The sequence below is a fragment of the Rattus norvegicus genome, chromosome 3 (genome assembly GCF_036323735.1).
Source record: "Rattus norvegicus strain BN/NHsdMcwi chromosome 3, GRCr8, whole genome shotgun sequence".
Lineage (NCBI taxonomy): Eukaryota > Metazoa > Chordata > Mammalia > Rodentia > Muridae > Rattus > Rattus norvegicus.
The window spans coordinates 181,621,206-181,681,475 of NC_086021.1; the positions used below are offsets into that span (position 1 = coordinate 181,621,206).

The window sequence follows — 60,270 nt, forward strand, 5'->3', positions numbered from 1 at the left end:
CTGCAGCTCAGTCTTTCCCCTCATGTCACTATGGTTATCTTATGCTTCCCGCCATGGTGGGGAGGGGTCCCTGTCCCTCCTGAGCACCGGATACCTCCACAGAAGGAGAAAGCATTCCCAGGTTGTGTCAACTTCTATCTTATCTGCATGTGGTGGGCACTTAAAAAATATTGACTCTAGGGACTGGAGAGACAGCTCAGAGGTTAAGAGCACTTGTTACTCTTACAGAAGACCTCAACCATTTGTAACTCTACTTCAAGGGATCTGATCTCTTCTGGATCCTTAGACAGCAAGCATGAAGGTGGCATAATACATACATACATATATGCATGTACATACAAACATACACCCACACATTCATATGTGCAAACGCTCATATGCGTGGAATAAAAATAAATCCTTTTCTTAAATGTTGATGTCATTTGGGGTCAGAGAGCACTTTTTGCTCTTCCAGGGGACCTGAGTTCAGATCTTAGCACCTTCAGTGGACAGCTCACAATTGCTTGCAACCACGGCTCCAGGAGAGCCAGTGTCTTGTAGGCTCTGCGAGCACCTGTGCACGTGCTCACACTCACACTGAAACATACTCACATTCCAAAGCCCTAACCACCGGCCCAGTGTGGCAGTGGGATGCATCTAAGGAGTCCTCCTGCCAGTTCTGCAGAAATAAAGATCTGAGGTTCTGGGAGAAGTGGCTATGTGGGCGGGTCTCGAGTAACCCTGTTACTTAATTAGTCATAAGGGGACTTACAGGACCCAGGACAGTCACTCAGACCTATGCCTCATTCTTTTTGTTTTATGAGACAGGGTTTCTCTGTGTAGCCCTGGCTGTCCTGGAACTCACAGAGCTCCTTCCGCCTCTGCCTGTTAGTCTGGTTAGACTGAATCACACTGTATGTGTGTTTTAGGACCAGACGGCCATGCTTAGCCATTCTTGGAATGGTGAAAAGTCTTCCTGACTCCAAGTGCTGATCCAGAGCCACCCCTGGAGCTGGCTCTCGTAAGCGTAGCAGCCAGGCACGCTGCACGGACCTACATCTGCCGGGAGGCAAGGGTTGGCAGCCTCAAAAGCAATGTGTGCTCACTTTCACATTAATGATTGATCCATGTCCCTTCAGCCCCAAGGCAGGTTGTAGAGGTGTGCTTGCATGAAGGCTGGCACAACATTTCATATTGGAGCCAGGGAGCTCTTAGTTGAGGAATGCCTCACCTTTTACAGCAGACCCTGAGCACAGCGGGTGGAAGTGTGTCTCTCACTAAGACATCATTATTTATCTGATTTTCAGCAGCTGGCACTTGGGAAGCAGAGGTCACATTGAGGGCAGCCAGGGTTATGTAGTTAGATTTGGTCTCAATTTAAAACACACACACACACACACACACACACACACACACACACACACACACACGCTCTGCTGGTGGCAGTTGCAGCACACCTTTAATCCCAGGACCCTGGAGGCGGAGTAACAGGTGTATCTCTGTGAGTTCAAGGCCAGCCTGATCTAAAGAGCAAATTCCAAGATAGCCAGGGCAACACAAAGAAACACTGTCTTCATCCAAAGAGATTATTACACCTATATCTATTTACATAGAAGTCTATAGATGTCTATACATATACATATATCTGTAGATATATCTGCGAATTTGAGGTCAGCCTGGTATACATAGCAAGTTACAGGCCACTCAGGGGGTATACAGTGATCCCATCAAAAAATAATAGGTGTCTATAGATAGATAGATAGATAGATAGATAGATAGATAGATAGATACTTTGTTAGTAAAAATAAAATCTGGGACTGGAGAGATAGCTCAGTGGTTGAGAGCACTGACTGCTCTTCCAGAGGTCCTGAGTTCAATTTGTGAGATGGTTCACAACCATCTGTGATGGGATCTGACGCCCTCTTCTGGTGTGTCTGAAGACAGCTACAGTGTACTCATGTATAATAAGTAAAATCTGTCCTGCAATCTGTAGGAAGAAACTCTCTTTTTCCTATAAGGTCGTCAGCTGCAGCATCCTTGAGAAGATAATTAAGAACAAAATGCCACGTGGTCTGCTCAGATATGCAGAAATGGAAGACACCCATTGCAAGGTTGGGGAGGCGTCTAGAAGCAGGGGTGGGGTGTGGCTGGAAGCAGGGAGTGCTGTAGGCAATCGAAGGGTAAAGTCTATCACTCGACGATAACAGCATCTATCTGCACTGGTTCTTTTGCTCAACACTGTCCCAGTGCCTCATCAACTTGAAGCCCACCTTTCCCCAGTGACAGACAGCCTAGCAACCCATGACTGGAGCTGCTTTTCGTATTTTTAAATTTCTAGAGTTGTGTTCAATCCAAGAACTGTTGTCAAGAGATTCCGCTAAGTTGGCAGTGTGTGCGCTTACCATGCATGAAGGAAGCCTTGACTTCCATCTCCAGAACCTCATAGATGGTGGGAGGGGAGGGATTTCAAGATCATTTTCAACTACATATGGAGTTTGAGGCCAGCCTGCGCTATGTGAGAGACCCTACCAAAGCAGGCAAAGAAAATCCTTGTCAACCAAGAGCAAACCCATTCTGTACAAAACCATGAAAGATACTGTTCTGGGCTGCAGATGCTTCCTTCCCTCTTTCGAAAAGATGGCAGTGAGCCCGCCCGGACTCATTTCATTAGACTGCCCTGCATTGTGATGGTTTGTATGTTCTTGGCCCAGGGAGTGGCACTAGGAGGAGGTGAGGCCCTGTTGGAGTAGGTGTGGCCTTGTTGGAGTGGGTGTGGCCTTGTTGGAGTGGGTGTGGCCTTGTTGGAGTGGGTGTGGCCTTGTTGGAGTGGGTGTGTCACTGTGGGCAAGGACTTAAGACCCTCACCCTAGTTGCCTGGAAGCCAGTCTTCTCCTAGCAGCCTTCAGATGAAGATGTAGAACTCTCAGCTCCTCCTACACCATGCCTGCCTGGGTGCTGCCATGCTCCTGCCTTGATGATAGTGGACTGAACCTCTGAACCTGTGAGCCAGCCCCAATTAAATGCTGTCCTTATGAGAGTTGCCTTGGTCATGGTGTCTGTTCACAGCAGTAAAACCCTAACTAAGACATGTATTTTCTCAGCTTTTGGAGATATCTTGTTGACTGTTTTTTTCTAACAGCCAACACTTTGTACTGTTTCCTCTACAAAAATTAAGAGGAAATGGTGGGTGGTAGTGACAGCAACTTGGCCTCGATTATGTTCACTACACTGAGAGGGTGGAAACAGTGATGGCCCACTGAGCGAGCTTCCAGTGTGACAAGCACTGGGTATCACGTGTCCATTCTGATGCAAATACACTTTCTTAAGAGAGGGTCTTGCTATGTAGCCCAGGCTAGCTTCAAAATCACCATCTTCCCATGTGCTAGGATTATAGGCATGTACCACTCCCCCCAAAAATAATATTTATAAAACTTCTTGGGCCAGTGGGTGAGAAGGATCGGTGGGGAAAGGTGCTTGCTGATCCACAGGTTCATATGGTGGAAAGATAGAACCATCTCCCGTAGGTTGTTCTCGGACCTCCACACACGAGTGTAGTCCACACACATACATGCTGGCAAACCCATCTTATGCATAAAATAAAAATAAAATTTTTTTTCTTTTTTTTTTTTTCGGAGCTGGGGACCGAACCCAGGGCCTTGCGCTTCCTAGGTAAGCGCTCTACCACTGAGCTAAATCCCCAGCCCAATAAAAATAAAATTTTAAAACCTTTGAAACTTCAGATATATTTTTAAGGGACAGGGGAACTGGGAAAACTCTCACCTAGGGTTGGTCAAATTTTTCACAGAGAGAAATGCATCTTTAACTGACCCAATCATTTTTTGCTTACAGATGGATTTCTGTTGGTTCAAGGACAGCCAGGGCTACACAGTAAGCCCTGTCTCAAACAAACAAACAAAAAAACACCCGGGCTGTTAAAAACAATCTAAGTGCTAAGGGTCTGCCCCATTGGACATAATGTCTTCCTCACACACAAAGCTTCTGGTGTCATCCCTGCACTGCATAACTGGGTGTGGTGGTGCACGCCTGTGATCCCAGCATTGAAGAGAATGGAAGCAGGAGGGTCAGAAGTTCAAGATCACCCTTGGCTACACAGGGGGGTTCTACCTTTCTGCAAACCACCACCAACAACAACACCACCAACACCAGACTATTGTTTCTGTAAGAACAGAATACTTGTGAGTCTTCGGGTTTCTCTGGACCAGACACTACTCTCACCCCTAAACCCGGGCCACACACCCATGACGGGAAACTAAGAGAGCCAGCTCATAACTGTGTACTTAATCTTTAACCTTTGCTTGGTCTCTGCACTTTGTGGCAAAGCTGCATCCTATGTAACTTCGGAAGCCACAAAATCAGATGTATAACGACTATAAGACTCCTAAGTGTGACTCTCTCCCTTGAAAAAGCCATCCCTAAGTGAGGGGTGTTTAGTGTTATCCCTATTTCCCATATGTATGGCATATGCATCTATGATGTGCTAGAAAAACATGACTTACCACTGAAACATATACATGACTCATTTTTTTGGTGTGTGTGAAACAAGGTCTCCCTCTGCCTGCACCATCACTAATCTCTTTAACTGGCACAATGGGATGAGTGGCTGCGCTTAGCTTTTTGGAGACATTGGAGCCCTAGGTTTTGCCCTAAAAACTCTGGATACAGGGTGGAGATGTGCTCAGTGGCTAAGAGTGCCTGCTGTTCATTGAGCGATCACAGGTTGGATTCCCAGAACCCCAGCAGCTCACAAACAGATACAACTCCAGTCCCAGGGAGATCCAACACCCTCGACAGGCATCTGCATTCACGTAGTGCACAAGCACTACGTCTTTTCTTTTGTAAATCTGGATTTAAAAGTACAGGAAAGGTAGCTGAAATGACAGGTCCCGTCCCTCTCATCCTTAGACAAAGCTTCCCTGGTCTGCAAAAATGACCGGGACGCAGACCTCAGGACCACCACTACTGATTTCCCAGTACTCCCTCAAGCACAAGCTTACGGAACCCAGCGTTAAGTCCCGGGGCCCACAGGGAAAAAGAAGGGGCAGCCCAAGGCCGGAAGTGGACGCACTCCAAGGATGCTTCAGCAAGTCGCCCGAAAGCCAACGCCCAATCCCCTGACAAAGATTTTCAAGGGAACTGCTGCTGATCAAGGTCTCAGCGGGCCTCGCGCAGTGACCCCGCCCCCTTTGGCCGCGCGCTGTTTGTGTCATCAAGGAGCGCCGGAAGTGGGCTCGGTTTCTCCCGAGACCCCGGAAGTGACGGCTTCTAGTGTTTGCTAAGGCTTCTGACTATTGCTAAGGCTTTTGACTCCGGCTTTGGGATGGGTTGCGACGGAGGCACAATCCCCAAGAGGCACGAGCTGGTGAAGGGGCCGAAGAAGGTCGAGAAGGTCAGTGAGGACTGCGGGCCGCGGGGCTCGGGATGAACAGTGTCTGCTGGCGCTTATGGAGGGTTTACTGTTTGCAGTCACTACTGAACAGTACGATTAGACTGGGTATATGTAAACATTAACGCTAAAAAGGACAGAGACTGGGGAGCTAGTTAGTGGCCTAGCCAGGACTGGGATGTATGTGCAGTTAGCGACGATCACGGTGATGGATTTATGGACTTTGTGTGGGTTGTTTGTTTGTTTTAGACAAAAGCTCTCAACTCACTATGTGGCCCTGGCTGGCTGGAACTCGCACCTCTGCCTGCTGAGTACTGGAATTAAAGGTGTGGGCCACCAAGCCTTGATATTTGAAAAATCCTTTTTTTAAAAGAAATGTTGTGTTTGTCTATATATACGTGTGTGGTATCCAAGGATGCCGTCAAACTTGGCTGTTCGAACCAAACTCGGGTTTGTTGGAAGAGCAGTACAAAGGCTTAACCACTGAGCCATCCCTCCAGCCTGAGCTTTGTGTGTTAAAGTCTCCCCAAACCATTCCCTTATGTGAAGTCAGACCCTTATTAAACTGTGTCAGCACTTAGCACACTGTGGTTGATCCTGTCTGATCCCCATGTCACTGTAAGCTCCTACTGGTGGATTCTGTGCACTGTTTTTCTTCCAGAACTAGCACAGTTTGTGTCACAACGAGCACTTTTGAATAAATGGGTGAACAGCCTTTAATTCTTACAAGACATTGAGCAAATTGTTCCACACTAATGTAATGGTAGGGAAGCTGAGTTCCGGAAAGTTAGTTAACACCCCACTAAAGTGACATGGCCTAGAGTTGTGAACTGCTGTTCCCATCCAGTTGAAGGCATTTCAAAGCTAGTGTTGATGATGACTGTTCAATAGTATAAGGCTGGGATACAGTTCCCAGCACAGGGAGGATCATGTTTTCTGACCCAGCCTTCAGAGAACTTTGGGGTGAGAGGCGAATCCCATCCAGTATTGTATTTAAGACACTGCATAACTTCCTGACACGTTCCTAATAAACTCCATTGGGTCCTGTGTGAACAAACTTCTGCTTGTCTCTTTGCCCTCATCTTCTGCCCCTCCTTAGCTCTTACACTCTGTCCTAGATAACTTGGACCACCTTGCTCCCCAGCATCCTGAACATTCCTCACTCATAGTGACATCATTATTTTTCCATTCCATCCTTACTTGGGGGAAGGGGCCACTTGAGGCAAGGTTTGGCTGTTAGGTAGCCCAGGCTTGCCCCAGACACCTGAGTGGAGAGTGGCAGTGTGTGCTGCTGGGCTCTTTTCCTTCATTTCTTCACTCAGCCTTCGTGGCAGTCGGCTGCAGTCGTTCTCTAGGCCCCGCCCCCTCTGCTGCTTTCCTTTTTGTCTATGAGTCCTGTCTCTGTGGTTAGCAACTATGTATCCTATGTATCGATCTCCCTCCCTTGGGCTCTGGGGGTCCTTGCACTCTTAGCTCTGCAGTCTCTAAGATGTTTCTGCGCATATTAGACATCCACTGAGCATGTGTTGAAAGTCTGAGGACAGAGTGCCCCCAGACCACGCCAACATGTCACACTCAAGTGTGCATAAAGTATTCATCTTACTGTTGTCTTGTGCCCAGGGCTGACAAGAAGTAGTGTAATGGAAGAGTTGGCAAACAAAAACAAAAACAAAAACCAACAACAAGGGGCTGGGGATTTAGCTCAGTGGTAGAGCGCTTACCTAGGAAGCGCGCAAGGCCCTGGGTTTGGTCCCCAGCTCCCAAAAAAAGAACCAAAAAAAAAAAAAAAAAAAAAAACCAACAACAAAAAACCCAGAAAATGCTGATCTCAGAAGGGTAGCGAAAAGAAGAAAGAGTGATCAGGAAGGGCGGTTTTTATTAACCCCTTCATGCAAGTTCTTATTAAATGTTTGTTGTATATACTATTCTGGGCCCCAATGGCAAATCTGTCCCTTCTAGAGCTTCCATTTGAAATGCCTGTTGTGAAATAATCATATAGATATGGGGTGAGGCATCTGCTCCCGCTTTGGTGCACAGCTCCTGAGTCCTAAGGGAGATGTGTGGTGACTTTTCTTCTCTCTGCCTCTGTCTCTGACTGTCTCTCTGTCTCTGACTGTCTCTCTGTCTCTGTCTCTCTGTCTCTGTCTCTCTCTCTCTCTGTCTCTGTCTCTCTGTCTCTCTCTCTCTCTGGCCTGGAACTCTTTATATAGATCAGAGTAGGCTCAAACCAATAAAGTTCTACCTGCCTCTCTGCCTCAAATGCTAGGATTAGAGGTGTGCGCCACCACATCCAGCTCATGGGGACTAGGTAAGCTCCTGGTCAGGGACCAGTCACCAGAAAGACAAAATCATGATCAGAAGTTGACACTTGCGTTTCTGTTTCTGCTGTTTATTTATATAGACACAAGTTCATGTGCACCATGTGCATACAGGAACCCAAGGGGCCAGAAGAGGGCATTAGATTCCCCATGAAACTGTAATTGTGAGCTACCTAACAGGGTTATAGGTAACCCAAACTGGGTCCTCTGCTAGAACAGTAAGTGCTCTCAGAAATTGAGCCATTTCTCCAGCACTGAAACTTGGCACATTTATATCCCTTTATATTCCAGGATGATGTTGTATAAGGTGTTACTGGGAAGACGTTATGTCATTTACAGTGTTAATTTACTGTAAAGGTATAGACATTAGTGTTGGTATTAGGACTGAAGATAGTTCAGGCAGAGGATCCCTTGGTACATGCAGAGTGGTTCACTCCCTGCCCTCTCTCTGCACCCTGTTCTGTTTTTTCTAAAGCTTGCACACAGTTTAATAATAGGTATGAACTTGCTTTGCATGCCTTAGGTTTTAGTGGGCCTTTATTTAACATAACACTGATTTAAAACTTTAAAATTTTATGTTATGTGCTGCATATGTGGGGGTCAGAGAACAGCTTTTGGAAGCTGGTTCTTTTCCTCTGTGAGTTCTAACAGTCAGATTGAACTTGGGTTGGTTGGTTTGTTTCGTTTTCTGTTTTATTTGTTTTTTCACCTCAGAGTTATCTCACCTCTAATTTCTCAAAATGTTTTAAAGTCACAAGTTCATATGTCTGTTTTTTATTAGCAACTTACTTATTATACTGGATATTGATCCTCATGTATACCGGGATGTCCCTCCGTGCAGCCACGTTCTCCACATCCCAGCCATTTACATGGTTTCTTCTGTAGTTTTTAAAATACGTTTAGTTGGTTGAGAGCTGTGTGGCAGACATGCAGAGGTCAGAGGATGGTTTGCGAGAGTCGGTCCCCTCCTTAACCATATGGGTCCCAGGGACAGACTCAGGTCATTCGACATGGGGGCAAGCACCAGTACCCGCTGGGCTATCACAGACTGTTGTTTTCTTTTAGAAGCAGCATCTTGTTGGGTTACTCAGGCTAGCCTCAGACTTTATCCTCCTGCCTCAGACTCTCAAATACTGGAATTATGGTCACTATTGCTCCTGGGTATGGGTCATTATTCTGATTTTAAAATTAAAAACACCGGGGTTGGGGATTTAGCTCAGTGGTAGAGTGCTTGCCTAGCAAGCACAAGGGTTCGGTCCCCAGCTCCGAAAAAAAAAAAAAAAAAGAAAAGAAAAAAAAATTAAAAACACCACAGTATGTGTATTGGTTGATTTTCTACTGCCGTGATAAAACACCAAGGCCGAAGCAACTTCTGGAAAAGTTTATTTTGGCTTTTGTATCTCGAGGGAGTGTCCATGACAGCGGGTGGCAGGGAGGCCGCTGACTGATCCATTTTCATCCACACTCAGGAAGCAGACAATGAAGGAGAAGTAGGGTGAGGTTATAAACCCTCCAAGCCCACCCTCAGGCTGTGCTTCCTCCAGCAGAGCTCTACCTCCAAGGTTTCATCAACCCCTCAGACATGACCACTGGGGACCACGAGCTCAGACATGAGCGTGGGAAGGACATCTCTTGTTCAACTGCCACAGTGCGGGATGGGATACATCGTGCACGTGAACAGACTGGAGTGAATGTGTGTGTTCTCTCTCAGGTTGACAAAGATGCCGAACTGGTGGCCCAGTGGAACTACTGTACTCTAAGTCAGGAAGTCCTGAGGCGCCCAATAGTTGCCTGTGAGCTTGGCAGGTATGGACTCCATGCAGTCACGATGCATTTGTTCTGTTGGTTTTGAAGAGAATACTGAAGTACTTGATTGATGAATAGGGGCTGTCCTAAGCAGATTGGTGGGGAAGCTGAGCTGTGCGTGGACACAGCTCTGCACCTTCCCACTCAGTTTGCTTTACTCTCAGGAGCCAGCAGTAACTGCTGACACAGAAACCCGAAGCCTGAAGCAGCCATGAGTCCTGTAGAGAGCAGCGGGGAGTCGGAGTGGAGAGGGCATGACCTGGACATGACCTGTGTAAAGGCGGTGGGGGCACTGCTGCTCAGCTCTAGCCAGTTGTGGAGAATGCGGGCCTAGTGGCTGTAAAACTTCTGACCTTTATGTTTGAAGGACGGGGAATAAGCTCTTGCACGTTGATTTTTTTTTAAGTTTAAAGTCTGCCACCCTGGCTTTAAGCCGCTGCTTTGTGTGCCGGGGCAGCAGTTGAAGCAGGGTTCTATCTGCTGTTAGCAAAGGCGGCCGACTTTTCGGTCATGTTCAGGTCTTCCTTGTTTGGTTATCCATAATCATGACTGCAATAATAAACTAATCCTTCCTCTTGTAGACTGTATAACAAAGATGCTGTCATCGAGTTTCTGCTGGACAAATCTGCTGAGAAGGCCCTAGGGAAGGCCACCTCACACATTAGAAGCATCAAGGTAGGACGGGGTGTGGCTGAGCTCCAAGCTCCTCTGAGTGAAGGCACTTTAATAGGATCTGGATCTCAGTTAGGGTTTACTGCTGTGAACAGACACCATGACCAAGGCCACTCTTAGAAGGACAACATTTAATTGGGGCTGGCTTACAGGCTCAGAGGTTCAGTCCATTATCATCAAGGCAGGAGCATGGCAGCATCCAGGCAGGCATGGTGCAGGAGGAGCTGAGAGTTCTACATCTTCATCTGAAGGCTGCTAGTGGAGGGTCTGGAATACTGGCTTCCAGGCAGCTAGCTTGAGGGTCTTAAGCCCACACCCACAGTGACAGATGTTCTCCAACAAGGCCACACTTCCAAATAGTGCTACTCCCTGGCTAGACATATTCAAACCACCACAATCTGTATGCATTAACGACTGAACTTGCACAGGCAAGATGCTCAGGGGGTGAAGCACCTCATATGCAAACCTGTAACCTGAGTTTCACCCCTGGGAGCCGCATGGTGCAAGCTCAGCAGCTTGCTCTCTGACCTCCGCAGGAAGGCTGCAATGTGTTACTAAAGTAAATAGGTAAACGTATCAGGCACTGTTTTAAAAACAGCGATCAGAGCTACGGAGATTGATTATCGGGTAAAAGGCTTAACGGACAAGCATGGGGACTTGACTTCAGATCTCCAGCACCAGGTGAAAAGCTGTGTTTGTGCCTGTGATCTCAGCACTGGGGAGCTGGAGGTGGGCAGACCTCTGTAGATCGCTGGGCAGGGAGTCATGCTGAACTGTTGAGCTCCAGGTTCCCTTAGACGCTCAGAGAGCAAGGTGAAGAGAGGGAGAGGACTCCTGAGCTGATTGTAATGGCTCCTGCAGGAGCGTATGCTGAAGAGGAGGAGACAGGAGGATCACAAGGAAAACACCAGATATCCACCCAGCCAAAGCATCGAGCACATACCCAGGAGCACACACACACACACACACGCAAGAGCACACACACACACACATGCAGGAGCGCACACACACACACACACACAGGAGCGCATACACACATAGGAGCACACACACACACAGGAGCGCACACACATGGGAGCACACACATACATAGGAGCGCACACACACACATACATAGGAGCGCACACACACAGGAGCACACACACACACACACGCAGGAGCACACACACATGCAGGAGCGCACACATACACATACATGGGAGCACACACATACACAGGAGCAGACACACAGGAGCACACACATACACATACATGGGAGCATACACATACACAGGAGCACACATACACAGGAGCACACACACACACACAGGAGCACACACGTACACAGGAGCGCACACACACACACATACACAGGAGCACACACATACACGCAGGAGCACACACATACATAGGAGCACACACACACGCAGGAGCACACACACATAGGAGCACACACACACAGGAGCGCACACATGCATAGCACACACATACACATACAAGGGAGCACACACATACACAGGAGCAGACACACACACAGGAGCACACACATAGGAGCACACACATACACATACATGGGAGCATACACATACACAGGAGCACACACACACACACAGGAGCACACACGTACACAGGAGCGCACACACACACACACATACACAGGAGCACACACATACACGCAGGAGCACACACATACATAGGAGCACACACACACACATGCAGGAGCACACACACATAGGAGCACACACACACAGGAGCGCACACATGCATAGCACACACATACACATACAAGGGAGCACACACATACACAGGAGCAGACACACACACAGGAGCACACACATACATAGGAGCACACACATACACATACATGGGAGCATACACATACACAGGAGCACACACACACACAGGAGCACACACACACACACACACGCAGGAGCACACACATACATAGGAGCACACACATACATAGGAGCACACACACACGGGAGCGCACACATGCATAGCACACACATACACATACATGGGAGCATACACATACACAGGAGCACACACACACGGGAGCACACACACACACGGGAGCACACACACACGGGAGCACACACGTACATGGGAGCATACACACACAGGAGCACACACACATGCATACCCTCCCCACTCAAATGTACGTGTTAAGATTCTGTACCAGGTGTTGAAATGGGCTCTTAGAGTGGGTCAGCTTCCGATTCTTTCCTTCCAGTGCTGCTGAAATGATGGGTCCCATAGAAGTGAGTCCCCTCCCAGGCCGGCGTGGCTGTGCTGCTGTCCTGCAGAGCTCTGTGGGTCAGGTCCCTGCTCTCACTTCACCTCAGCGTCATTAATGCTTCTCCACAGAATGTGACAGAGCTCAAGCTGTCTGACAACCCTGCCTGGGAAGGAGATAAAGGGAACACCAAGGGTGACAAGCATGACGACCTTCAGCGAGCACGGTTCATCTGCCCTGTGGTGGGCCTGGAGATGAACGGCCGGCACAGGTGAGGGCGATGTGGGACCTGACCCGGGCCTGGCTGCATTTCTCTGTGCTGTATTAGGGCGGTAGCAGGGCCTTGTGGGAAGTGGGACCAGGCATGGTGGGTGTCTTCCCCAGCAGCCCTCTGTGCACTCACCTACCCACCCTGCTGACTCACTCAGAGCTGTGGCCCTCTCTGCCCCGTGGTTGGGTGCTGCATGCACACTGCTCGTAATGCTGGCTCAAGCCGCTCTCCCTTGCTCCCTCTCCAGGTTTTGCTTCCTCCGATGCTGTGGTTGTGTGTTTTCTGAGCGCGCCTTGAAGGAGATAAAAGCTGAAGTTTGTCACACAGTGAGTTTCCACCACACTCCATTTGTTCCCTCGTGGCAGCTGAGGGGTCACTTCCCATCTTTCCCTGTGTTATTTAATCCTAGTCTTTGTGAAAGCATTTACTAGTCACCTCTTTTCCATAGCTCCTCACCGCGTACTCAGACTCCCTCAGCCGTCCCCAGCCTCTCTTCAGGAGCGTGTTCTACTCCAGCCTGCAGCCTGGAGGGCCCTGCTCTCCTCAGCCTCACTTGCTCCTTCCTTGTTGCCATCTGATCTCCTCATCACAAGATTGTGGCTGTGTGGCATTTAGCGTAGTGCTAGGATAGATGTCATGTCTGACTGTTGAGTGAATGTGAGTGTGCTCAGCCCTGCCGTGGCTCATGCTGCTGCTGCTGGCTTTCAGTGAGCGGTTGTCATGGCAGCTCCTGTCCTAGCCCTTACTGTGGGTGCCCTGAAGGCAAAGGTCCACTGAGTTCTGCTCCTGTGGATGTCCCCCCTCCCACTGGGGACACCCTCACAGACGTGTCCATCACTGACATGCTTAGAGGGAGATCACAGGATTTGCAGGTGAGGGGGATCATCGACCTTAGCAGTGGGCAGCAAAGGCCTCTGGAAGCTTTGAGTTCAGAGCCAAGCCTGGGCAGGCGTGGGGCGCAGCAGCTGGAGTGGCAGGGGACCGTGGTTCAAGGAGCACCAGTGTGGCCAGGGTGAGGAGGCACAGATGTAGTTGTAATCACCTCACATCGAGGGTATGCATGAACTGTAGTCTGAGGTGATAAAAAGCTCACTTGCAGTGGCTCGAGATGCTGTTCAGATTAAAGCACACCCTGCACTCCTGCCGCATTCACAGGATGATGACATCCGCATGGCGTGTTGGGACAGTGGCTGCTGGTCTTCATAGCACGAGCAAATGTCATGTCAGGCTTTTGTCTTTAAAAGTGGTACCCTTGGGAGGTAACCTTGATGCAGGTGGTGGCAAGCTGGTGACACTTGTGCTACAAGGGAAGCGAGGTCTGAATGACGGTGTCTGGAGAAGGTCCCCGCCCGCGTCAGGCGCTTCCAGTTTAGACTTCCACGGTGGGGCCCTGTTTCGTCTGCAAGAATCAGAGCACCACTGAGGACAGGGCGGCCACTGCGTGAGCAGGAATCTTTCAGTCGCTCTTTATCCCCTCCCATCCCAATCTGCCTGACATCACTGACTGTGGAGACCCTGCAGTTTATAGAGAAGAGAAATTCACTTCACAGTTCATGAGGCTGGGAGCCCACGCGGGTGCCAGTGTCCCGCAGAGGCGCACTAGTCCATGTCATAATGTGGAGGGTGTTAGTGTGCGAGTTGTGTGCGATAGTGAGGGCAGGGAGTGGAACCTCATGAGCCAGCATGGATTCAAATGTTCAGGAGCATCAGGTTTCAGCAGTGCTCTTTCCGCGGACAGAATCATTGTGGAGTGCCCCTCCCCCACCACTGTCAGATCCTCTGTCTGAAGTGTGGTTATGCTCCGTGTGGGGAAAGAACTTGTCCTTTGTAAGGAACACACCCGAGACAGTAATTAATGTCAGAGGCAAGTGCTGCCTGCCACCAGGCCCTGCTCCCAGCACTGCTACCCTGGGGACTGCCTTTCCAGCCCAGGAACTTTGAGGAACATAGCCCCGTGGTGTCTCCATGTAGCACCTCGCTGGACCCCAGAGTCCAGTGTGTGAACTGAAGGGGTTATGTGACTCTTCAGAGCCCTTCTTTTTACATCCAAAAGTTCCAGACAGCAACAAATTTAAGTCGGAAAATAGTTGTATTGTGTCAGGAACCAGACTCTGACTTGCAGTGTGAGGTTTCTGAAGTTTGTTAGTAAGGACATTGATTGAAGGTTGGCTTGCCGCTGGAGCCATCCTTGGCTACTGGGTGCCCAGCAGAGAGGAGTCTGGCTGGGCAGTTCCTTCCCTCCCATCTTCCCCTGACTTGATGAGAAGCAGAGGGAACCTCTCCTGGGAAGTCTCTGTAGGTCAGAGCTAATTGTACCTGGAGCCTGTTCACATGGCCACACCTCACTTCAAGGAGCCTGCGAAAAGGAGTCTGGATGGGGGCGCAGGACGAAGTGAAAGGTGCTGGCCCTTTCTGCAGCAGTCTGCCCAGTGCAGAGATGGCTCCGCATGACCCTGATTACATCATGAGGAAAGGAGATGAGGCCAGAGGGGCAAAACCAAAAGATTGTCAGGGTCGGGCACTTTTTTTTTTTTTTTTTTGGTTCTTTTTTTTTCGGAGCTGGGGACCGAACCCAGGGCCTTGTGCTTCCTAGGCAAGCGCTCTACCACTGAGCTAAATCCCCAACCCCTGGTCGGACACTTCTTGAAGTTGATAAATCACCAACAGAAGAACCAAGACATGGAAGCTGGGTGGTAGCATTGGCGCCCACCTTTAATCCCAGTAATCAGGAGGAGAGGGGGCTGACCTCTGAAGTCACAGCCAGCCTGGTGCTCGTGCTGGGAAGCAGCTTGATCTCTGCTTGTCGGCTGGGCCGCACTGAGATCTGTCCCTTGTCTCCACTCACTCAAACACAGTGCACATGGCAGTGGAACAGTTCAGGCTCTCAGAGGCTCAGGCTGGCTTTGCTCAGCTGTACGAATGGTGCGCACTTGGCCTTAGAGAGCAGCACCCAGGCATGCAAGCACTGTGGTTTGTGTTGTACGATAACAGGCCTCTAGCCAGAGAATGAAGTGTGTCCCTGCTGTGTGCTCTCTGGCTGTGAGACACAGCGCCATACAAGAGGACAGGATATCATAACTTTTCAGTGTACTGTAAGGAAAATGTTGCCTAGACAGAGACTACTTTAATCTATTTTGTTTAAAGTTGGTTTGCGGTGCCTGCCTTCAGGGCTTCTTCACTCTGCTCAGCTTTCCCAGGCCTCTCAGTGCCTCACTGGTGTGATCTCAGCTGTGTGGAAAGCCTCCGTTGACTAAGGCACTGATATTTGGCCTTTACAGTGTACAGTGTTTGCTCCTTTCCTTTCTGGGCTCCTACTTAAAAAAACAATCTCAGGGCTGGAGAGAGGTGGCTCAGTGGTTAAGAGCACTGACTGTCCTTGCAGAGGTCCTGCGTTAACCCCATGGTGTCCGGCACCACACGGTGTCTGGCAACCATTTGGAACTCCAGTTCCAGGAGTGCCAACACCTTCTGACTTCCATAGTCACACACATGATACACATACATACGTGCAGGCAAAACACTCATACACATAAAATACTTGAACATGTCAGTCTTTATGCCACCAAGGACATTGCTAGAGAGAGAGCATCTATAGAAGTTTCCCATAACAGCAGCAGCGACGGGAGAGTCAGGGACATAGGAGGGAAGGACCTGGACCTGAGGCTCGATGCCCATGGCCTTTTATGCCTTCAGCCCATACGTCCAGGGTGTTGGCCACTTGCCACATGAATCACCTAACTCGAAAAACTTCGTAAAAGTCAAGCGGCCTCCTCTGTCTCTCTTCACATTGTTGTGTGCAGAAACCCCTGTGGTGGTGGCACAGGCAGTGCAGTTGTGGCCCCCAGCATGGCAGGAGGAACAGCAGATGACAGGCCAAGACGTTTCTTCCCCTCTGTGGGATTACTCACTTTACCTCTAGATGGTTTTCTGGAATTTTCTAGAACAAAGTTGCACTGTTCTTAGTCCATAGGGACAGCTCTAAAGAGGCATGGCTTCCTGTGGGTGGGGCACCTCTTACCCAGGGTCTCCAGGCCCTCAGAACAAGGCCTGCTGCTGGTGTCCAGCGTGAACTGGATTGGGTGGGTGGGGAAACTCAGCAGCTGGTAAGACGCTGTTGGTGCTGTTGACCGGGGCTCACAGCCACAGCCTCAGGCGGTCCTCATCGGTCTCTCCCTGCCAGTGCAGTGGTGAGGCCTGACAGGGGTGTGTTTCTGCATTGTTTGAAGTAATTCACGTCCAGGAATTGAAAGAGTGATGCTGACAGCCCCCTTAGTCATGGGCTTGACTGCTAAAGTGGCTTTCCTGGGGAAATTGCCAGTGTGGCTCTGGGGGGACCTTGGCCTGCTGTAGGGCTTTGAGTCTGTGCCGCCTCTCTATGCATACCACCACCAGTGGGTCTGTGGAGGGCTCCATCGTGGCAAAAAAAGCTGGCAACTGGACGAGCCAAGGCAGGTCTCCCAGGCCGTACACACAGGTGTCTTGGGCATCATGGCCTGCAGAAAGAAACAGAGATTTAACTGCCTGTTTCCCCACGAGTTCAATCCCAGTACATGTAAGGGATGCTCACTTCCTCGAGTGTCAGCTGGAGCCTGGGTGTGGGGGGTCACCATGCACAAGAGCTCAGATTAAGTATTGTTCTGTGGTTGTTATTGGTCTCAAAGGGTGGGTTTTGAATTTATCCTGGAGGGATTTCACCTTTGGCCTAGTATTTGAGGAACATTCTAAACACATGAGCCACTAAAGAGCGCTGCTGCACCAGGCAAGGGGGCTCATGCCTATAAATCATAGCACCTGGGAGGCTGCTGAGGCAGGAGGATTGCCATGATTATAAGGACAGAATTAGTACCCAAGCAGTCTGGTCTACTGAGCCCTGGATTCTAATTCCTATTTTAATTAACTTACATCGAGCTTTACTCAGAAGAACTAATGATGGGAGAGGTGCTAACTTTCTACACCAGACCTTTGTGATGAACAGCCCACAAGCAAGGAGAAGCCTGAAAGACCATGGAGTCAGAGTCTGAGAGCTGTGCCAAGGCTGACTACTCACACCTCTGATGGCAGCACTTGGGCAAGTGAGGCGGGAGATGGTGAGCCAGCCCAGCTACACAGCAAGACACTGTCTCAACAGAAAAAGGAACATGGTGGGTGGTGAAAGCTCAGATGTCAGGAGAGAGGGTTTTGACAGATGCTGTCGTAGCTCCCTGGTGAATTAATGTCTACCTTAAAAAAACAAAACAAAAAATGTTCTCACCAGACATGGTGGCATATGCCTTTAATCCCAGGAGGTAAAGACAAGCAGATCTCTGAGCTCCAGGCTAGCCTGGTCTACATAGTGGGAGCCTATCTCCTGCTCACTAGCTGCATGGCTCCCCCGTGCCCTCGTGAGCAGGACTTGTGGTGCACATCTTTAATCCTAGTATTCCACAGGCCGAGGCAGACTGCTCTCTGAGACTTTACCTGTGCACCCTGTGTGACCGTCTCCTGCCTCTGTTCTCTGCTTCGTGGCTCGAATGTGTCCTTCCCATCCAGCACCTGCTGTGGCACCTGGAGCATCTGTGGGGGGAGAAAACCAGGGCTGCGGGAGCGGACAGCTCCCAGCTGCTATAGTGCGAGCTGTGCTGCCTGCCATTGCCCTTCTGGAGATGCAGTTACCGTAAGAAAGACCCGGGCACTGCCCATCAGTGCGTGGGCTGACAAGGGCAGTGTCCACCCTTCCCTGCCTCTCAGAACTCACTGGAGGTGTGCAATGTGCCCTCAGGACCATGCTGGGGCTCTGGGCACATTCCCTTCCAACAGCTCTGGTAGGTGATCTGGGAACAGGACTTGCAATGGGTCTAGGAGATCACAGATTGCTCCAAGATCATTCCTGCTGGGTCCCTGTCTGCAAGTGTGTTATTAATCAGCAGCCACAGGCGGCCGTGCTTGAAGCAGCATGCTGTGAGGGAACCAGTCAACCTCTCGAAGATGACAGTATAAACTCACTTAAAGGACACCAGAGTCCCCGCAGAAGGGGTGGGGTTGCCACAGACAGCATCAGTTTTCCTGTTTGGGGGGTTTTGTTTTTCTGTTTTCTAGTCAAGAGCTCACTCTAGCTCAGGCTGTACTGTACAGCTGTCCCCCTGCCTCAGCCCAAGAGCTGTGATTTACAGGTGTGAGCCCTTAGCACACTCCTAGGCTGCAGTGACTGTCCAGTAATGTTACTAAGTGAACAAAAAAATTCAGATTCTTCCAAACACTTATGCCCAGGATTTCTAAACGATTGTTTGGAAGAGACACAGACGAGCCTAAAATATCCAGGTTGGATGGGAACATGACGAGACTGTCTCCCTGACTCCACACTCCTAAAACAAGAGGCCCCCCATTTTCTTTGAGTGGAAGGCCTTGTGAGATGTAGGCCCTGTACAAAGCCACAGCAAGACAGCTGAAAGAGTCAGCCCCTGCCAGCTTCTTCCCTGAGTGTCCCCCACACCTTGAGTAGTCCTACCTTTCAGTCGGTTCAGAGTCACCCAGTAATGCTGCTCTGGGCTGAGGATGTCTTTGGACCACTGCAGCATGTCTTTCGCACGGGGATCAGTTAGGACGAACTCTACAAAATTTCTCGTAAGTGCATAGTAAGCACTTCCAGAGTGAATTGTTAGATTACGGGGTGGTTTTGGTTTGAACCTTGTATTTGGAGATGTGTAGCTATTTTCATTGGAGCTGGGCTTTGGAGGGCTTTGGCCGGTCTTGGGTTTCGTGTTTGAGGGTGGGGTCACCCCAGGAGTGATGTTTTTACCCTTCCACCTGGTTCTGATGTAGTGGATGATTTCTTTGTTGGTTTTGATAGGGAATTCCTGCCCACCGAGATTCATGACATAGCGCCATTGAAGTGGGGAACGGACCAGGTCCCTCATGCAGTCAATCTCTGCCTGCAGCCTCCTGAGGTTGTCATGCGCCACCTTCTGTGTCTTTGATGAAAGAAAGACGTTTCTGAAACAGCCCACGAAGGTCTGCATGGCACTCTTAAACTTCGTGGGGGCCTTGTCATCAGTGTGGATACAGTAGACGTTTTGAGGTGCATAAATTGCTCTGAGAAGCCGCACAAGCATGGCTAGTTCCTTAGGAGCATGGATAACATAGGCCAAAGAGAAGTTCCCCTCTTCTGCAGACAGGGGTCTGGTTATGAAATGCAGCCCCTGGGCCATCCTGGAGCAGTTTCCAGGAGTGCTCAAATGAGCGAGTACTTCAGAGTTCCGAGGGGGTCTGCAGAATTGTGCAATCTGCGGGGCGGCCTTTTTCCCCTCAAATAAAGCCGAGCACAGCTCATCTGGATAGAAGCCACATTCCACCACAGCTGGGCGGGTGGGTTCAGCGTCAGCCTCCTCAGGCCCTGGACTTCTCAGGTAAAGGAAGATGAAGGCGCAGATCATGCCACACGCCACCAGCCCAGCCTTCGTGGTCCAGAGCCGGCTCATGCTTTGAGCTGTCAGGGTGTTGTCGCCACCATAGTCTGAAAGGTTTTCCTCTCAGTTTCCTAAAGGAGCAACAGAACATTCAGAGAGGAGGGTACCTTCCTCCAGCCCCTGCCACCCCAACTCTCAGAAGCACATTCACTGTATGTTCTTTTTTTTTTTTTTTTTTTTTTTTTTTTTTTTTTTTTTTTTGGTTCTTTTTTTCGGAGCTGGGGACCGAACCCAGGGCCTTGCGCTTCCTAGGTAAGCACTCTACCACTGAGCTAAATCCCCAGCCCCCACTGTATGTTCTTAAGGGCGTCGTTTGGACTGGGGTGTAGCACAGTTGGGGGATTACCTGCCTGACATTGGTGACCCCTGGGTCCCCATGAACCCATGGGTGTTCATGTGTCAGCTCTGTAGAGTGGGTGGAGACAGGAAGAGCAGGAGTTCAAGGTCATTGCTGGCTACACAGCAGTGTCCAGGGATCAGTGGATGGACAGATGGGTGGGTGGACAGATAGGTGGATGGACAGATAGGTGGATGGACGGATGGAAAAGTGCCATTTGAGCAGAACTTGGTTTATTGGCTTCTTTCTTTCTGCCTTTTGTTTTTTCAGAGGGGCTGACATTGGACTTTAGGGTTTACATATCCTCCTGTCTCCGGCCTAAGTCTCTGGACTGCAGGTGACTTGGGCACACCCGGGTATAAATGTGTGTACGCTCTGAAACTCCACATCAGGGCAGCTTCCCCTATGTTTCCTTATACCCCTGGTAAGCCATCTGCCTTTCTACCCCACCTTGCAACAGCTATTTATGTGGTTTCTGTGTTCCTGGACTGCTTTGCATGTTCTGTAATGGGACATAGTGGACTCATACAGTGGATTCTTGGTAGGGGTGGTTTCTCCTAGTTATGATAGTGATTTCGAGAGTCATTCTCATCAGCTCCGTTCCCCGTAGCCCTTCTTTATTGCTCAGTGATGCCCCATCTCATAGTCAGGCACAATCTGTCTGTTCGGTGTCTCATTGTTACAGAGACGCTGTCATCAGCGTGCACGGGTCTTTGTGTAGACATGTTTTGTCTGTCTCCAGTGCGTGTGGGGTAGTGAAGCGGCCTCTCCCATGCTGGGTGTATAGCCTCACTCTGGGCTTCTCCAGGTCAGTAGTACAGCAGCAGGTAGATTCCCCACACTCTGCACTAGTCAGCACTCCATTCCCATGGAAACCATCCTAATTGGTTTGTGAGGGGTGATTCCCTGTGGTGTCACTGTGTGTCCTTGATGACTCCTCTGCTGAGCACAACTCACGAGCTGACCCCTGTTTTCACGCCTTTTTCCATTACATTGAGTCTGAATCTGAATTTGAATGACAAATTGAGAGCGATCCTGTGGTTACAAAGTTGAACCTGTTGAAATGCAGATGAACTGCTCTTAGGCATTAGAGTCAGGGTGGGTGATGGTGGCTCTTGATGCTGCCTTGGTGAGCTGTCTAGAAGCCACCATGGTGAGCTGTCTAGAAGCGGATAGGAGTTGAGCAGGTACAGCTGCAGACAGTGCTGGAGCACATCAGTGAGGTGACTGCTGCTTACCTACCATCATTGTCCTCCTGCACCGAGAGGAGAGCTGGGCGGGCGGGAGGTCCTGCTGTTTGTGAATCCTGGTTCTTTGCTCCCGTAAAACTCATGTTGTCATGGCTGATGGACTTCAGGAGCTCTTTTCCTTAGTGTGACTGGGGAGTTGGTAGAGCTCTGAGTTACTCTCAGGTTTCACAGCCTTGAGAGCGCTGCCTGTCTCTGGTGTTTTATAAACCACATTGATGTTCACTGTGGTTTCTGAACACCTAGCAAACTTTGAAATACAAAACAGCTGCTGCCCCGGGTGCTGCTCACAGATCCAGTCAACTCGAGTCAATCGCCGAGAGCATCAAACCTTAGGGTCTCCTTTACAAAAGAGTTTATAGAGCTCGCAAGGTCTCCCTTCATAAGCACTCTGTTGTCTCCTCATCTCAAGTCTGCTCCTCAGAATAAACGGCCCCGCCCCCAGTGCAGACGTCCCCAGGAAGGAGAACCCTTGTCGAAAGACACAGATAAGCCTCTCCCCACACTCAGGGTTCTTAGTCGTTGTCATCTCAGGCTTTACTTATTTTTCAGCTTGCTTGGGTGTTTTGAGTCTCACTAGGTGGTTCTGTCTGTCCTGGAACTCACTGTAGACCAGACTGGCCAGGAACGCACAGAGCTCTGTGCTAGGGTTCAGGGCATGCGCCACCATACCCAGCTGGAACTTGGGAATTGTGACCAAGGTACACAGTAAGTACTCATGGCTTGGCACACTCCTCCTGGTAGCGTATGTTTTACCAGGAAGAAGACTCGGAGTCTGTTTGGTTCTCACACTGGCAGAGTGTGCCCCCTGTAAACCTCCTGCTGTAGCCATGCCCTAGGGACTCTGTTTCAGACATTTATCTAATTAAATGAAGACAGTCCCCAGGGTAGCCCAGTGTCCTTCAGGGCAATTCCTGGCCTAAGTGGTTTTCTGCCTTTTGTAGGTGGTGAGAGAAAAGTGGGTCTTTCTTATCACCTTTTCCTGGTCCGCAGCCCAGCTGATACTGGGCTCTGTCTCTGTCACCCACTCAGACTCCACTGCCCAGCCAGCTGCTAGTTCAGCACAAGCCGGCCCACTGCTTCTACTCAGTATATTGTCACATGAGCTCCATACTACTCCTCTTGAGAATTCTTGTCATTTGATCAGCAGTTTTCAGAGTTCCTCAAGCTTTCCAAAGCCCAGCTCACTGTTGATTCCTCACTGAGAGCCGTTGAACTTGAAGGCTGAACACAAACCAGGGAGCCAGGCCAGTGGGTGCCACGGGACCTCCCGAGTGTCCCTTCTCCTGATCCTCTCTCTCCCTGGGGTCATCACCGGCCTGCTACTTAATGGTCACCGACCCCATGTGTCACAGCTACTTTCTGAGCATGGTGACACAAGTCACTGTGGTCACAGCAAGGCAGGTTCTCTTCTGCCCTCTTTGTCCTCCCTGGGCTCAGGACAGTGTCCACAGCACCATGGACATCAGCTTTTATCAACTGCTAGACGTGTTAGTTGGGCTAATCTGAGCCCACGGGCCGTCCATAAGATGGGCATCTTGTTCAGTGTGTTTACGTACCCTGTGTGCTTTCAGAAGCAGGCTCTGGCAGTGGCCTTAAGTAAGTTAGGGTTAAGATATGGTGGCTTAACACCTGTGAAATGTCATCTGTCACATGCTGTGGAAATGGTCCACCGTGGTTTTCCTTTTCTTAAAGCCAAAAACCATGGACTATTTTTGAGGGGAAAGTGATGCCCACTCATCATACATCGCTAATCATGTGTCCGCAGTCACAGGCAGCTGTGCCTGCTGCTGTGTTTACAGTCACAGAAAACCCTGTCTCCTTCAGAACGTACACCTGCTTGCCACGATGCCCACCATCGCCTCCCCATCCTGTTATCCACACTCACCGGGTGCAGGTCCCTCCCGTTCCTGGCGGGAACTTGGGCAGGTGCTGGCCTGGCCACCTCTCCTCTCACCTCTCCCCGACTCCAGTGCTCCCCGATGCTTCCCTTAGGCGGCTCCTGCTTAGAGTTGCCTGGCAGGCTGGGCTGCCTCTGCGTCCCTGGGGACTTGCATTCTTGTTGATCCTGACATGTTGTGGAAAAGACTGCCGAGTTTGATCCTGAGAATTCAAGAGTGTACACCTGCCAGGAAAGAGGGGTGGGGCATAAAGCAAAGCAGTGAGAGGTGCTGACAGGCAGCCAGCCGAGGAAGGTGCAGACTCTCACTCTGAACAGCACACGCCGGGCGGGGCGGGGCGGGGCTCAACCCGCAGACTCAGAAAACCGCTGGTTCTGGTTGGCCTAGTAGTTTCTAAGATCTTGGTCATATTCCTAATGTGCTCTTCAACGCCTTTCATCTCAGCATTCTGCACGTGAGAGACTGAGGCGGGTGTATCCTAATTCCCAGTTAGCCTAGTCTGCAAAGTGTTCTCCAGGCCTGCCAAGGCTACACAGTGAAACACTGCCTCAGACAGACACAAAACAACAAAAGAGTCCTTTCTGACACCTTTGTCTTTAGGTTCATTCTGGACAGATCTACTTCTGCACATTCATTCCCTTACTCACACATGCCCCTGAGCACTGAAAGAGGTCAGAAGACCCCTTGCAGAGGCCAGTTCTCCCACCATGAGGGTTCTAGGAATTGTGTTCAGGCTGGAGGCGCAGCAGCGGGCGTCCTCCCCGATGAACCATCTCGCTGACCCGACAGACATGTTTTCAGTAAAGAAATGAAGTTGACAGCGCTCAGTGCGGCTCTGTGAGAGAGTGTTCCACTAGCTCATGGGATTCTGGGTTCCACACAGCACAGAACACGGACAGGAGAAGCGCAGCACTGAAGATTCGTCCCCTCCTGTGGTTCTAGATTCCCCAGCAGATGGTGGGGTGGACGGCGGTGTCTTCGCCTGCTAGCAAGCGAACCTGAGGCCTGAGTATGTTTTGTGTAGCAGCTGTCACGGCTGCTATAGAAATCGGTCTGAGTGAAGTGGTTGGCAGAGTCTCCATGACCTTCAGGCCTGACCCTCAGCAAGGTCCTGATGGCACAGAGCAAGTACAGCCTGCGCCTGGCTGGTGCCCGACCTCTTCTGTCCAGGCTGTTTCTGTACAGCAGCTTTAGAGGAGCAGCCAGGCACGGTGCACACGGTGTAACAGCAGAGGCCGACCTGGGCCACCAGGGAGACCTTGTCTATCACTCCAGCACTTGGAAGGCTGAGACAGGAGAATTGCCATGAGTTCCAGGCCAGCTTAAATTAAGTACTTCTCAGCTAACCTGGGAAGGAGGCAAAACTGTTCCAACAGATGTGCTGAGTCCCCGTGGACCATCTCTGCATCAGCCCTGCCCTTTCCTCCCATCACAGGGCCTTCATCCACGCGGAATTGCTAGCTGCCATGGCTGGCTGCTTCCTTCCTTCATCTTGTTCCCTAGGATGGATGCATCCTCACCTGCATCCAAGGTTGGGTGTAAGGAAGCTCTCCCGAGGCCAGGGCATGTGACATGTGACCTGGAGGACCCTGTCTTGAGGGCCAGCCCCACTTAGCTTAGATCTAAGTAACCGACATCATTGAGTGTTAATGGGACTTGGGGGGGGGGTGCCTTCGGTTGTTTGTTTTTGCTTTGGGGTTGGGGTTTTATTGTGTAGTCTATGTTGGCCCGAGATTCCATGTGTAGCCTAGGCTGGTCGTGAACTCATGTAGTTCTGCCTCAATCACCTTAGCGCTGGGATGATAGGCTCCAGACAGTTCATTAAAGGGCTGAAGAGATTGTTCAGTGGTTAAGAGCACTGGCTGCTCTTCCTGAGGTCCTGAGTTTAATTCCCACATGGTGGCTCACAACCATCTGTAATCGGGTCTGATGCCCTCTTCTGGTGTGTCTGAAGACAGCTACGTGTACTCACATACATAAAACAAATAATTCTTTTTAAAAAAAAATATATAGTTCATTAAGAAAAAGAAAGGTTGTGTGTGTGTGTGTGTGTGTGTGTGTGTGTGTGTGTGTGTGTGTCTACGTCTACATGAGTGTATGTGCACAACTTGATGCAGGTACCCAAGACAAGAGAGTGTCAGATCCCCTGGAATTGCAGTTACAGGTGGTGAGCCACTGACTGGGAACTGGGGACTGAGCGTGGGTCCCTGACAAGAGCAGGAAGCATCCTTAACCACCGAGCCATGTCTCCAGCTCCAGATCCTAACGGTTGGTGGCTTATCAAGAGTTATCAGTTCTGGGTATGTGTGTCCAGAGCCAGGCCACAGCCATGGCTGTTTCCAAAGGAGGTTGTTGCCAGCACCATGAAGGGAGCAGGGGCAGGATAGGCAGGGAAGGTCACCCTGAGCTCCCAGGAGGAGAGCCTCTAGTGTGCGGCCAAGTCTGCTTACACCAAGAGTTGAAGGTCAGCCAAGTTGCTTAGTGAGACCCAGGCTCAAGAGAGAAACACTAAGCAGGTTTTAAGGGTCAGCATCTTTCCAGGTCTGGGTTCTTTTTCGTCACAACCATCCTGAATGCACAGAGAATGGTCTTCGAGCAGCATCCTGACCCGTTCGCTCCTGACGGTCTCTTAGGTCAGGGATACTAACCCTGCCTGTGCAGGGCTGACTGGGTTTCCTCAGCTTGACACAAACCTAGAGTCACCTGAGAGGAAGGTGCCTCAGGTGAGACGATGACGCCTCTGTGAGGCTGGCCCATGAGGCATTTTTTTCACTGGTGATTGGGATGGGAGGATCCAATTCACTCTGGGCCATGCCACTCTGAATGGTTTAAGAAAGGCTGAGCAGACAGGGAAAGTGTTTTCCGTGATCTTCTCTTCAGTTCCTGCCTCCAGATTCCTACCTTGACTCACCTCAGTGGTGGAGTGTGGCTGGAGTGCTGTGAGCAGAAAGAGGCCCTTTCCTCACAAGTCGCTGTGGACATGTTGCTTATCACAGCAGCTAAGACAGGCGGTGCCAGTCCTGGACTAGGAATTCTGTCCTCACAAAATTCTCCTTCACAGTCTTGTGTGACATGATTTTGTGTCAAGCTTTTCGATTGTAAAACCCACTGGTAGCTTCTCTGGGGTTAAAACTAAGAAGCAGGAAGGTCTGTGCCTCTGGAGAGAAACTGGAGCTGAGGAGGGAGGATGGCCCTGCACTAAGGGTCCCTCCTCCTGCACTCTGCACTGTCCTCAGGGGGGTTAGTTACGATGCCTGCCGTGCCTCCAAGCCCCTGGGGCCTTCCTTCTCACCTCACTCAGTTACAGAAAAGTCCCTTTTCATTCCTCCCTCACTGACGGTTCTCTACCCAAGTGTCCCCTGGTCCCACATTTCCCAGGGGACCACCTGCTCAGAGGCTGTTCCTCCCCACCTCCCCGCCTGTCATGATGCTGAGATAGCCCTCGACCTCAGTGGGAACCTCCCTTTATGTCATGTCTTTGGAGGCCACCGAACTCAGGGCTCACAAATATCTTCTGTCAGCAACACTCCTCAGGAAAACCCTGAGAAAGAAGCAGACCCTGACCTGAAAGGTAGCTTTGAACTAAACCACTCACCAGCCCTGTGGGGTGCAGGAGACTAAAGCCCACACACTGACCTCTGACCTGTATGCCCAGAGGTGCCAGAGACTTTGGGCCTTCTCAAAGGAAAGGGTCTTCCTGCTTATCAGCTTTCTTCTCTCTCTCTCTCTCTCTCTCTCTCTCTCTCTCTCTCTCTCTCTCTCTTTTCTTTTTTTTCCTGAGCTACGAACTGAACCCAGAGCCTTTCACTTGCTAGGCAAGCGCTCTACCACTGAGCTAAATCCCCAACCCCTGTTTATCAGCTTTCTTACAGAGAATGGCAGTGGCACCTCTTCCCAGGTGTGACAGCCAGAATCATCTGCAGACTGTGTGGAGTCCTGGGGAACAGAGCAGCCACCTGTGAGGGTCTTTTCTGTGGAGTCAAACCACCCTTACAGCTGAGGAGACTCCCTGGAGACAGGAGCAAATGCCTCTGTCTGTGTAGGAGAGGTTCCTTGCTCTCTGACATTGTCCTTCTTCCTGCCAAGACTAGCATTTAGAACTATGCAGATAATGTGAAAAAGGTCCCAGGCCACTCAGTGCCTGGGTCTTCATTCTCAGGGGAGGAAGGGACTTAATGGTCTGGTGGCCTCTCCGAGGTGGTGGCTTGCTTGTGAACAATTCTGTGAATATGGGTGTGTGTGCAGTTGGCAGAGCTGAGCATGAACTGACAAGTGTCTGTTCCTTCCTCTAGGACACCACTGGGACACCTTGGACATGGCTCAGTCTTGTCCTGCTAAGATGTGTCTGGGGTCACCCTTAGCACTTTGTGGAACGACTATCGGAAGTTAGCAGATAGCTGTATTTTCAGCTAGGGCCTGTCGCCACACCAGTAGGCGTGCTGTTGGTACAGAGCAGTGTGGGATGGGAGGACGAGCGTGCTCACACAGGGAACCAGGCCTCAGCCACACAATGTAGCTGCCTCAGATGGTTCCACTGCTCAGTCTTTGCTCAGACCTGGTTAGTCAGACTCCCAAAGGGAAAGCAGGTGTCCAGCTTGGACCAGTGTGTGCAGTCTGATACATGAACCACCCGTCAGCTATCCAGAGTTGGACTGCCAGGCTGTGCTGCTCTGGGCACATGGGCCCAAGAGCAGCTGACCCAAGATGCAGGCAAACTGACAGGAGCCTAGCAAGGGCTGGAGGCCAGTGGAGAGTGAACAGCGGGACCTTCGGTGCCTCCCTCCTGTGGTGACTGACTCTCCTGTCTTTTGCTCTTCAGTGCGGGGCTGCCTTCCAGGAGGAGGACATCATTGTGCTCAATGGCACCAAGGAGGATGTGGAGATGCTGAAGAGGAGGATGGAAGAGAGGAGGCTGCGGGCCAAGCTGGAGAAGGTAAGAGGGGGCTTCGCTTCTGCCCCAGAGCCTGTCGCAAACCATCCTGCCCCCTTAGCAGATGCTGCCCGGGGTACATAGCTGAGTTTTGTCAACCTAGAAGGCCTGGCCTCTAGAAACAGTCAGGGCTTGACTGCATTGGGCTTCCGTCACCAGGCAGGTGGCTGGTTGGTGGCTCAAGGCACAATGGTGTAGGGAAGGTTTAAAGATGGCGCAGGCACTTGCCTGCAGTGTGGATGAGGGAGCTCACAGGAGACACAGTCATTACGTAGAGAAGAGCACACGGGGGCTGCGCTGTGGGTCAGCAGTAGAGTGAGAGGCCCTAGGTTCTGTCACCAGTGCAGAGAAAGAAAGGACGACTCAGTGCATTTTCATAGCTTGTAAAGGTGAGAGCAGAAGCCGCCATCATCCAGCAGGTCTGAAGACCCCATCCTCAGCCACTGCAGTGTGGTCCAACATGCATGGCAGGGAGAAGCTGAGGGGTCGGACTCCAGCGTGGCTCTAATTGTGGTGGTGTTGTTGTTGTTGTTGTTGTTAAGCTAAAGGTAAACTTGGGCCTACCTTGTGTTTTCACTAAGGTAGAAATCCAGATGTGCACACCTGTAACCTTGTCCTCCTAAGGCAGAGTCAGGAGGGTTTGGAGAGCCACGGGCTAGGTATGGCTTAGTGGTAGAGCACCCGCCTCTCATATACAGAGTCACGAGTTTGATCCCAGCACTGAAACAGTGTGGTCCAAGGGAATAAGGCTGTAGTGAGGGAAGGGGCTTCAGAACTTTGTTTGTGCCTTTTAGTCATAGAAGAAAGAAAGAAAGATCACATCACCCACGAGTGATGGAAGTTTCATGGTCGTGAGGTCTAAAAAGCTGATGGTTACACCACCAGGGATCCATCTTCTCGGGGGAAGCAAATCCTGCTCATCTCTTCCTTCGTCATCGTGAAGAGTGTGTGTGGCACACGCAGATGCCCCGAAGCCCTGGGGGCGGTGGAGCTTAACCATCTGTCTGTGTGTGATGTTAATTCCAAACTAGCTTTCAGCATCACTCCACTCACCATCACGGGAGCATAGGAAACCGAAGTGTCTTCCACAAGAGACAGCAGCCAAGGGGATCCCACAGGTTTTTGCTGCCCTTGGTCAGTTTTTTAAAAGTGCAAGGAGAGGCATAGTGTGCTGAAAGCAGCAGGAGCCTTGTCAACCTAGGAGGCCTAGTAGCTCCCTGAGGGACTCTCCCATCACAGGCTTCCTGCCAGGTCCTACAGGGCCCTGTGGGACTGGATCCCCTCTGCAGCCTCCTCAGCAGGGCCTCTGTGACCGCGTGTGGATACTGCTACCAAGATACAAAATATTTCCCAAATATGTTCGCCTGCTGTCAGGGCTCGTGTCTCTGTGTGCACCTCCAGTTCTGAACAGCCCAGCCGTCAGTGGGAGCAGGAGGACGGAGCGTTCGTCTCTGTCGAATTGTGTGACTGTGGTGTGTGGGCACAACAAGATGTCAGGTGTCTTCCTCTGTCATTCTGCTCTTGAGACAGGGTCTCTCACTAAACCTGAAGACCACCATTTTAGCATGACTGTCTAACCAGCAAGTTGTCAGGGTCCTAGTCTCTTACCTGCCAGTTCTGGGGTACAAACTTACGCAGACATGCCCAGGTTTCTGCAATGGGTGCTTCTGTACTACGATATCTCCTTGGTCTGTGGGGTTTTTGGTTTTTTTAGCAACAGCCTTCACAGATTTGTGTGTGCGCATGTCATATGTGAAATGAGCTGTTTCTTACCATGATTTTCAAATGTGTTAAGTCACATTGCATGGATGTCACTCATCGAAGTCCACCATCAAGAAAGGTCTTTTGTTCAGTGTAAGAGATGACAGCCTTCTAGAATTCATTATTTTGTTTTTATGTTAGAGACAGGGTCTTGTGAAGTCCAGGCTGGCCTCGGACTTACTGGTCTTAAACTCAAGACTCTCTTGGCTCTGCCTCCCCAGTGCTGAGACAGTAGGTGTCACAGCCTAGGCTGTGTCTCTGGTACACTCTTGGGGTTTTAAAGTAAGTTGTGACCTGCACTTGTGATCATCCGTGTGGTTAAATATAATTTCAGAATGGGGGATGAACAGTAACTATGTTACCAATCCAGCCTCTAAAAGTCTCATGCCAGCAGCCTAGTGTCTCACCAGCTAAAGTTCTTCAGTGAACGCCTCCAAGCCTTACAGCTAAACATCGTTTGATCGCTCTGGAACTGAGTTCTCAGAGTGAATGAGAGGCCATGTATGTTCATGTATGTATAATTTATGTGATTGTTAACTGTTCTTTTGTGTACGATAGTCCCTGGAGATGGTGGCCTTTTATGTTTGTACTCTGGTGTTAGGGATCAAATTCAGGGCCTCCTGAACACTAGCTGCTGCCCCATCACAGAGCAACCTCTGTGGAGTCACTGAGCCCATCTGTATGAGTCTGTGTGGACTCAGCCATGTGTGGTCGCTTGCTTGTAGACAGGTCATCCTCAGAGAGTGTCAGGCCATCCGAGGGACCCTGGGCTTCAGGCAGGCCACGGCCACTGTGGTCCACCTAATCCGAGCTGACCTCCACTGTCAGTTCCTTCTCTGTCTGTGCTAAAACACCAGGACCAGTGGCAGCCTACAGGGGCTCACAGTTCTACGGGGTAAGAATCCGTCGAGACCAGAAGGCATGGCCTCAAGAGCAGGAAGCTGAGAGAGAACACCTCTATCCACACTCAGGAAGCAGGGTGAACCGGATCTGGGCCGGGGTTTATGCCCCAGTAGTGCACCTCCATTTGTTGGAGGTTCCCTGAACTCCCAAACAGCACCCCCAATTTGGGATCAACTGTTCAAATAGGCAATAACCTTTGCGAGGCTTCCCCACACCACCACAGCCTCCAAAGGTTTCTTTCTTCTTACAGAAAACAAAGAAACCGAAGACAGCCGAGAGTGCTTCAAAGCTGGGCATCTCACAAGGTATGACCTTAAGGACCTGGGTGTGGTTCCTCCCGTATCCTGGGGCTCTGCTTAGGCTGAAGGTTTGTTCTTACTGATTCTGTCTTGCACAGACTCTGCAGGGCCATCAAAGGCGAAGGCGGGCAAGTCTGAGGAGGCGGACCCCGATCCTAGGGAGAAGAAAAGCTCCTTGGCGCCCAGGGGCACAGGTGGGTCCTACCAAGGCAGCAGAGAACTGGGAAGCCAGAGCAAAGGGACGAGAAGACTTTCCTGCTCACTCAGCAGTGGCTCCCCGTGCGCTTTGAGTTGAAGAGTGACCAAAGGTTCTGGGCACAAAGCCCGTTTCTTTTTTTTTTTTTTTTTTTGGTTCTTTTTTTTTTCGGAGCTGGGGACCGAACCCAGGGCCTTGCGCTTCCTAGGCAAGCGCTCTACCGCTGAGCTAAATCCCCAGCCCCACAAAGCCCGTTTCTTACTCTTGTGCAGCCTGATGTCGCCATAGACAGCAGCACAGACACACTCGGTACCTCACTGCAGAGGCCTTGGGCACTGCAGACACCCCGTGTGGAGGCTTCAGTGCCTTCCTGTGCTCCCCCAGGGTCCTCTACCTGCCTTGAGGACCAAGTGGCCACACTGCTCTGAAACGCAGTATCTTTACCTCAAAGAAAATTGCATGTACACCAGCCCAGTGGCACAGAGGTGGCTCAGCCATGAGTGCCAGGCCAGTCTGGGGCACATGGTTGAGTTCAGGCCAGCCTAGGTCACATGGTGAGTTTCCGGCCCACGAGGGCTATGTACTGAGACTGTCTCAGAAAGGAAAGGGGTGGGGGTGGGGCAGAGAGCTGGCCTAGCAGTTCAGAGCCAAGAGTGCTCTTGCTGAGAACCTGAGCTCTGTTCCTAGCACCCACACCAGGCAGCTCGCCACTGAAGAGACCTGGCAGCCTCTTCTGGCCTCAGCAGGCACACATTCACACAGACACGCACCTCCATATAAATAGAGAAAAAAGAAGACCAGGAAAGGAAAGTAAATATTTACACCATGTCTGGTAACATAGGCCTGTTATCTCAATCACTCAGGAGCTGAGGCAGGAGGATCAAAGGTTTGATGCCAGCCTAGGCAACTTCCTGAGATCCTCTATCAAAATAAAACGTAGAAGAGACCTGGGCTGTAGCTCAGTAGAGAGCTGCTGCTGTTTAGTGCACGTGAGATGCTGAGTTCACTGCCCAGCACTGCAGAGAGGAAGGAAGGTCACAATTCTTTCACAAGAAGCACAGCAGAGAGAACAGCAGAGAGAGAGAGAGAGAGAGAGAGAGAGAGAGAGAGAGAGAGAGAGAGAAAGAGAGAGAGAGAAAGAGAGAGAGAGAGAGAGAGAGAGAGATAGAAAGAGAGAGAGAGAGAGAGAGAGAGAGAGAGAGAGAGAGAGAGAGAGAGAGAGAATGTGTTATTCCGGCGAATGCAGTGACCAGTGGCCATCCTGGCTGCAGTCAGGATAGAGGACTAGCCAGGGCAGGTCACTGGGACTTCTGGGCTCTCCTTGTCCTTGTTCAGTGCCAACCTGAGAGAACCAAGCCTCAGCCTGAGTGCGTAGAACTGGACAGGCTGGTGCTAGCACACAGTGTCCAGCAAGGCCTTAAGTGGTTAGCTAGCTTTCAGGAGACACTAGTAAGAGTCTGTGCTTCAAAGCAGGCATGGTAGCAATGTGGCTGCTTGAGAGGCAGAGTTAGGGAAATCACTCCAAGTTCAAGGCCAGACTGGTCTACATAGCAAGTTTTAGGCCAGTCGGCTACGTGGTGCAGCCCTTACTCTAATTTGATATACTGTAGGTAGGAAATACAGCTCAGTGGTTAGAACACTAGCATATATGCACAAAGCCTTAGGCTCTGTATAAAGTGGTGTGACAGCATGCTCCTATAACCCCAGCACTTGATCCGAAATCCAGGCCAGTCTTGGCTTCAGAGTGAGTGCAAGGATAGCCTGCCCCTTCGCCTCAGCTCCTTTCCAAATAGCAGCAGGACATCGGGAAGCTTAGGGGACTGGCATGCATGACTTGGTCCCTTTAAATCCTAGTCATGTGGAAGGGTCATCAGTCCCAGCCTCACAAGTTTGGCTTTGTTTTCTAGCATCTAATGGCAGTGCTTCTGGGAAAGTTGGCAAGCCCCCATGTGGGGCCCTGAAGAGATCCATCGCAGACAGTGAGGAGTCTGAAACCTACAAGTCCATCTTCACAAGCCACAGCTCTGCCAAGCGCTCCAAGGAGGAGTCTGCCCACTGGGTCACCCACACGTCCTACTGCTTCTAAAGCCCAGCTGGGCCCTCGCCACAGGGCTTCCCTGTGGCCCTCAGGGCCACACTTGCTTGGTGTGGCATCGTGCTATAAAGCTGTCCTCTGCAATCTTCGACCGGCGTGGTCACTTGCTGTGAGATCTTGTGGGTCCTGGGAGTGAGAAGTCCCACACCTGCCCACAGGCTGTCCCTCCACTTAGCCCGGAGACTGCTGCTCTTTAGCTAACAGAAAGCTCTGACTCCTCACTGTGTGCTCAGCTCATTTCCGAAATCAGAGTGGTCAAGGGGGAAGGCCCTGAGCTTAGGGACAGACTCCAACAGTCTTAGACCTTGGTCCTCGTGAGAGAGGAAACACACCTGACTGCCTGGTACAAACCAAAGCCCTTTCTCTCGTCTTCCTTCTCTCTCCAATACCTTGATAAGAAATGGCAGCCATGTAGGTGATGGTGGCAGGCAGGAATGGCTCCTTTGCCATCCCCACCGTTAAACTCGGAACCTCTGTAACACTTCACAGGGCACGATAGAACTGCCTCTAGGCCAGTTCCAAAACCTGCTTCTGGGCTGGGCAGCTGGCTCCCTCAGTGGACACTTGTGGACCAGAGTTTGGGTCCCCAGAACTTTTATAAAAGCCCAGTGAGCCCTTAACCAGCCTGGGATCCCAGCCCTTAAGAGGCAGACGTGAGATTCCCTGGGCAAGGTGCTAAGTTCAGAGTTTGGGGAGACCCTGCTCAGAAACTAGCTGGAGTGCAATTAAGAGATTCCCAGTGTCAGCCTCTGGCCTCCACACATGCCCACAAACCTGCAAACCCCTAAAGGCCCTGTTCCCAAAACAAACATGGTGGCATGTGTAGTCCAAGCTGTCAGAAGGCTGAGGCAGGAAGATCACAGAGAGGTCAAAGCTGGCAGGGTTACATAGCAGGACCTCACCTCAGGAAGCAACCCAAGAAAAGCACCTGCTCCCACTGCCCCTGGGTTTCTGCTTGCAAGGGATGAAGCTTGGCCCCAAACACGTAGCATTTGTTCTGGGACAGTGCTGGGGGCGCTGTGGAAGTGTGCAACAGGACAGGGTGTGAATGAGTGTCGTCCAAGAGAACCTGGGCGCGTGACCTTTGTACTTAGAAATTCAAAATAAAGGTTGTAGAAATGTTTGGGGGTTGTTTTTGCTTTTGAAACAGGCCCTGCGTCCCATCTCCAGCACTCCAGAGTCTAGGTGTCATAGCTACCTGTTCCAGCACCTGGGAGGTGGGGGCAGATGGATCAGAAATTCAAGGCCATCCTCGGCTACATAGAAGTTCAGGCAAGCCTGGGATACGAAAGACCCTATCCTTTTAAAACCAAAAAGAAGAAAGAAATTTTTTATTATCCAAAGCAAAGCTAAATTAACTATTTTATTTCTCTGAACTATCTTTAATTCAGTGAAAACTATTTTAGAGGGTTTTTTGTTAAATTCTCATCACAGTTGCTTTATTTGGCTAGCTGGATTTTTTTATCAAGAGGACTTTATTGAGGATGCAGACTGTAAAATCCAGAGCTGCTGTCATTGAATTAAGGGAGTACCATTTTCCTCTTATCCTGTCTTTACAAAGAAAACAGCCCTTGTCAGCCATGTTTTACTAAATTTCTGATGACTTTTTTAAAAACCACTTTTACATTTCTTAGCCTTGACACTTCAGTGTCTTCAGGCCTGCAGCCTCAAAGTTTTCTAGACTTCTGACAGCGTTTATGTGACTCTCCCTCATCCTCTGCCCTGCCCCCAGAGAAAACCCCTGAAAACAGGGAACAGGGCTTGTTCTGAGACCCTTCTCCAGCCCTTAAGGTTAGTGAAGGCATGGCCTCCCTGAGATTGGAGAACCAGCTTGTTGAGTGACCCTGGGTGTCACCAGGCTGAAGAGCCAGTCCTTTCCTAGGGCTCTAGAGCTGGGCTCCACCCGCCACCTGAGTGACCCCTGACCCAGGGAGAATTTCTTCTCCAGGACCTTTGTGCCTCTGGCTTTCCCCTGGTCCTGTTCAGCAAACACACTGAGGGTAAAGGGGATTCTGGGATTCCTACACTCAGCACACACGAATGTTTCCAGATAGCTGAAATCACCTGTGCACAGATATACTGTGTGGCCATCTGCAAATGGAGGCCATCTTCCCATAGGGTGTCACCACACGGCCACCAGATGCCAGATCTGACTTCAAAAGCAGTACCTGAAGACATGGATACCCAGCCCTGAATACCTTCACCATGGGAATCCTCACAATCTTGCCCAGGGCCTGCCATGATGACCCAAACCAGCTGCACTGCACCCTGGCCCTCTGTGAACACCAGGAGTCAGCCTTTGTAGCCGGGTGGATAGAAGTCATGTACGGATGGAAGCTGGTGTCTAATCCAGCAGGAGGGGGGCCTGTATCTCCCCAGACCTGAGCCAGTGTCTGGTAAGAGCCCCTTAGACAAGGACGCTCGCCCTTGCTGCTCACTGGCCTCTTGACAAATGAATCCGAGGAAGCCCTGTCAAGTTCAGAGTGCAGCACAATCGGAGACAGCGTGAGTGTTAACAGAAAGTCACTCCTCAGGGGTCAGTCTCAACAAGATCCCTCCAGTGACCTAGGAGGGACAAGTGTGGGCCTTACGCTGCAGGGGTACTGTGCTCTGTTTTATGTCACCTCTGCAAATGGCTGGCTTCAAATACATGTGTGTGTGGGTGTGGGTGTGGGTGTGGGTGTGGGTGTTGGGGTGTGTGTATTGTATGTGGTATATGTGTATATGTAGTGTGTGTGTGTGTGTGTGGTGGGGTGTGTGTGTATTGTATGTGGTATATGTGTATATGTAGTGTGTGTGTGTGTTTGTGTGTGTGTGGTGTGTATATGTTGTGTGTGCACAGGTGCATATGTGAACATGTGGAGACCGGAGATGAACCTTAAAGTATTGTCCTTCAGATGCCGTACATCTTGTATTTTGAGATGGTCTCACTGGCCCAGAACTGGACAGTACATAGGCTGAGCAGCCAGCAAGTGCACATTCAGGCTGCCCCTGCCTCCCCAGCTCTATGCATGTTCTGGGACTAAACTCAGGCCCGTGTACAAACACTACCTACCGAGACATCCCCCCAGCTCCTTGGGTGACAGTCCCCACAACACTTAGATGCTGGTGCAGGCCGATGGAAAGATACCCTTGAGCCCCAGTGAGCGGCCTGTGGCTGGTAAACTTATTTCTCACAGGATCGACCTCTGAGGGGCACCTTGTACCTGCAGCTCACCACCGTCAGGATCAAAGAAATGAAACCAGAAACACACGATGGCCTCTCGCTACAGTGACCCAAGCTCAGAAAGAACATTCCAGCAAGGAGACAGCGTCCTTCTTTCTTGTCTTCTGGAAGTTTCTCCTCCTGGGAAGTCCTATCGGGGCAGGCTACTAGCAGTGATCAAGCCTCAGTCTTCTTAAGCCGAAGGCATCACAATGGCTGGGGCTGTTGGCTCGGGGCCCTCTGTGACATCACGAGCCCCCAACACTAGCCCCTCAGTCTCTCTGGCACCACGGTGGGCAGCCCCACCATGAGCAGTTTCCAGGCCCAGCTCTGCTCACCATGCGGACGCTGAGATGGCTCCTGTTACTGCTTCTGTGCATCTCCTGCGTCTGTGCCTTCATGTTTTCTTCGACGAGGGAGAAAACCAAAGAAAGCCCAGGGAAGGTGCCTTGCGGAGGACACTTCCGGATTAGACAGAATCTTCCAGAGAATGCCCAAGGCTGGCTTGGGAACAAATGGCTCTGGCTGTTCATTGTCATTATGATCTATGTGTTGCTGAAGTTTCGAGGAGACGGCGAAAAGAACAAGGTAAGGACCGTCTTGGTCACGCCACAGCCACTGGGTCTCAGAAGCTCAGGTTCTGTCCCCACAAGTGGGGCTGCTAGTGTCTGACCTTGAACTTTGGCCGGAAAGCCTGGTGATGATGGCTAGGTGAGCTTGCTTCCTCAGTGAGGACAGTAGTGGCCACGTCTGCAGAGGATGGGACGGTTTGAGATGGGCTCCTGAACAGTTCACTGTTGTCCTGTGGAGTAAGCTATGTTTATCCCTCCCCAATTGACAGCAGACCCTGGAGCTCACAATGTGTTCCGTGTCGAGCCAGGCTCTCACACTCCAGGCGAGGAGAGGTCTTGTTTCCTAGCTTTTGACTCATCACAAATGTTCAAGCCACAGGAAATTTTATCTGAGGTAAAGGAAGTTTGAGGCCCCTATTTGGATAAAGAGCAGTGACCAATGTTCCCCACAGTCACTTGGCAGTTCTTTGGGGATTGGAGGGACAGACAAACCCAGCATTTCAAGACAGTGGCCAGGGCATGGGAGATGGCTCAGTTGGAAAAACGCTTGCTGTGCAACCTTGAAAACCTGAGTTCTATCCACAGCACCCCTATAAAAGTCAGGCATGGTGGTACAACCCTGGAACTGGGGAGCTGGGATAGTAGGAACAGAAGGACCTTGATAGCAGAATTCTGAAGTCCCAGCCTCAGTGAGAGACCTTGTCTCAGAAAATACGAAGTGTTGAGGAAGACACCCAGCATCTGTTGACCTCCACACACACATGGCATTCTGGCTAGAAGAGAGGCTGCCAAGCTGCCTGTAACGGGTCCAATGGAAACCACTTTCAGCTCTGCAGGCCGTATAGTCTCCGTGGCCCGAGAACAATCACAGCTAAGAACTGAGCGTGGCTGTGTACCAATAAAACTTTATTTACAAAAACAATTGGCAGGCCAATTTGGTCACAGTTTACCAACATCCACACTAGGTTTGTGATCATGTTCCCTCATAGATGAGCCTAACTTTTGGAACTGTATACTTGTGAGGCCACTGGAGTCATTCACCCTGAATATCTTTCTTGACAGGAGCAGAATCCTACTAGCCTCCGAAGCTCCCAGTTCCGCTCTCCACCAAAGAAAGCCCAAAGTATTTCCCCCAGCAAAGACTTCACTTTCAATACTTTAACCCAGCTCGAGATGGAACTGGTGAAATTTGTGTCCAAGGTGCGGAACCTTAAAGTCTCCATGGCAACTAGCAGTAACTCCAGGCTGCAGATCCCAGATATACCCATGGACCCGTACAATAATGTCACGATATATGAGATATGGGGGGAGGAGGAGTCTGAGTGAAGGGGTTTATAGCAAAGTATAAGAGAAAACAAGTCTAGTATTGACAGACAGTATCCAAACTAATAAAGAATATTCTGATGAAAGAGTCCCCCATGCGAGATCTTTCTCCCCTCCCCATCCCCTCCTTTTTAGTTTTTGGTTTTCTGTTTTTTAACTGGAATTTAAGATGCCAAGTCCCAGTAGCCCTGAAAGTCCTAACTGTCTTCCCCTTCCCCGAGTCCTCCACAGGCATCTCTGAGCCCCCATCTCTGGCCCTGGGGGTCCAGACACTTAGTTTCTATACACTATCTGCAGATATCTGATTCCAATGACTAATTTCATCACAAAGTCGAACTTCATGGGTTTAAAATGACAGTGGCTCCGTCAGAAGAGGCAGTTCTGGAACCTTCTGCTTCTCCCACAATCCGGGATATCTTTATTCATTCCATCCCATTGGCCTTGGGCGATACAAACTTTCTTTTTCTAACGAACTAGCAATTACATGTGGACTTTCAGAGTAGAGAAACAGTGGGTTATAACATTGTATCTGTTCCAGTCTGCGGTTCCAAAATTGGAGAAGGTTGGTGAGCGTGGACTCGATAGGGAGGGAAGGAGATGAACTAAACAAGAACTCTCGAGTTAGTCTTTTTAAATGTATTTTTATGTATAAGCACATGCCTGACCTTACAGGCATGTAGGTGTCTGAAGAGGGCAGAAGAGGGCGCTAGAAGGCGCTGCAATTACAGGTGACTGTTGAGCGCTTTTAACAGAGTAGGCTTACTGTAGTGTCAGGATGGGAAGATGAGAGGAACTGATGGCACGAGTTATTTTCACAACACACACAGAAGACTCCAGATGGACAAAGTAATAATGGTATTGAGAGAGCTAATGGTAGTTTTAGTGTTTCAATATGGGCATATTTCAGATGTACACCACACCTGTACAGCTCGTTGGCCGAACCTGACCCACTGTCTGGGTTTGTGTGGCTTTGCAAAGTGTTCATTGTTTTCATATTGTCAAGTAGTTAAAAAGGACCACATCAAGCAGACACTCTGTTGTGATGTGAAACTCAGGTCAGGGTCTAAATCCTCCCAGAGCCCAGTCACACCGTCATTGGTGGCTGCTTTGACACTATCAGGGCAGACAGAATGATGGCACCAGAGTGGGACACTTTGCAGAGTTGACTGGTGTGACCCAGGAGAAACTTGCTCCCCTCTAGTCTGTGCTCCACTGCTAGGAACAATACACCCAGCAATTCCCGCAGCCTTTGCTGCGAGTGTTATGAGATGCCTTGGTGGCTCTTGGGAAGGAAACTGAAGTGTGAGACATAGCAGGTCAAGGACAGCCTCTACGGCCCAAGAAGAGTCCCCAACTAATAGAAAGTGGGGCTCTCACCACTCAACACAGGAGACAGATCCACCGCAGGATGGATGTGGTGGTTCTCTGTACAGTAAGAATAGGCCTTGAGCTCTATTCTTAAGCTGATGCTGATACCTGTTGCAGCCTTGGGAGACGCTTAGTAGGGCTCCTCTGGCCTGTGGGTAGCCTCTGCCCTCAGAGGCACTGTGTTGTTTCACGCAGTGAGGTTTCTGATAGTTTTCTTACATAGCAGTAGAAAACAAGTCCAATGTGTGGTGCGTACAACATGTTAAAGAGCTGCTTCTCATACATCACACAGTACACTCAACCCTGCCTTCCCCCTGGCCTCTGGTCCCTGAGCCCCAGAAATGGCCAAAGAAAGAAACAGCCAAGGATCTTGAGAAACTGTTCCTTGAAGTCAAGATCACACACGTCACCCAAACATGACCTTGATCCACAGCAGACTGCCCCTTTTTCTGGAAAATGACAGATCCCGGAGTCAGGTGTGTAGCTCAAGCGTTTGCCTTGTGTGTGTGAATGTTGGGTTTGATCCCTGCGCTGCACACACTGGGGTGTGGTGGCTCATGCTGAGGAGACAAAGGTATCAGGACTTCCTCTGTACAGTGAGGTCAAGGCTAGCCTGGGATAGTATGAGCTCCTGTCTTTAAAAAAAAAAAATGTAAAACTTAGATTAACAGAAAGTTGCCAAGGCAGCAAACCCCCATGCCATTTCTCCTATGGGTGACTTAAAGCACAGCATCAAGCCAGGAAATTGACATTAGTCCTATGTCAGAAGAACCCTGTGCTCTTTTGTACCAGTAATCTGTGATACCACGTCCACACCCACCTCCATGGCCATCTCATGGAGACAAACAGTAGGTACCTATAATACATATAATAAGCAAATGCTTATAGGGTGGATGCTTTCCCTTCTGGATTTAACCCACTCCAAGTGTCTCCCACAGTCCAACCCACACCCCTGCCTTAGAGAGCCTTAGGGGCTCTGGTCTCCCCTTGGCTATGCTGGCCAAGCTCAACTCTACCTTAGGACCTCTAAACTGTCCCTCCCCCAAGGCTTCTCCCCAGTTGACACCAACAGCCCTGTTACCATCCCGATCTCCAGTCAGCAGCAGCTCCAGTGAGGCCTTCCAGGAGTTACCTGGATGGAGCCCCTCTGCCTCTCAGAACACTGGCATGCGTGCTCTGCTCCCGTCATTGTGTCTCCCCTGTGAGCAACCAGACATTTCATTAGACTCTTCTTACTTGCCCATTCCCTCTACAGGCAGTGTGGAGAAGCTTGGGCTGGTGACAGGAAGTGTCTCTCAGATCCTGAAACATCCCTTAGCCCCCAGCTCCAGAAGTCCACGGGAAGGCCAAAGCCACCAGGGATTGTGTGTGGGTGGGGGGATCCCAGCCCACCAGGAGGGCTGGGAACAGAAGATGGAGCCCTGTCCCCTTTCCATTGCCTTCCAGTAAGGGAGGGGCTCTTAGTTTGAGGAGATGATCGATGCCTTCTAGAAAGGCTGCTATAGGCCCCACAGGTGCGTGCTTGTACAGTGGTGTACTGGCTGGTTTTGTGTGTCAACTTGACCCAAGCTGGAGTTATCACAGAAAAAGGAGCCTCAGTTCTAGAAATGCCTCCGTGAGACCCAGCTGTAAGGCATTTTCTCCACTAGTGACCAAGTGGGGAGGACCCAGCCCATTGTGGGTGGTGCTATCCCTGGGCTGGTGGTCTTGGGTTCTATAAGAAAGCAAGCTGAGCAAGCCAGGGGAAGCAAGTCAGCAAGCAACATCCCTCCATGTCCTCTGCATCAGCTCCTGCTTCCTGACCTGCTTGAGTCCCAGTCCTGACTTCCTTTGGTGATGAACAGCGATGCGGAAGTGTAAGCTGAATAAACCCTTTCCTTCCCATCTTGCTTCTTGGTCATGATGTTTGTGCAGGAATAGAAACCCTGACTGAGACAGATGACCTCCCACTGGCAGTATTTCCATCCATTTTGGACCCCCACTTCTACTTGGCTCTGCAGACTGTGGGATCATGAGAGATGTTACCAAGGCTCCAACAGTCAAAGCTTTGGAGAACCCCCACCCCAGAAGCACCTTTTTTTCCTCTTCAGATCCTCTCCCCACCCTACCTGGCTTCCCAGGCATAGCCCTGAGGGCAGCCGGTCTCTACACTTCTGCTCTGATCTGCATCTTTCTCACGCCTGCCTTCCCACGGGAACCTGAGTGTGCCCGCATAGTTTCTCTCCCTCCACAGCTTTCCTAAGAACACATCTTGTTTTTCCGTCCGGCTTCAGGACAGACCATGTATGTGCAGGTGCCTCTGAATATCCCACCACACCCATCAATGGGGAATCTCAGGGAGTTTCCAAACACTCGTAACCACAAACACCTTGTAAGCCTCTGGGGTGGTTGAGGGTGAACGGCCCAGGCAGCCTCTTGAGAAGAGGGAACTGCAGTTCCTTGTATGGCCACTAGGTGGCAGACAAAGCCCATTGGAACAAGAGAGCAGTTTCCAAAGCCTGAGTTGGGGTATGGGGGCCTTTCCATCACAATCTTGTATTATGTAAAGTGAAGTTCTCTGTGCATAGACATCATGGCTTTATCTTGTTTCGAGACAAGGCCTGAAACAGGCTGGACTGGAACTCACTTTGTAGCTCAGATGGCCCCCGGACCCCTGATCCTCCTGCCTCAGCCTCTTGAATGGTAGAAATCATAGGTACGGATCACTACACCTGTCTCCCACCTTTGTTGGAGGATGAAGATCTCAAACTAACTGGCTGTATAGCTGAGGATGGCCTTGAACTCTTGACCCTTCTGCCTCTACCTCAACAAGAGTTGGGGTTACAGGCGTACTGTTGCCCAGGCTTCCATATTTTAATTAAAAACCCATAGTCGTCATTTGCTCCCTGACTCAACAAATAAATGCTGTTGTAGGCATTGTGAATGAGACAAAGAGTAGACAAGACACCTCCAGAAGGCTGGCATCCCGCTGGTGGGACAGAGAGGCCATAAGCTCAAACGGAAGGGCTGGCAGGTCACTCTGAGCTGAGGTCCTGGGTGCCATTGCCTGGGGTGAAAAAGAGAAAACCCACAAGAAGCAGGTCCAAGCTCAGTGTATAGAATTTGCCTGGCAGTCCTCAGACTGGGTTCAGTACACACACACACACACACACACACACAAGTGAATTTAGCGTAGCTCAGTGGTAGAATTCTTGCCTAACACGCTTGAGGTCCTGGGTTCCATCCCCACCAAAACTAACAAAAAAATTAGTTTAAAATTTAAATTAGGAGCCGGAGAGACTGCTGTTAAGTGGACTGGCTGCTGCTCTTCCCAGAGGTCCTGAGTTCAATTCCCAGCAACCACATGGTGGCTCACAACCATCTGTAATGGGATCTGATGCCCTCTTCTGGTGTGTCTGAAGACAGCAACAGTGTACTCGTGTACATTAAATAAATAAATAATCTTTTAAAAAAATTTTTTTAAAGCCAAAGTGGCCAGTGTCTGCACATTTGCACCTGTCACTCAACCTACCACAGCTTCACCCGGTCCAGACTGGCTCCTGGATGTCCTTTGTCCCATTTGCAATGAGTAACTGCTTTCCCACCCTCCACAGCAGCCAGCCCGATAGGGAGGAGGCGAGGCCCCTTATCTGCAGACAGGAACCGTGATCCTATCTGTTCCCTTTTCCAGATTTTCGGGAATGGTTGACTGTGGAAATAAAGACATAAGGGTCATATTCCAAGAGAGTCACTCACTCTGTCCCCGGATCCCACGGACGAAGTCTGAGCCGGGGAAAGAACGGTGGCTAACCCTGGGCCCTTGAGGCTTTAATTCCCTGGGTGTCACAGGTCAAGTAAAACCTGGAGAGACTTACCTAGGAGAGTGGCAGGGAGTGTGGAGGAGCAGATGAGTTGGGGAGATCCTGGAGACCTGGACCCTGGTACAAAAGGGGACCGAGCTCCTAGGGCAGGGCCCCATCACAGGACCTGACACACCGCTGGGTCTCAGGGCTGGTTGCCCTGAGGCATCCCTAAAGCCCCATTCCTTCCTACAAGGTCACCTCTACCGTGACAATGCCCACCCCCTTACTCTCTGGGGCTTCCTAACAAAGTTCACGCCCAGGGTAAGGAGCCAGCCTGTGTGGAGCATCCAGAACTGGGCTTACAAGTCAAGGTGAAGAGACACTGGGTCTGCAGAAACTTATGAACCCCAGGAGACCAGGGGAGCTGCTTGAGGCAACACACACACACACACACACAAACACTTACACACTCACACACACTCCTACACACACACGAACACACACAAACACACATACACACATATACACACATATACACATACACACTCACACACACATACACACACTCACATACACACACACACACACACAGCAGCAGCAGCAGCAGCAGCAGCAGCAGCAGCAGCAGCAGCAGCTCTGGGATTGGGGGATCTGGCTTGGACCTGCTCAGCCCCCAAGCCACCTTCTGCTGTGTCTGAAGACAACTACAGTGTACTCACTTAAAATAAATCTTTAAAAAACAGACAAGCCTGATGGTGGGGCCTCTCCCTGCCTAGAAGGGGTGACTTGTGGCTGCTCTGGCCTTAGCTCCATAGTAACTGTGTGGCTTGCTCTCGAAGACACTGTATTCTTAACGTTTACACCCTCCAGCCTGCCCCACTGTCCCTTAGCGCCTCGTTTTCTTAACTCCCTTTTCTCACCCATGGATGGTCTGTAATGTACAATACCGTCTCTCTGAAAAAAAGACCTTGTGTGGATTCTTAGGAAAAAGACAAGCTTTGACCCCCTTGGTCATCACTCCCCCCATCCCAGCCACTGACTACTTCCTGTCTGTCCGTCCTTCCTCCTGACATTTCACACACAGGGTCTCTCACTGTACATGGCCCTTTGTGTCCATAGCACGTCAGTGTGGAGGGGGGCTCCCATTCTTTTCAGAGGTGGATAATATTCCACTGTATGGATAAATTTACATTTTAGTTTTCGGTCTGTCCACTGATGGTCATTCGGGTCTTTTGGTAAGCACCCTATGTAGCCCAAACTAGCCTCAAAATCATGGCCGTGTACACTCAGCCTCCCAACGCCAGCATTACAGACATCTGCATCCTGTTCAGCTGTCGAACTCATACGGTTGACTGAATCACCTCCGCGGTGGTCATGTGATTACGCTGAGCCGCTTCCCTGTCTAAGCCTCGCCCCCTGCTCATTGTGCAGCAGGCTCCCTCCACGCAGGCGCAGAGAGCCCTGCCTGATTTCGGCATGATCCAGGGTCGTCTGCGTGCAGCAGCCCCGCTCCACTAACTCAGGCCTCCGAGAGGCTCTGGTGTGACCCGGCTCCCTCCACTCAGAGAGGCAGACCCACTGCTGTCCTCCTCTGTCTGTAAGGAGGAGGGAGGCATCTCCACCTGGGCCGCGCTGCGTGGCCCTGGCATGTGGGAGAGGTGGCTGAGAGAGAAGCCACCGTCTTCCTGAAACCATTCAGGAGACCCTCTCTGTCCACTGAGCCCCCAATGCACAGCAACTCAACGCTGCCCATGATCACACAAGAAAGCTGGACCCCGGGGCCCCACTCCTTCATCTCCATTTTACATTACTGTTACATTGTGGAGAGCATTTGCCAGGTCCATTATCAGAATGGTTCCCACATACACACGTCTCAACCCCAGGAGGCTAGCGTTTCTGATAACCAGTCTCTTATATAAAATGACTTAATGTTTTTTTTAAAGACGTATTTATTTATTTTATGTAAGTCCACTGTGTACTATCGTTGTCCTAAGACACACCAGAAGAGGGCGTCGGACCCCATTACAGATGGCTGTGAGCCACCATGTGGTTGGTAGGAATTGAACTCAGAACCTGTGGAAGAGCAGCAGTCAGTGCTCTTAACCGCTGAGCCATCTCTCCAGCCCGGTACGTGTTTTACATAGAATCGACACAGTCTCCATACAGTTTTTGAAACTGGGTCTCTTATAGCCCAGGCTAACCTTGAACTCACTATGTAGCTGAGGATGATCTTGAACTCCTGACCTCTCTGCCCTCACCTCCCGAGTGCTGGGATGACAGGGTTGTGCCACCACATGCCATGCTAGAAGAACACTCTGTCAACTGAGCCAGGATCCCAGCCCCTGAGGGTTCTAGGATGTTCTCTGCCTTCCTCTTGGTGTCGATCTCTCGGGGTCTCCTCATGGGTCTGTGTCTCTCTGCTTGTAGGAGTGTCAGTCATGTTGGACTGTGAGTGTGCCCACCCTCGGGGTTACACAGGGGACTTGAACTTGGGGTCCTTTGCATGCCAGGAACGTGCTCTACCCCTGAACGTCAGCCCCAGCCTATGGTCTGAATCTACAGTGATCCTCAGAGGCTCCTGCTTTGAGTTTTGAATGCTCCATCTCTGTCTGTTCTGAAGGATGTGGAGCTTTTAGGAGGTGGGGCCTGACTAGTGGGAGTAGGTTCTAGGGGACAGCCTTTGAAGGTTGTGCCCACTCTGGTTTTACACGGCTCTTGCTGCTTCCTGGCTCATGGAGACTGGAGGAGCCTTCGCCATCCATCCACTCTGTCTTTGAAACCAGGAGCCAAACTGTACACCCAAACCCCCAAGCTGTTTCTGTGCACTGTAGTTTTGCACAGTGAAATGGAAAGTTAATACTGGGGGAGGGGGACACAAAGGCAGCAGGAGAGATGGCTCAACAGTTAAGAACCCTGGCTGATCTTGCAGAGGACCTGGGTTCAATTCTGGGGCTCACAGGCATCAAGTAACCCCAGTTCGGAGTGACTGGCCAGGAAGAGGGGTGTTCTACTTTTAAGGAAATGGATTTGGAGTGGGGCTAATCTCAAACGCTATCTTTAGGGAACAGAAAGCAAAGGCCTTGGGTGGGGTAGGGGGCAGTGGGTCTGCTGTGCTTTGAGAGCACAGACAGCTAGGCCAACACACACTTACAGGAGAGTGCGGGCAGGGAACACAAACCCAGGTGCTCCACATTCCTGGCCTAACCCTCTGACAGAGCAAGATCCAAGGTCTCATGGCCCCAAATGTAGGTGTCCCACCCCCCACCCCCCAGCCCCAGGATCCTTGCCAGGACTCCTTCATCGTGGTGACCTACCCAGAACCTAGCTCCTCCTGTAGCGTGACATCACCCAGGGCCTTTGCAGTTCTTCACACTTGGTCTCCATCTGCCCGGAACAGTAAATATTTTAGGCTGTACCGACCGCCCGCCTGCCCGCCCCGTTTCTGTCACCACCACTGTGCTGGGTGGGTGACAGTCCTTGTTTACATGTTGTTTGTTGCTGCTCTTGAGACCATCTGGGCTGCAAAGCCCAAGTTTGCTGTCACAGGGGCAGTCTGCCAACACTACCATCCATCCGCTAAGCACATTTGTTCTTCCCAGCACTGAGGATCGAACCCAGGACCTCGAGCGCACCAGGAGAGCTCAGGCACAAGCCCAAGAACATCTTTCAAATCTGTAAATAATGTGCGTGTGCACGCTCGCGCGCGCGCGCGCGCACACACACACACACACACACACACACACACACACACTTTTAAAAGATGCATTTAGTGTCCCTTCCATGGCACCTTTCCCAGTATCTCCAATCCCTGTGTGTGATGCCACCAAGCCCAGCCCTTGATGTATATGCTCTGGCAGGCAAGGAACCGGGTATATCTAAGTCTCTTCTCTTAGCCTCACCAGCTATAACCGGGCCTTTGATGGACGTGCCTCCCATTACTCCCGCCCCCTGCCCCGTGCTGCCATGCAGTGTGGTCTCCCTGGGACTGGGTCCTCTGCTCAGGAGGCTGAGTCCTAAGCAGCTGTGTGCTGAGAACGCCGTGAAATCATCTCTCCCCTGTAATTACAGTTCACAGTGGTTTACTGGGAGTGAGGAATTTCTGCCTCGCCTGAAGCCATTACAGATCCAGCTGGGCTGGGGGAGGTGACTGTGGGGTGGGGGCAGGTGGCAAGATCCCGGAAGCTGCTCCAGCACAGACAGAGCTGGGACCAGTTTTTCTGGTTCCTGGACTCTGTCAGAGGCTTCCCTGAGTTTACCTTTCTTCGGAAGCAGCCCTACAGGGATTAGCTGGTGACTGGAGCTCCCTTGGGGCCCATAGAGAAGCCACTCTAGAAAGCATGGCCTCTGAGGCCTTTTCTTTCTTTCTTTCTTTCTTTCTTTCTTTCTTTCTTTCTTTCTTTCTTTCTTTCTTTCTCTTCTTTTTTTAATTTTTAAAAATGTATTTATTATATATAAGTACACTGTCACTGTCTTCAGAGACACCAGAAGAGGGCATCAGATCTCATTACAGATGATTGTGAGCCACCACGTGGTTGCTGAGATTTGAACTCAGGACCTCGGGAAGAGCAGTTGGTGCTCTAACCACTGAACCATCTCTCCAGCTGCCGCCCCCCTCTCTTCCTTTTTCTCTCTCTGCCCTCCTTCCCTCCTCTCTTCTCCTTCCCTCCCTCCCTCCTTCCCTTCCTTCCTTCCTTCCTTCCTTCCTTCCTTCCTTCCTAATAGAAGAGGAATCACAAGCTTTGCACCTGACATCTTGGATTTGTGCCAAGTCTAAATGCCACTGTCACGACTGTCCGCTCCTGACTCAGAGGGCCTCTCATACTAATAATGGAGCCTCGTAGCATAGTTCTGTTCTTCGTCTTTCCTGAGACACCCTGGAGGCAGACATCATGTCCGTCCCCACACACTTTCAGAGGCATTGGTGGATATCGGAGGGAGGAAGGTATGATTGCTTTCAGGATTCCCAAATCTGAAAAGGTGCTGGCGTGTGATATTGTTGGAGCCCGCCGACCGAGACGATGGGAGAGACTGTGGAATACAGACAGGCTTGTGAGCGACGCTGCAGCCGCCCCAGAGAGAAGCCACAGAGAGCCACTTAGCTGGGGCAGGAGGCAGTGGAGGGTGAGTGTCAGAGAGAGGGAAGCAGGACCCAGCAGTAAACTAAGCATCAGAGAGAAGCTGGCCAAACCAGGTATGGGGACCCTGCAGAGCCCGTAGTCTCCATTGTCCAAGCACCTGAAGCAAGGGGGTCATGGGAGCCTGGGAGTCAGTCCTTCCGTCAGCCAGGTGTCACGTCACATGCCTCTAATCCCAGTACTTGGGAGGCTGAGACAGGAGGGATGGTGCAAGTTCCAGGATAGCCTGGGCTATGTTAGTGAGATCCCGTCTACAAACAAAAGCAAGCTGGAGGTGTAGCTTGGGCAGGGGTGCTTAGACATGCTCCCAGATCCTCTGTAAAGTTCCCTACCATGATGGTCTGTTAGGAATGTCGTCTGGCGAAGTCAACAAGACCCATCTCTCTTTCTGGCTGTGAGCAAGGCCTGTTTTCACAATCACTACACATGTGACACCCAGAACAGAACATTACGGTGGCCCGGGCTGGGGTGTAGCTTAGTTGGTAGAATGTGTGCCTAGCATGCACAAGGCTCTGTGTTTGATCTCTCACTGTGTTACCCATGGTCGGTGCTTGCCTGTAAGGCCTGCACAGAGGCAAAAGGATCAGGAGTTCGAGGCCTGCTTGGGGCCAACCTGCACTACGAGAGACTCTGTCTTGATAAACAAACAGTTAATGAATGGAGATTGATCCATCTGTTCCGAAAGTAATAAGGACGGAGAAGCATCCTCTCCAGAAGACAATTAAAAACAATCAAAACATTGTCTTGCCTCCTCTGTGGACAGTCAGGACAAATGTGCCTTATGTCTTGTTTGGGGACAGGGTCTTACTATGCAGGCCTGGTTGGCCTGAAATCCACTACGTAGACCAGGCTGGCCTTGAACTCTCAGGGACCAGCCTCTGCCTCCTGAGCCCGGACAAGTGTGTAGGTGCCGCAGAGAAGCTCTCACTAATGCTCCCTCCCGGTCCTTAACTGTGCCCTCCAGCTCTGCCTTCCACACCAGCATGGGCCCAGTGCTCCCGCCACCCCACTCCCGCCATTCTCACGTCCTCTTCTCCTTCAGAGTCCGGCCTCTTGCCTCTGGTCCCTGTCACCTATCCTCAGGCCTCCCTGAGTCCCTGACTCTTGTCCCACCCAGCTCCGCCTACTTCCCTTCTCATGAAGCACACACAGTTTCCTGGTCAGTGAAACTTCTCTTGACTGGGCAGCCTCTATGTTGGATGGGGTCCTCCAAAGTCACCCTTAACACACTGAGACTGGAGGCTCGAAGGTGAGGCAGCCAAGGCTAGGCCGGGCCATTTAACTACAGCTGTGCTTTTCAAATAAAGGGGTCGTCGATGGACTGGTCGTTTATTGAATTCACTCTGAGTGCAAAGCCCAGGTAGTGTGGACGCTTCCACACAGCTGAAGAGTGAAAGGCTGTCAGGCGACGTCCTCTGAAGTTACAGGACCCGTGTGTTTAGTGGGAGGAAGCTCATCTGGGATGGTGGATGGCGTGGTGGGCTGCAGGACAGCAGGAAAGGGGTGTGGGCCGAAAGGAACAGTGGCCCCGTGTGTGTGTGTGTGTGTGTGTGTGTGTGTGTGTGTGTGTGTGTGTGGGCAGGGGTGAGAGTGTGTCAAATGCCCTCTCTGTGTCTAGGCCTTGATTCTACTTGAGCAGGTAAATTATGTGGCCCCTGGCCCACAGGGCCATCCTGAAATGAAAACCCAAAGGGTTCTGTGACTTCCCCTTCTTGGGGTACTGTGCACAAAGTCCCCAAGGCGACACCAACAAGGAATTTTTTTTTTAAATTTAAAATTAAAAACCTACTTAGTTTTACTTTATTCTATTTTATACTGCTCTATTGTATTTTTATTTATCTAGAGACAGTGTCTCCTGTAGCCTGAACTGGCCTCAAACTCGATTAGAAGGGCCTTGAACCTCTCCTGGTCCTCATGCCTCCAGCTCCTGAGTTCTGGAATGGCAGGTGTGTGCCACCACACTTGGTCTAACATGTGTATTTTATTTTTAGCTTACGTGCATGTTTTGCCTGTATATAGGACTGCACTACATGCATGCAGTGCCTGAGGAGTCCAGAAAGGAATGTCAGATCCCCAGGGTACTGGGACTCCGTGTCCTCTGGAAGAGCAGCCAATGCCCTTAACTGATGAGCCCTTAGCATTCGTATTTTAAGAGCAGAGTTTGGCTAGAGAGCTGCTCACTGTCAGGGAGTTGAAGCCTGGGCAAGCCAAAGGCATATACGGTCCTCCTAGACTAAGCACACATGGGTCATGCCAGGACTCTGCAGGCTGCAGCAGGAGGATCTGAAGGCCGGCCTGAGCTACACAGTGAGACCCTGTCACAATGGCTCACAGGTAGAGCATTTGCCTAGTTTTTTGTTTGTTTTGCAAGCTGGTGGGTTTGAGGCTTAGCATGGAAAGAAAGAAAGAAAGAAAGAAAGAAAGAAAGAAAAAGAAAGAAAGAAAGAAAGAAAGAAAGGAAGAGACAGAGAGAGACAGAGAGAGAGACAGGGACAGGGACAGAGACAGAGAGAGAGCTCACCCATTTTCACATGTGTAAGTTCCCTGTTAGAGCAAGCTTTCTCCAACTTAGCACAGTAAGCACCCAGTCTGTTGACAGCATTCTGTGTGTTCTGAGCCATTTAGTGGGCCCCCGACCAGTACTCACCAGCTATCCACACCCTCCCACCCCAGTGTAACATCCAGACGTGGCCCTGGCATTGCATAGCATGTTCTGGAGTTGGGGAAACTGTTTCCAAAAACCACCACACTAGAAAGGAAGGAGCAACCGCCCCAGCTTCTGAGGCAGGAGGATCAGGAGTCAGGGAGAGGTGCGGAGTGAACTCTGCAGTCCTCTGCGGTCCTTTTCTGACTTCTGTCTCACGTGCAGGAGAGACCTACAACACAGAAACATGAAAATAGCTCTGTGTGTGAGTTCACACAAGCGTGACTAAACAGAACATCCTCAGAGCCTCACAGGAGACTCAGAGGCATGTGAGGACATGGTGATTGATGATGTCCCAAAGATCAGAGAAAGGCAGAGGCCAGAGTTACATACCAGACCAGCTCGGAGTGAGTGACATCCAGGCTACTGAGCCAGCCTCCTAGCTGCCCTGGGCACTCTGCATAAGGAATATGGACACCACAAACACTTGTGCGCCTAGAGAACGGAACAGTGGCCTCACCGCCTTCTCTGGGTGAAAGCAGCACTATTTCCGCTTCACAGATCATTTGACGCCTTTGCTGCGTGACCTGCGTTCTAAGAGTGAGACAGATCCCCATGGCACTTCTATAACTTCACCTCGGCCTCCAAACTCACTCGTTCTAATTTTCTCTGTTGATGGAAGAGGTAAAAAAAAAAAAAATGCCCTCCCCAAGCCAGACAGTGGTGGCACAGGACTTTAATCCCAGCACTGGGGAGCAGAGGCAGGAGGATGTCTGAGTTCAGTACCAGCCTGGTCTATAGAGGGAGTTCCGGGACAGCCAGGGCTACACAGAGAAAATCTGTCTCAAAACACAAACAACAACAACAACAACAACAACAAAAGTCTCCTCCATATTGGCTGAAGCTAGGGACATAAGACAAGTGGGGTTTCCCATCATCCCTTTGACATGGTGACAAGCGCGCGCACATGCTTGTAGATACACACATTTAGGCCAGAGAACAACCTCAAGTATCACCCCTCAGGAGCCACCCACCTTTTCTTTTGATACAGGCTCTCACATGCCTGAGACTCACTGATCCAGCTATGGTAGCTAGCCAGTGAGCCCCCAAGATCCACTTCTCTCTGCTTCCCCAACACTGGAACCACAGGTGCACGTCAATATGCCCAGTTTTTTTGTTTTTGTTTTTGTTTTTTGTTTGTTTTTTTTTTTTTTTTGAAATTTACTTAAATTAGTCCTAACTTTTTTTTTAACCTAGGTTCTGGTGACTGAAATCAGGTCCCTGTGCTTGCAAAGCCAGCACTGTACTGACTGAGCCGTCTCCTCAGCCTGCAACCTCTCGTTTCCAGCGGCAGTAGGTAGCCCTGCCTAGATGTTGGGGCTTGGGTCCTAAAGGCCGTGTTGAGGGGGAAATCACCAGCTTGTGTTGCACTGAGGATGAAGGAGTCTTTAAAGAGCTCAGTCTAGTGGGAGATAGTAAGGTCATTATGGACAGAGCCCGAAGGGCACGTTGGAACTCTGGCTCCTTCCTGCCTCTGCCTTTTCCTTCCTCTGTCCCCCGCTCACTGCCATGGTGCCCCGGTCTCACCACAGCCTCAGAGACAGAGACCAGCGACCAGGAAGGGGCTAGACACTGAAACCATGAGCAAAGCGAAACGTTCCCTTTTAAGCTATAACCACGAATGTTTTGCCACAGCAACAGGAGAGCTGAGAGATAGGGTGATAGCCAATGCCACTCACGCTGATTCTTGGAATTCCACAGATAAGAACCAGGAATCTTTCTGCCTGGCCAGGGCCTGGAGGGAGCTATTATAGAGATTTTAATCGGAATGATCCCGGGAGAGGATTCTGATGGATGGGTACAGCTTAAGTCATGCAGAAAAAACAAAACAAAATAAAACACACACACACACACACACACACACACACAGAGAGAGAGAGAGAGAGAGAGAGAGAGAGAGAGAGAGAGAGAGAGAGAGAGAAACAGAAAATACTAAAATGCCTACCTGCCTGTAGAATTCTTAGGTGCAAAAACTGTCTTCCTAAGACCTCATTTTTACATTTAAAATGCATTTCACTTCCCCTCTTTAAAAATATTAAACTATCTATCTGTTATCTATCTACCTACCTCTCATTTATCTATCTAACCTATCTATCATCTATCTACTTATCTATCATCTATCTACCTGTATACATCTATCTACCTGATATATATATGTATATATATATATATTATAAGAGTTACTTTAATCTGTGTGTGTGTGTGCTCATGCACATGCATGTGCACGTGCGCACATGTGTGCCTGACCATCTGCATGTGTACTGCACAGAAGGGCTCTGGACTACAGGCTGCTGTGAGCCTCTGTGCACTGTGCTTGCAGTCCAAGAGGTAAGCTCTCGACTTCCTGTTTCTGCCATCATGCTTAGGGCTTGCTGTCACATCTCTGTTCTACCAGCATGGACTCATGCATGTAGAACCATAAGTCAGAAATAAACCCTGTCTTCTTTAAGCTGCCTTTAATCATAGCATTTCATCAAAGCAACAGAAAAGAAACAAATACAGAACTTTGGTACCAGGAATGGGGTATTTCTGTGAAGCAGTTAACCATGTTAGTTTTTTTTTTTTCTTTTTTTCAGAGCTGGGGACCGAACCCAGGGCCTTGTGCTTGCTAGGCAGGCGCTCTACCACTAAGCTAAATCCCCAACCCCCAAGTTAGTTTTTAGAAGAGTAAAACAAAATCAGAAAAAAGCTTGGTAGTTCTGTGTCTTAGTTAGGGTTTTACTGCTGTGAACAGACACCATGACCAAGGCAAGTCTTATAAGGACAGAATTTAATTGGGGCTGGTTTACAGGTTCAGAGGTTCAGTCCATTATCATCAAGGTAAGAGCATGGTGGCATTCAGGCAGACATAGTGCAGGAAGAGTTGAGAGTTCTACATCTTCATCAGTAGGCTGCTAGGAGAACACTAGCTTCCAGGCAGCTAGGATGAGGGTCTTAAAGCCTATGTCTACAGTGATACACTTACCCCAACCAGGCTACACCTCCTAATAGTGCCACTCCCTGAGCCAAGCATATTTAAACCACCACACAATAGTTCACATCTTTAATCCCAGCACTAAGGAGGCAGAAGCAGGCAGATATCTGGATTCTAAGGCAGCCAGCAATACACAGAGAACCTCTATCTTGGGGACAGAAAGGAGGTGGGGCAGGTCTTGAACTTTGAACTAGAAAAATGAAAAGTTGGATGTTATAAGTAGAGATTAAAGGGTCATTCTGGTAGGATCCCAGAAGACAGGTGTGCTAAGAACCATGTGGACTTTGAAGGCCCAACTCAAGAGGTTCAGAGAAGGAAAAATATTAGCAATAGAGCTAGAGGCCATTTATGGAATGCTTTGAAAAGAGTCTGTCTATGTTCTGCCCTTGACCTGAGAACTTGCCTGTAGCTCAGTTTTAAAAATGTTACAAACTTAAAAGTCCCATCCCAGGTACGTGCTGGCACAGAGGCTATAGTTGTTAAAGAGATTGGTGACTTTAATGGTCTGGATTGAAATAGATGAACGGGTTCTCCCAGGCCAAGACTTCACACAGCACATCCAATTTGTGACACCAAAAGCCTAAGTCATTCTCTTTCTCCAGAAAGAAACTGTGAAAAGAAACAAAGAAACAAACACACAAAGAAACAAAGAAATAAACAAAAAGCAAGCAAGCTGTTGCTATGGAACAATTTCATTGTCAGAGGAAATTTCAAAACATTGATATTGAATCTGCCCGTGTGGATATTATTAACAAGTCTTATTCCAGTCTCAGTGAAAAAGTACAACTGAGGCAGAAAGAAAAATACAAAATATACAATTTAGATGGAAAGGTAACAAGAAGTTGCTTAGTGTTTCTGCCAAGGCAGAAAAGAGACTGCCATTGGTAAGAGAGGTCTCTCAGCGCACCAGACAGCTAACTCTCCAACCAGTGAAAGAGAAGGCCAAGGGATTTTCAGTTCCTAGCAAGAAATAGTGGACAAGGGTTGGGGATTTAGCTCAGTGGTAGAGCGCTTGCCTAGCAAGCGCAAGGCCCTGGGTTCGGTCCCCAGCTCCGAAAAAAAGAAAAGAAAAGAAAAGAAAAGAAAAAGAAATGGTGAACGATGTTTGCTGTCAATAAGGTTCAGTGGTGTGAGGGTCCAACCCAAGCTGTCTGTGTTGTCCACTTGGTGCTGACTTTAGAGATAAGAGATGTAAGAGTAAGGGACTAAGATTTTTTTCTTCTTCTGTAGCTTTAGAGAGCCAGCGAAGCAAGGCAGCATGTGGCAGGGGAGTCCCTTGTGTGAAGGCCCCAAGAAGGTAGAAGGGCCCTTGTGCAATGCTGGGGGAACCTGGGTTACATTGGAGCCCTTAAAAATGCTGAACATTAGGGTTGGGGATTTAGCTCAGTGGTAGTGGTAGCAAGGCCCTGGGTTCGGTCCCCAGCTCCGAAAAAAAAGAAAAGAAAATGCTGAAAATTCTAGACATATCTGCCAAGAAGAGCTGCCCACAGGGAGCGGAAACATCCCTAGAGAGACACGTGCTTCAGGCAGCAAGCGGGAAGGTGTATCACAATCAACCTGGGCTACAGGATTTTGGAGTCTGTCCTGCTTGGTCCAGTGTTTCCTCTCTGTGCCCCCCCCACTCCTCCCTTCTGGAAAGATAATTTATATTCTGTGCCATTATACATCAGAAATAAGTAATATGCTTTTTGATTTTACAGGGGTTACCATTAAGAGGTTGCCTTGAGGCTCAGAAGAGACATTCGATTTTTCAACAGTGTTGGGAACTAAGTGGAAGACTAAGGGAACTTTTGACGTTGGACTAAGTGCATTTGCGTTATGATATGACCACAGACTTTTGTAGGCCAGGGAGTAGAGTATGATAGTTTGAATGGGAATGTCTGCCATCCGCTCGTATATTTGAATACTTGGTCCTCAGTGGGTAGTACTGCTTTGAAGGCTTAGGAGGTACAGCCCTGGAGAAAGTGTGTCACTGACTGTGGCCTTGAAAGTTTAAAGACTGTGACATTTCCAGGTCACTCTCTCTCTTCGTGCTTGTGGGTCAAGAGGTGCGTTCTCAGCTTTCACTTCCTTCCAGCAAGCCACTGTCTCGTCACGCCTCCACTTTCCAGACTTGGACTCTGGGAACTCGTAAGGCAAGGAAAACTCGTCCTTCAGCCGCTTCTGGTCATGGTGCTCTTTCACAGTGACAGGAAATAGCTAATGCAGCCACATACGATCTTGTCCTGACCAACCACAGAGCGCGGCTCAGTGGACAGAGGCACTGGCTTGCAGGTCTGAGGATCTGAGTTCCCTCCCTGAATCCCACAAAGTGGAAGGAAAAACTGACTCCTGAGAGTTGTCCTGTGATCTCCAAATACACGTGCCTGCATAGACAGACAGACACACACAGAGAGACAGACAGACAGACACGCAGACACAGGGACACACAGAGAGACGCACGTAAACAGACACATACCGATGATCATGGTGATGTGTACTTTTAAAGTCAGCACTCAGGGTGCAGAGGGAAGTGGATTTCTGTGAGCCTGGTCTACACAATGAGTTGCAGGACAGACAGGGCTAGAGAGAGAGACCCTGCCTCAGAAAACACAACAAAAAGAACCTACGTTAACTTGGATGGTGTACTAGTTTGCTTGGCAGTTACAGAGATAAAGCACCACAGGCAAGACAGCTTAAGGAAGGCGGGAGGCAGCAGAAGGAAGCCAAGGGCTCAAATCTTTCTTTTTTTTTAAGGTTGGATTATTTATTATGTATACAGCTTTCTGCCTGCACGTGCGTCTGCAGGCCAGAAGAGGGCACCAGATCTCACTATAGATGGTTATGAGCTACCACGTGGTTGCTGAAATTGAACTCGAGACCCCTGGAAGAGCAGACAGTGCTCTTAACCTCTGAGCCATCTCTCCAGCCCGAGGGCTCCGATCTTAAACCACAGGTGGGAAGCAGAGTGAGTGCCTTTGAAATGGCATGGGTCTCTTTTCTATTTTTAATTTATGTGCATGTGTGTGCGCGCACCTGAATGTGTATATGTGCACTGAGTGTGAGTGTGCATGGTGTGTGCCTGCAGTGAGTGTACATATGTGCAGTGTGTGCAGAGTGAGCGTGACTATGTGTGGTGTGTGTGCAGTGAGCGTGTATGTAGTGAGCATGTATGTGCAGTGAGTGTGTGCAGTGTATGAATGGTAAGTGTGTGCCATGAGTGTGTATGCAGTGAGTGTGTGCAGTGTGTGCAGTGTGTGCAGTGAGTGTGCAGTGTATGCAGTGAGTGTGCATGCAGTGAGTTGTGCAGTGTGTGAGTGGTGAATTGTGCAGTGAATGTGTGCAGTGAGTGTGTACAGTGAGCGTGACTATGTGGTATGTGTCCAGTGAGTGTGTATGCAGTGAGTGTGTGCAGTGAGTATGTGCAGTGAGTGTGTGTGCAGTGTGTGCAGTGAGTGTGACTATGTGGTATGTGTCCAGTGAGTGTGTATGCAGTGAGTGTGTGCAGTGAGTGTGTGCAGTGAGTGTGTGCAGTGAGTGTGTGTGCAGTGTATGCAGTGAGTGTGACTATGTGGTATGTGTCCAGTGAGTGTGTATGCAGTGAGTGTGTGCAGTGTGTGCAGTGAGTGTGTGCAGTGTGCACTGCAGTGAGTATGTGTGCGGTGTGTGCAGTAAGTGTATGTCCAGTGAGTTGTGCGCAGTGTGTGTGCAGTGTGTGTGGTGTGTATATATGCAGTGAGTGTATTTGCGTGTAGGAACCTACACCACATCTGCGTGTCTGTCTTTCTTCTGTCTTAGTCCATCCCCCATTGCTGAAGCAGAACACCCGAAATCAGGTCACTGATAGAAAATCGAAAAGCATCTATCTCGCTGTGTCCAGTAATTTATGTTTTGTTTTTCCTGCTGTGCTGGGAATGTAAGCCAAGGCCTGGGTCACGGTAGCCTGTGCTCTACCCCTGAGACCTGGGATGTATGTGAACAGGAGGCTGACCTCCTGCATGGCCAGGGTCTTCCAGCCAAGCTGTGTGTTGTGGAAGGCACCACACAGGGGCAGAATAAACTTGCCAGAGCAGGTCTCTCCACCCTGGGAGCCCCGCCCTCACCTCACGGAATCCCAGTTACCTCCCAAAGTCACACGTGGAAATCTCATTAACACAATTTGGAATTAAGCCTGCAGCACACAGACTTTTTCGGGTCACATTCAAATCCTATTGTCCTGGTGTGAGGTGCGACTGGAGATGGGTGGGTAGGGCCATAATTAAAGGAGGACTTGGGACGTTTCCTGCTAATTTTAGGACTGTGGGCTAATTCACTGCTGCTACAACCCCGGAGGGACTTCTGGTTTTGTGTGTGGCTTTGCTGTTGTTCTTCTGAAGGTCAGACACAGAGGCTGACCTTAGGTGTCTGATCCTCTGCCTCCCCCAGCAGACACACACCGTCCCACCACGTGCCGTTTATCTTCATGCGAGGTAAGGACTCTCCACAGAGGGGAAAGCAGGACTGTGCAGGGCTTGGAAACTCCTTACGAGATCTCACAGCAGCAGGCCAGCCACAAGGCCTGTCACGCTGGCAGCCAGGATGCAGAGATAAACTCTTGTCCCAGTGGCTCTGTAGCCCTTTGCTCTCAGAGACACAACGGGTGAAGGAGGGCAGCAAGCTTGGTTCTCCCTGCCGGGAGTCACTGGGAGCCTTGACAGACACCACGGATTGGAGGTTCTCCATGAGAGGTCAGTTTCTTGCTGCTCCTTGACTTACGGCTTGAGCAGTCAGTGTGTCTCAGGAACCCTGTTGTCAGCTTCTCCAAACAGAGCAGAGGAGAGGCTGTTACCTCACCCGGGGTACAGCCACCACTGCCACGTGCTTGGCAGACCTTGGCTAAAGATGGATGGATGAAAACACCATGCCAGAAGCTGCTCTGGAGAAACGCCTTGACACTGAGAATTCTTCTTGGGTCCTCTTCCTCCCTCCCTCTGTCCCTCCCTCCTTTAAATGCCCAAGCGAGTGGATGCATTTTCTCAAGTAGTTAGGTAAACAAGACAAGAAGCAAACCCGAGGATGGCACAGCCCGGATTAAGGGAGAATTAGATCCTTTGTCTGTTTCCCATCCTCTCTCAGCAGAGACAAGGGTTGCTAAAGAATTCCTTGGAAACCAGTTTCTTCAGTTTCCCTGCCAGCAGAAGCTCCCACTAAGAGCCTTCGTGAGGAAGTGCATGAGGGCTGCCAACCTTTGAGCGGTGGGCACAACCTTGGCAGAGAGTTGGGCCTCTAGGCAACCTCTCAGGTCACGTGATGCAGATCCCAGCAGCAAGGCGTGCTATGCCAGGGTGCTTTTGACTCTTGGGTCAGGTCAGGTCAGGTGATCACCCCAGCCTAGGACCTCAGTGTGGTCCTTCTATTAGCTTTCTCCTAGTTGTGCCCTAGTAAGCTGCTAGGCCTGTGGGGAGACCTGGGT

At 50.3% G+C, this 60,270-nt stretch overlaps 3 protein-coding genes, 1 long non-coding RNA gene and 1 other non-coding gene across 7 annotated transcripts; 3 read left to right on the plus strand and 2 right to left on the minus strand.

Moving 5' to 3' along the window:
• The first annotated feature begins 3,592 nt into the window (after nucleotides 1-3,592).
• Nucleotides 3,593-34,899, plus strand: Rtfdc1 (replication termination factor 2 domain containing 1). Of its 2 annotated transcripts, none has more exons than XM_039104652.2 (9): nucleotides 3,593-5,386; nucleotides 9,413-9,507; nucleotides 10,089-10,182; nucleotides 12,526-12,665; nucleotides 12,913-12,991; nucleotides 28,412-28,525; nucleotides 31,390-31,491; nucleotides 31,584-31,679; nucleotides 33,589-34,899. In XM_039104652.2, exons 1-9 carry the CDS (start codon nucleotides 5,318-5,320, stop codon nucleotides 33,640-33,642), a joined length of 843 nt encoding a protein of 280 aa, XP_038960580.1. In that variant the 5' UTR covers nucleotides 3,593-5,317; the 3' UTR covers nucleotides 33,643-34,899.
• On the minus strand, nucleotides 16,201-26,634 carry Gcnt7 (glucosaminyl (N-acetyl) transferase family member 7). 2 transcript variants are annotated; one of them, XM_063282977.1, is made up of 4 exons: nucleotides 23,580-26,634; nucleotides 19,150-20,178; nucleotides 18,123-18,218; nucleotides 16,201-17,158 (listed from the first exon to the last, which is right to left on the minus strand). In XM_063282977.1, the coding sequence occupies exons 2-4, from the start codon at nucleotides 20,117-20,119 to the stop codon at nucleotides 16,935-16,937; spliced, it is 1,290 nt and encodes a 429-aa protein (XP_063139047.1). In that variant the 5' UTR covers nucleotides 20,120-20,178; nucleotides 23,580-26,634; the 3' UTR covers nucleotides 16,201-16,934. The 2 variants fall into 2 exon arrangements, with proteins under 2 accessions (XP_063139047.1, NP_001406465.1); NM_001419536.1 differs by lacking the exon at nucleotides 23,580-26,634 and having other exon boundaries at nucleotides 19,150-20,255.
• Nucleotides 34,900-35,186: 287 nt separating the features above from the next.
• LOC134486498 (uncharacterized) lies at nucleotides 35,187-37,153 on the minus strand. Its single transcript, XR_010065536.1, has 2 exons — nucleotides 36,983-37,153; nucleotides 35,187-35,327 (listed from the first exon to the last, which is right to left on the minus strand). It is a non-coding gene; the product is annotated as an uncharacterized LOC134486498 (long non-coding RNA).
• A 120-nt stretch (nucleotides 37,154-37,273) lies between these two features.
• Nucleotides 37,274-38,959, plus strand: Fam209 (family with sequence similarity 209). The gene is made up of 2 exons (NM_001106548.1): nucleotides 37,274-37,569; nucleotides 38,616-38,959. The coding sequence occupies exons 1-2, from the start codon at nucleotides 37,321-37,323 to the stop codon at nucleotides 38,877-38,879; spliced, it is 513 nt and encodes a 170-aa protein (NP_001100018.1). The 5' UTR covers nucleotides 37,274-37,320; the 3' UTR covers nucleotides 38,880-38,959.
• An 11,655-nt stretch (nucleotides 38,960-50,614) lies between these two features.
• On the plus strand, nucleotides 50,615-50,852 carry LOC120102103 (small Cajal body-specific RNA 2). The gene has a single exon (XR_005503124.2). It is a non-coding gene; the product is annotated as a small Cajal body-specific RNA 2 (non-coding RNA).
• The last annotated feature ends 9,418 nt before the right edge of the window (nucleotides 50,853-60,270 follow it).

Bases quoted from the DNA above. Each gene is read 5' to 3' on its own strand.
- Rtfdc1 (XM_039104652.2), top strand. From the start codon at position 5,318: ATGGGTTGCGACGGAGGCACAATCCCCAAGAGGCACGAGCTGGTGAAG. The intron at 5,387-9,412 runs GTCAGTGAGGAC...GTTCTCTCTCAG, and splicing joins GGCCGAAGAAGGTCGAGAAG to GTTGACAAAGATGCCGAACT. The intron at 9,508-10,088 runs GTATGGACTCCA...TTCCTCTTGTAG, and splicing joins GTTGCCTGTGAGCTTGGCAG to ACTGTATAACAAAGATGCTG.
- Gcnt7 (XM_063282977.1), bottom strand. From the start codon at position 20,119: ATGAGCCGGCTCTGGACCACGAAGGCTGGGCTGGTGGCGTGTGGCATG. The intron at 18,219-19,149 runs GTAGGACTACTC...CTCCCCCCACAG, and splicing joins GACTCTGAACCGACTGAAAG to ATGCTCCAGGTGCCACAGCA. The intron at 17,159-18,122 runs GTAAAGTCTCAG...TTCTTTCTGCAG, and splicing joins CGGTCACACAGGGTGCACAG to GCCATGATGCCCAAGACACC.
- Fam209 (NM_001106548.1), top strand. From the start codon at position 37,321: ATGCGGACGCTGAGATGGCTCCTGTTACTGCTTCTGTGCATCTCCTGC. The intron at 37,570-38,615 runs GTAAGGACCGTC...CTTTCTTGACAG, and splicing joins GAGACGGCGAAAAGAACAAG to GAGCAGAATCCTACTAGCCT.